The sequence below is a fragment of the Brassica napus genome, chromosome A2 (assembly GCF_020379485.1).
Source record: "Brassica napus cultivar Da-Ae chromosome A2, Da-Ae, whole genome shotgun sequence".
In the NCBI taxonomy this organism is placed as follows: Eukaryota; Viridiplantae; Streptophyta; class Magnoliopsida; order Brassicales; family Brassicaceae; genus Brassica; species Brassica napus.
Window position 1 is genome coordinate 27,330,301 of NC_063435.1, and position 68,813 is coordinate 27,399,113.

At 33.0% G+C, this 68,813-nt stretch overlaps 14 protein-coding genes and 1 pseudogene across 14 annotated transcripts; 2 read left to right on the forward strand and 13 right to left on the reverse strand.

Moving 5' to 3' along the window:
* Positions 1-1,284: 1,284 nt before the first annotated feature.
* On the reverse strand, positions 1,285-2,361 carry LOC111199421 (agamous-like MADS-box protein AGL80). Its single transcript, XM_022689493.2, has one exon. The coding sequence runs from the start codon at positions 2,012-2,014 to the stop codon at positions 1,364-1,366; it is 651 nt and encodes a 216-aa protein (XP_022545214.1). The 5' UTR covers positions 2,015-2,361; the 3' UTR covers positions 1,285-1,363.
* Positions 2,362-4,187: 1,826 nt separating this feature from the next.
* On the forward strand, positions 4,188-5,791 carry LOC125585107 (anaphase-promoting complex subunit 11-like). Its single transcript, XM_048753541.1, has 5 exons — positions 4,188-4,214; positions 4,345-4,423; positions 4,868-4,895; positions 5,304-5,422; positions 5,507-5,791. The coding sequence occupies exons 1-5, from the start codon at positions 4,188-4,190 to the stop codon at positions 5,620-5,622; spliced, it is 369 nt and encodes a 122-aa protein (XP_048609498.1). The 3' UTR covers positions 5,623-5,791.
* A 3,603-nt stretch (positions 5,792-9,394) lies between these two features.
* Positions 9,395-10,483, reverse strand: LOC125575306 (MADS-box transcription factor PHERES 1-like). Its single transcript, XM_013819017.3, has one exon. The coding sequence runs from the start codon at positions 10,481-10,483 to the stop codon at positions 9,395-9,397; it is 1,089 nt and encodes a 362-aa protein (XP_013674471.3).
* A 1,881-nt stretch (positions 10,484-12,364) lies between these two features.
* LOC125580882 (myrosinase-like) lies at positions 12,365-15,296 on the reverse strand. The gene is made up of 12 exons (XM_048746140.1): positions 15,069-15,296; positions 14,920-14,980; positions 14,777-14,838; positions 14,610-14,685; positions 14,351-14,516; positions 13,960-14,221; positions 13,757-13,872; positions 13,455-13,675; positions 13,298-13,332; positions 13,062-13,176; positions 12,847-12,949; positions 12,365-12,753 (listed from the first exon to the last, which is right to left on the reverse strand). The coding sequence occupies exons 1-12, from the start codon at positions 15,243-15,245 to the stop codon at positions 12,501-12,503; spliced, it is 1,647 nt and encodes a 548-aa protein (XP_048602097.1). The 5' UTR covers positions 15,246-15,296; the 3' UTR covers positions 12,365-12,500.
* Positions 15,297-18,819: 3,523 nt separating this feature from the next.
* LOC125585110 (MADS-box transcription factor PHERES 1-like) lies at positions 18,820-19,929 on the reverse strand. Its single transcript, XM_048753550.1, has one exon. It carries the CDS (start codon positions 19,927-19,929, stop codon positions 18,820-18,822), a length of 1,110 nt encoding a protein of 369 aa, XP_048609507.1.
* Positions 19,930-26,502: 6,573 nt separating this feature from the next.
* Positions 26,503-29,406, reverse strand: LOC125580880 (myrosinase-like). Its single transcript, XM_048746135.1, has 12 exons — positions 29,201-29,406; positions 29,051-29,111; positions 28,908-28,969; positions 28,741-28,816; positions 28,482-28,647; positions 28,114-28,375; positions 27,911-28,026; positions 27,608-27,828; positions 27,451-27,485; positions 27,216-27,330; positions 27,001-27,103; positions 26,503-26,910 (listed from the first exon to the last, which is right to left on the reverse strand). Exons 1-12 carry the CDS (start codon positions 29,375-29,377, stop codon positions 26,658-26,660), a joined length of 1,647 nt encoding a protein of 548 aa, XP_048602092.1. The 5' UTR covers positions 29,378-29,406; the 3' UTR covers positions 26,503-26,657.
* Positions 29,407-35,278: 5,872 nt separating this feature from the next.
* LOC106378976 (agamous-like MADS-box protein AGL36) lies at positions 35,279-36,400 on the reverse strand. Its single transcript, XM_048753551.1, has one exon. The coding sequence runs from the start codon at positions 36,398-36,400 to the stop codon at positions 35,279-35,281; it is 1,122 nt and encodes a 373-aa protein (XP_048609508.1).
* A 2,231-nt stretch (positions 36,401-38,631) lies between these two features.
* LOC125580888 (myrosinase-like) lies at positions 38,632-41,546 on the reverse strand. The gene is made up of 12 exons (XM_048746145.1): positions 41,323-41,546; positions 41,172-41,232; positions 41,011-41,072; positions 40,837-40,912; positions 40,578-40,743; positions 40,211-40,472; positions 40,009-40,124; positions 39,707-39,927; positions 39,571-39,605; positions 39,334-39,448; positions 39,108-39,210; positions 38,632-39,021 (listed from the first exon to the last, which is right to left on the reverse strand). The coding sequence occupies exons 1-12, from the start codon at positions 41,497-41,499 to the stop codon at positions 38,769-38,771; spliced, it is 1,647 nt and encodes a 548-aa protein (XP_048602102.1). The 5' UTR covers positions 41,500-41,546; the 3' UTR covers positions 38,632-38,768.
* A 2,209-nt stretch (positions 41,547-43,755) lies between these two features.
* LOC106380399 lies at positions 43,756-44,248 on the reverse strand (annotated as a pseudogene).
* A 2,448-nt stretch (positions 44,249-46,696) lies between these two features.
* On the reverse strand, positions 46,697-47,242 carry LOC106378975. The gene has a single exon (XM_013819016.1). The coding sequence runs from the start codon at positions 47,240-47,242 to the stop codon at positions 46,697-46,699; it is 546 nt and encodes a 181-aa protein (XP_013674470.1).
* Positions 47,243-48,302: 1,060 nt separating this feature from the next.
* BNAANNG29140D lies at positions 48,303-48,833 on the reverse strand. Its single transcript, XM_013819015.1, has one exon. The coding sequence runs from the start codon at positions 48,831-48,833 to the stop codon at positions 48,303-48,305; it is 531 nt and encodes a 176-aa protein (XP_013674469.1).
* Positions 48,834-49,425: 592 nt separating this feature from the next.
* Positions 49,426-54,221, reverse strand: LOC125580894 (U-box domain-containing protein 51-like). Its single transcript, XM_048746153.1, has 7 exons — positions 53,897-54,221; positions 53,636-53,709; positions 53,223-53,563; positions 52,515-52,791; positions 52,328-52,429; positions 51,539-51,967; positions 49,426-51,333 (listed from the first exon to the last, which is right to left on the reverse strand). The coding sequence occupies exons 1-7, from the start codon at positions 54,069-54,071 to the stop codon at positions 50,617-50,619; spliced, it is 2,115 nt and encodes a 704-aa protein (XP_048602110.1). The 5' UTR covers positions 54,072-54,221; the 3' UTR covers positions 49,426-50,616.
* Positions 54,222-55,324: 1,103 nt separating this feature from the next.
* On the reverse strand, positions 55,325-56,645 carry LOC106380087 (probable WRKY transcription factor 50). The gene is made up of 3 exons (XM_013819907.3): positions 56,245-56,645; positions 55,881-56,019; positions 55,325-55,650 (listed from the first exon to the last, which is right to left on the reverse strand). The coding sequence occupies exons 1-3, from the start codon at positions 56,489-56,491 to the stop codon at positions 55,527-55,529; spliced, it is 510 nt and encodes a 169-aa protein (XP_013675361.1). The 5' UTR covers positions 56,492-56,645; the 3' UTR covers positions 55,325-55,526.
* Positions 56,646-59,654: 3,009 nt separating this feature from the next.
* Positions 59,655-63,253, forward strand: LOC106382673 (25S rRNA (cytosine-C(5))-methyltransferase NSUN5-like). Its single transcript, XM_048746159.1, has 13 exons — positions 59,655-59,935; positions 60,031-60,089; positions 60,403-60,453; positions 60,531-60,666; positions 60,754-60,839; positions 60,986-61,084; positions 61,291-61,344; positions 61,451-61,595; positions 61,766-61,827; positions 62,294-62,387; positions 62,469-62,546; positions 62,614-62,775; positions 62,856-63,253. Exons 1-13 carry the CDS (start codon positions 59,695-59,697, stop codon positions 63,062-63,064), a joined length of 1,476 nt encoding a protein of 491 aa, XP_048602116.1. The 5' UTR covers positions 59,655-59,694; the 3' UTR covers positions 63,065-63,253.
* Positions 63,254-64,292: 1,039 nt separating this feature from the next.
* On the reverse strand, positions 64,293-66,216 carry LOC125580899 (PHD finger protein ALFIN-LIKE 4-like). The gene is made up of 5 exons (XM_048746160.1): positions 65,985-66,216; positions 65,855-65,887; positions 65,107-65,335; positions 64,892-65,027; positions 64,293-64,817 (listed from the first exon to the last, which is right to left on the reverse strand). Exons 1-5 carry the CDS (start codon positions 66,079-66,081, stop codon positions 64,548-64,550), a joined length of 765 nt encoding a protein of 254 aa, XP_048602117.1. The 5' UTR covers positions 66,082-66,216; the 3' UTR covers positions 64,293-64,547.
* Positions 66,217-68,813: the final 2,597 nt, after the last annotated feature.

Here is a 68,813-nt window from a genome sequence, read left to right on the forward strand (position 1 = left end):
GGAAATTTAATGTTGTTTCCTTTTTTAAAAGATATCAAATATCAAATACTCAAACACTATTGGTTGGTGAACCTAGAGGTTCACCCTAGGGGGTGAACCCAAGAATTACTCATGCAATAATACTAACTTTTTTTATTGGAAATTTTCCTTATTTTTATTTGATTTAAAACGTATTATTCCAAAATTTTCCATAAGACAAAATTGTGGTCTATTTTATTAATTTTTATTTTTTTGAACTTTTTCCTTATTTTTTCCTTATATTTATTTGATTTAACACATATTATTTTTGAAGTTTCTTAGGCTGTAAATAGTTTCAACTTTCAAGTATATACTTGGTTAAGTAGTAATAAGTTAATCAACTAGACAAATCAAGACATATAGCCAGCCTATTAATTGGATTGTTTTAGTATTGTGTTGTTTCACCACTGGAATTTAAATTCACATAATTAATGTTCTTGCCAAAGAACTAGAAAAAATGAAATGCCATTCAAGATAAAATACATTACTTACATGTAACTAAAACACAAAATGCTTAAATATATTTATGTGATTTAAGACATATTATTCCAAAGTTTCGTATAAGACAAAGATCTGGTCTATTTTATTTATTTATTTAGTTTTTTTCCTTAGTTCTTCCTTATATTCATTTGATTTAACACATATTATTTCGAAGTTTCTTAGGCTGTAAATAGTTTCAACTTTCAAGTATATACATACTTTGTTAAGGAATAATAAGAAGTTAATAAACTAGACAATTCAAGAGATATATCATATTAATTAGATTGTGTACTGTGTTGTTTCACCATTGGAAATTAAATTCACATAATTCATGTTCTTGCGAAAATGGAAATGCCATTAAAGATAAATTACATTACATGTCAAAGCAATGAATACATGTAACGAAAAGACAAAATGCTTAAATATATTTATTTGATTTAAGACGTAATATTCAAAAGTTTCGTATTAGACAAAAATATGGTCTATATTTATTTAATTTAACACGTATTATTTTGATGTTTTTTAGGCTGTAAATAGTTTTAACTTTCAAGTATATATGTACTTGGTTAAGGAGTAATAAGAAGTTAATCAACTAGACACATCAAGACATATAGCCTATTAACTGGATTGTGTTAGTATTTTCTTGTTTCACCATTGAAATTTAAATTCACATAATTTAGGTTCTTACCAAAGAACTAGAACTTGAGAAAATGAAATTTCATTAAAGATAAAATGCATTACGTTTAAAAGCAATGAATATTGAATACATGTATAAAACAAAAAAAAATGCTTAAATATATTTTTATTGATAGCTTGACGAAACAGAAACATGGTCAGAGAGACCTCTAAGGATGTTCACCAATGCTCACCACTGTTGCTGATTCAGATCCAAGCTCCCAACGTTCTGATTCATATTACTTTGAATCTGCTGTTGACGAATCATATCGCAAAATGCGGTTGAAGAAGAACCCAACTCAACTATAGGCATGGCAACAGATGTTGAAGCAACAACATGAACAGATGAAGAAGACGCTCCGTCGTTCTTACTAAGAATCTCAATCCTACGATTAAGATTTCTTAGGTACTGCTCAATGACATTACCACAAGCACCAAGATCATTTTTCTCAATACGAGATGGTGAAGTCTTGCCACTAAGACAATCAAACATTACCTCTTTCATCTCCAACTCTTTGTTCTCTTTGGTCAGCTTCTTACATGTCTCAGATGCTTTGGAGATACTCTGTTTAAGATAAGACTCTTGGTTCAGCATCTTCTTGGTCCTGTCCATCACCGGCAACCTCTGCAACTGGGACAGAACATTGTCCATATCTTCTCTCGATGGCCACACCTCCGGGGTCAAGTCGTATGGACTGTCGATGATTACACCAACTGGGACGCCACAGAGAGTTGCTAACTCGTTGGCTTTCTTCAAGATACCTCTCTTTCTTTTCTTGTATGTTGCTTTTCTTGAGGACTCATTTTCTATGAAAGCCATCTTCACCTTTTGTCTTGTCATGATTAACTCTTTGTTTTTTTCTTTTTCTTGTGTATATTATAATTTGATAACAATGGAGTATTGTTTATATATACATATCAATGTTTGAATTATTTTAAATGGATGTATATTATCTAAATCTAAACATATTTATCTACATATGAATATCATACCATTTCAGGGATATTATATCTGAATGCAAATTTTTTTTGGAGGAAGTCATTCAGTTTTGGAGTATAGTTACATTTTCATAGCCAAACTTTCATGATAAGGACCAATACTTGTATTAACAAGTATCTGGTTATGAATTATGACTGGCAAGTGGATGCAGTTAAAATTATTTTTCATAATTTAGGAGAAATATGATTTAGATATATTTAGAACATATCTATATCTATATTTTTGTAAGAATATATTATATATAAAATATGCATACATATAGCAGAAATAAAAATTATTAGATATTATCAATTATAAACAGTAAGAAAATCGAATAATATTTTTATATCAGATTTAGAAGTTTATGAAAATAAAAGTTAAAATAAAGTAAAAAGTGAGTAGAAAAAAACAATAAAAATAATTCTATTATTCAAATCTATAATTTTGCTTTTATCAATTTAAAATATGTCGAAGTTAGTGTAATACAGTAATCAAAATAATGAAGTGGTTATGAAAATGAAAAGAATTTTTTTTATGATCCGGATATCCAAACACCTTACGGAATCTGACTAGTGCTTAATGACACCGCCGCCGAAGGCATCCCAGAGGGCCGCCAATTTTACCCCATGTTAATTGACGGTGACCACACGCGGGGTTAATACTTTTCCTTATTTTAAGTTTTATTTTTTTTTTAAATTTTTTTATGATACTTACACATTTGTATCTAGCAAAATAAAAACTTATTGGACAACAATAATGTTAGAAACTTAATTAAAAATACGTCAAAAAAGTTTAACGATTAAAATATATATTTTAGATTTTATTCTGCTTTCGAATCAAAATAAGTCAATTTAAAAATAATTATGTATAATTTTTCATAACTATTTAAAATCAATAAAAAAATACAAACAAAAATATGATATTTAGATCCACAAATTTATATAAACTTTAAGATAGAAAAATAGAAGACACCTGTAGACATTTAGCTATGATTGGATAAAATGCAAAAAAACTATAATAATAATTAACATTCAAAAAAATGAAAATATAATTTTAAAATTATATATATTAGTTCTTAATTTATATGTATGTTAATAAAATTATTTAAACACAGCTTCTAACTTTGAAAATGCTGAAAAAACAAATATGAAAGAAATGTAAATCGATGAATTTAACAAGAAAATATATAGATAATAACTAATTAAAAAATAAGAAGAATTTTGATATCTAATAGCTATAAATATGCTTAGTATAGAAATCTAGAAAAATATGGTAGATAGTCTTGAATAAAAACTAAAATAGAAAGGGATTTTTTTCCTAATAAAAAGATAATTAAAATAATAACAAAAGGAAACATTTTGACCAATTCCTTGACTTGAATAAGTTTTTAATTAAAAAAACTTATTTGTTATCATTAAAGAGCCCACATATGGATCTTAAGCCCAATTTACAAAGCCCAATTCAAATAAAACCTCATAATTTGATCATTGATTTCGATTCCTATCTCGCCGCACTTTTCTCTTGTCTGTCGCAGTTCACTTTTCCATCATCGCCGGTGAGTTTTTGAATCAAAATAAGTCAACTTAAAAGTAATTCTGTATAAATTTTTATTACTATTTAAAATTAATGAAAAAGAATACAAACAAAAATATTATATTTAGATCCAAAAACTTATGTAAATTTTAAGATAGAAAATAGAAGACATCTCTAGACATTTAGCTATGATCGGATAAAATGCAGAAAATAATAATAATTAACATTCAAAACAAATGAAAATATAATTTTAAAATTATATATATTAGTTCTATTTCATTATATGTATAATTGTTATGTATATTAATAAAATTATTTAAACACATCTGCTAACTTTGAAAAATGCTGAAAAATAAATATGAAAGAAATATAAGTCATCTATGAATTATAATAACTAATTCAAAAATAAGAAGATATTTTGATATCTAATAGCTATAAATATGTTTAGTATAGAAATCTAGAAAAATATGGTAGATAATCTTGAATTAAAGTTAAAATAGGAATGGATTTTATTCCTAATCAATACAATGTTTCTTGTCTTACAAATATGTATTAAAATAATAACAAAAAAAAAACCATTTTTAAAATAAAATAACTTATTATGAGCCCACCTAGTGGTTCTAAGCCCAGTTTCAAATAAAGCCCAATTCTAAATAAAGCCCCATAATTTAATAATTGATTTCCATTCCCAATCTCGCCGCTTCTTCTCTGTCGCAGTTAGCTTCCCCATCATCGCCGGTGAGTTTTTGAAATTTTCTGATTGCTTTATTCCGTTCCGTTGATATCAATCTTACTAAGTTTCCAGACGATCAAGCCTTTACAGTTTTAGATTTAGAGTCCTCAAATATCTTGGTGTCCACCAGGTGTTCGATCAAATGTCTGAGAGAAATCAATATCAGAGATTATACTTTGTTTCTTCTGGATTTGATTGGTAGTCTATTGAAACTATCGAACTTTTGGGGGAAGCTGAGATGTATATTCACTCTTTGTGATTAGTAATCTCTTTGCTAATTGTGAGTTTTAATTTAAAAATGTTTCTTTTTTTTTGTTTTTCTTATTATCTTATAGTTAATCTCTCTGTTTGGTGTTGTGTATGAGTGCTTCATAGCTTGGCTTTGTGTTTTTTTTTTTCATTTGGTGGGTTTGTAAAGCTGATGTAAGATTTTTTTTTGTTTCCTTCAGGAGGAAGACATGAAAGTCAAGATCTTGCGTATCCTTCTACTTCATTTTCTCTGCATATCATGCATCCAAAGCTTTGATGTTTAAAACATGATTTTTTTAAAGATGCAGCTTAGGTTTCATGATTCATGAGATCTAAAGCTGTTCTCTTTTCATGAAACTCAGTTTTGATTAACTGATTTTGATGAGTTTCTAATAGATTTTTTCGGTGAGGATTCTTGTTATTAACTCTCAACTAGTTCATATAGGGTAGGCGAAGATTAGCTCAGAGTTTCTTAATTTTAGGATTTTATTTTCAAAGAACTGTTTCTTCCTTGACTCTCAGTGCTACAATGTCTCCTGACTTAAAAAAAAAAAAAAACAGAGTAAGTTTCTTTGTCCCATTACTACGTTTATTATATGCATTCTCGATTCCAGTACATGAACTCTTACATTGTAGGTGGCATGCGGTTGCGTCATGGACATGGGATGCTCAAGATGAGACATGTGGGATATGTCGTATGCCATTTGACGGTTGTTGTCCAGACTGCAAACTCCCTGGAGACGATTGCCCTCTAAGTAAGTTCCTCTCTTTGTCTATTTCAAAATTAAAACCCCTGCCTTAAATATTCTTACGCCTTGATCATTATGGTTATTGAGCAGTTTGGGGAGCTTGCAACCATTCGTTTCATCTTCATTGTATACTGAAATGGGTTAACTCACAGACGAGTCAAGCTCATTGCCCCATGTGTCGTAGAGAATGGCAATTCAAAGAGTAATAAGGAGTGAAGAGAGACCCTTTGTGTTGTGCCTTGATTAAATGTCTAGGTTTCCATCTTTGTTGGATCATTGTTCCGAATTTTGTACGACCCTTGATGGATTGTTAATGGATGCATATATAAGTAACTAACGATAAAAAATGTAGCAAAGAGTTTTTGGTCCATTTTATGCGGGCACATGTATAGGGCAACCTGATTATAATTGACATGATTACTTGGTCACTTGAGATTAAGACAAGTAAATTTTAACTTCTAAAATGTTGACTGAAAGTTCGATACGTGTTGATTACGTTAGGTTTTATGGTAGTCCTCGTTTGAAAACTTAACTCCATTATCAACTTTACAATACTTAATACTCACTTCGTTTCGATTTAATTGTCGTTCACTTCGTTTCGATTTAATCGTCGTTGTAGAAAAAACATTTCGTTTCAAAATAAGTGTTGTTTTAGAGTTTCAATGTAAAATTTATTAATAAGATTATTCACTTCATTTATCTATTGGTTGAAATATGGTTAGGTGTATACGTAATTGTGTTTTCAATTTGAAAATATACGAAATCATTTTTTTTTTTTGAAACACAATTTTCATTAACTTCAAATTCAACGATTACAAAGCGATGAGAGAATTAAACATCCTCTCGAAGACAATTCATAAAACACACTAGGAAGTACAACTGAGCATAATAAATTTTCATATGAAGTTGACTGCGAATTCAAAACAAAGCTTAGATGCGTCGATAAGACTTTCACGACAAAGTCGGAGAGTTGAGAGATAGTCACAAGTGACGTTGAGAGATAGTCCTCACCAACGAGAAAAACCCAAGTATTCTCGATTGCACCTTCAGACCCCGTACAGACCGCTCCACAAGGTAACAAACCGGTGAGTAAACTGAAACTAAAGCTCGAAAAAGAATCCGAAATTTTTCTCCATTCATAGAAAGGAGACATGGGAGTGAAATATTCTCCAACACATAGGAGGAGGTGAGGATTGTGTGCCGACAAGTCCTTACTAGTTTTTGATGGCTCTGAACTGGATGCCGGAGTGGATTCCCACCTACATCGGACGCCAAATAAACAGACAGATAGCTCGTAACTGGACGCCGGAGTGGATTTCCACCTACATCGGACGCCAGATTTACGAACAGATGGCTCAGGGCTGGATGCCGGAGTGGATTCCCACCTACAATGGACACCAGCTTTACAAATAATTGTGAGAGAAAGTATAGACCCAATCTCATAACTCTGTGGTTTCGCTCGATATGGACAGAGCAACCCCGGTGATATAGATTGGAGCATCGGGTTCAGTACATCGCCTGGTGAGTGAACAGTTTCGATTTGGTGAGATGAAGAACGCCGGTTCAGACCTCTGGTCGGCAGTTGTTGAGGTTACGTGAGGCATAGCTTGACGGAAGCTTTTCCGGAGAGGCAAAGGTCGCACCCGAGCAAGACCTGAAGGCGTAGACGGTATAGATGATGGATGGTAAGGCTGGTGGATGTAGTTGAACGGTGGAGAGATGGTCAGGGGATTCCCCCTGAGAGAAACAGATCTTGTTGAAATGGATCTGTAGTGAGAAAGCCAGCACCTTCGATCTTTGACGCCAAGAGGCCTTCGAGAAGATGTTTGAGTTGAGGTGTTGTTGGTAGCAGCAGCGACGAGATTTGACCAAGTTGTTGTCACCACGGAGACCCGAGGGAGAAAGCAGGCGGGAGATTGTGGTGGATCTGGCTGGGTCGGAGCATATCCTAGATACCACGGCGGTGAGGAGAAGATCCGTGTCTTTGTTAGAGAAACAAGGCAGTGAAGGGTGGTAAACTGGAGAGCATCCCAGGAATCTCTGATTGAACTAGCAGTTCCGGCGAGCTTTCTAAAGTGGCTAGAAACCATAGCGGTCACCGAGGCTCTACCCGGATGAGATGGATCTAAGACTAGCGAGGAAGAACCAAAAAAATACAAAAGATAAAGAGAGAGCATGAGAGGAGGGAGGAGAGGTCGATGCCAGCGAGCACGAGCTCCACCGACGTCGGAGGATGATGACAAAACGGGAGTCTCGATATTCGGGTCTGAGAGCGTTTTCAAATTTCAAAATCTTTCTTTCTTTCTAGTTAAACTTTATACGAAATCATATCCCCTATATATTATTTGAGAAGCATTGCAACATTTTTTTGTACCCACGTGTCATCACTACAATGATTCTTAGAATCCTTAGAGAAATAGGTTGGTCCATCTAAATATATAATAAGTTTTTTATTAAACCACAATAAATATATTATTAATTACATTATTAATGTGCTTTATTATTTCCTTAAATAAGATTACGGAATTGCCTAATGTGGCTAAAGTATATATGACAATTAATAATTTTGAATAATAAAAATTTGAGAAAAATAAGTGTGTATTATAATTATATTTGTTTAATTTTAAGCTATTAAAATAAATTAAACGATCATAGTAACCATATAATAAAAATTAAAAAAATTATATATATATATATTATATTTTAAATTTTTAAAAACAAGTATAAATTACTAAAATTGTTAAAAGTTTCACATTCAAATTTTGTGATCTATGATTTAAAACTTTTGTTATGACATGATACAAATAATTTAAAAATAATATAAGTTGAAAGTCTCATTTAATAAGTATCAAAAATAAAAGATATATAAATATATGTATCATTTTAAATTAAACTATATGCCATATAAAAATACATAAATATCTTAATTTTGAAATATACTTTGAACATTTTTTTGATAAAAAGTTTGAAAAAATATTGACAACTTAATTTTTTAAAATATTATAAATTACTTAAACCATTAATCCCACAGTGAAAATTTTGTTATCACTAATTTAGACTTTTTGCTATAACAGATCCAAATGATAAGAAACAATATGAGCAAAAATCATCATCTAATAAATATTAATATTAAAATATACCATATATATGTTACTATCATTTAAATTTAATTATATATCATATAAAATAGAAATTTTTTTTTCGATTTATAAAAAAATTTTATATGTTCGCACCAATTTAATTATATAAGTAGTAGATAATGAATTTTTAATTATTTAATATATATTTATTATTTCATAATATGTTATAAACATATAAAATATAAAATAATTTATATATATAATGTTCATCCCGCGCAAGGCGCGGGTCTTAACCTAGTGTTCTATTAATCTGTGTGCATATGACAATTAAAATGAAATGGAGAGAATATAATTTTTTAATTAATACACAAGATTTTTTTAATTAATACACACTTCATGATTTTATTGTTTCGAATAAAGACTGAAGCATTTTTTAATTAATACACAATGGATATCATCAGACATAGTTATCTTGATAATCTGAGTGATTATTTATTGCATGACATGTGGCTTTGGGAAGATAATGGTGTATCTTTAAATAAGCATTCTACATCCATACGCAATTACATGTCACCTAACTCTATATTTCTGTCTTTATTTTTTCCTTTTGAACTTAACTCTATATTTCTGTCTTATGGCCACATTTCTTGATTAATGGTTTGTCTGATAATAATTTTTTTTCGAAATGCTTGTTGCATTCTTCCTCCACGGCCTTAAGGAAAAAAAATTTACTCTTTATGATTTAATATCAAAAAACAACAGTCTTTATTCAAAACAATAAAATATTCAAGGACAATATGGTACACGACACAACATTGCCTGATAATCATAACTGATTTAAAGGCGAAAACCTTTAATCATTACAATATGAAAATTCAGAATTGCAAACGCAAAAACTTCAATCCAAACCAAACCTTGTTAGCCAACCATTGTTGATCCTATGACCAGAAAGATCAGCAGCGGCGGCAGCGGTGGTGGTGAGAGGCATCTGACTGGTGATTAGTAGTTGGTGATAGCCATTATTTTTGTCATCCATCGAAGCAACGGTTGCAGGATCTTGACCATCACTCATCTGCTGAGGTTGTCCCATCAAAAGACCCACGAACGATTGGTTTGAATTTGGATACTGATTCGAACTCTGTCCCTGATCATGATTCAAACCTGTATACATATCCTGGCTCGAACCATAGAACATAGGCTGAGTCTGATCATCAAAGTTAGCAGGAGTTTGGTATTGAAATGGTTCTTCAAGATTCATATTCATATCCTGGCTCGAACCATAAAACATAGGCTGAGTCTGATCATAAAAGTTAGTAGAAGTTTGGTATTGAAATGGTTCTTGATGATTCATATTCTGATGATGAACATGATCATTAAAACCTCCAGGAGCTTCCTCCTTCACACTCATATCCATACCATCAAATTGACGCATATGATCATAAGCTTCAGTAGGGTTACTTACCAAACCCTCAGTTCCGACAACAAAAGGACCAGACGCATCTGTAGCAGCGACATTAGGAGGAACTGGCTCACCATTCGCCTCGAGGAACTCGATCCTGTGACTTAGATTTTTGACATAATCACCAATAAAATGATTTAGTTCTCCAATAAAACATGGATCATCATAGTGATGCGGCTTTAGCGTCTCCCCCTTGAAAAGATCGAACATAACCTCTCTGAGCTCAATCTCTCGATTCTCCGCTTGTAGCCTCATCGCTTTCGCTTGTCCCTTCTGGATCCTCTCCTCCAGATGCCTCTCTTGGTCGTACATCTTCTTGCACCGTTCCTCCGGCAGAACACCCATAAACGCCGAGTGCACTGCTTCAGCGCCTTCCCTTGACGGCCAAAACTCCGTCTCCGTGTTGTCGCAGCTGTTGATAACCACACAAACTTTGACACCGCAGAGAGTCGACAGCTCGTTGGCTTTTTTAAGTAAACCTTTCTTCCTCTTCCTGAAAGTTTGGTTCCTTGCAGTGCTATTAGTCATGGGCTCTATTTTTATCCTTCCCCTTGGCATTGTTTTGTGTTGGTGAATGATAGAGATATGTTGGCACTTGATAATGCTCTTGTTTATATAGTGTAATGAGGCTGGTATTACGTATGCAGGTCTTATCACTTTCTTTGGGATCATTAATGCTAAATTGCAGTAATGTATAATTATAATAGTTACAAAAAGAATGTATATATACTCATTAACAGTTGTCAGGAAATCGTTGGATAGAGCAGATAATAATCATGTAACTTTAGATATTATTTGTATAACTCAAGATATGTTTCTCTTAGTTGAAGCAATTTAACCAACCAATAAGGAAACAGTAAATTTCAATGCAAATTTAGAAGAAAATGTTGCCAGCTAATGCTGCGTAGGTAGTAGAACTAAAATTACAGAGATATATCCAAAGGAAAATTTATACAATTCTAATAATACTACTAAACATGCTTATTTTCTGAATTAAAGAAAAAAACTTATTATATTAGTTAAACCAAAATTATAAATTTGAGACTCATTAAATTACTATAGCTTGTGTAACACAAGATAAATCGAATCTTTATAAGAAACCGGAAATGGCTAATCAAGTCTTTATTTTTGGTTTGGAAATCCGCAAAAAGTCTTAAAGAATATAGGAAACCGGAAATGACATGTTCTTTCAGAAACTTCTGATACTTCAATTCTTGATATTATTTTCCATCATTTAAGAGTAGAATACAATGTTGAAATACAAACAAATAAAAACAAAGGATTGCGGTTTAGCTTCTTTTGGGTTTATTGATTATATAAGTAACAAAATTCCTTCGCTACTCTAAACCTCTCCTCCCAGGATGGAGTGTATTTCCCTTTTATTGGATGAAAGGTAGTTTGTTAAAAAAAGATCATATGCAATATCTCATAAAGTTTTAGTTGAGGATTATAGAACTTTGGTTAGAAACTTTTGAGTTTGTATTAGGTTTGGTTGCTATTTATTATGTTGAAGATACCTTTTATTATATAAGTTGCACTCATTAAACTAATTAGTGAATTTAGGCTAATCCGTCCCGTCAATATATATTTTTTTACACTAGAGTAGTTTGAGATTTCTGAGTGTTTTCTGTTTTAAATTGTGTTATTTTCCCTCTTTCCTCGTCCTCTTGACTTGTCATAATGTAGCTGTAGATAAATTATTTTATTCATTAATAATTGATCATCTTTTTATTGAGATTGTTTACTTAGTACATTATAGATGGAAAAAGCTCCTTATGTATGGAGCAAGTAGAAAGAGTGAGAGACATGCATAGAGATGATCTTGAGGGGAAAAAGTGTTTCATGCATCAGAAAGCCTCTTCTTCTGACTCTGGGAAGATAGGCTTGAGCGGAGGAAATCTTGTTTCGCAGAATTCTTGACAGTCCCGTTAATGAATCTCTGGTACCATTTGCCAGATTCTTTGAGGTTTCTGTCGTCGAGATCTTAATATGAGAATGGGGAAGCATTCATAAAACATAAATTACTGAGGTTTAGCTTCTTTTGGTTTTCTTGATTATATAAGAACCAAAATAAAATAAAATCATTTGAATGATAGGAAAATCATATGTAAAATACTATTAAATTTCAGTTGAGGATGATAGAACTTTGGTGTAGCTAGATTTGAGTTTGTATAAGGTTTGGTCATTGTTTATTATGTTGAAAATCTATTCTAGTATATAAAGTTGAACTTATTAAGTTGATTTAAGCTGATCGGTTTGATGTTTATATATTTATTACACAAAACTAGTTTGGGGTAATTATTTATTTATTTTCTATGTGTGTCTAAGTGACGTTTTTGGTTTAAATTGTGTTATTTCACTCTCTCTCTCGATCATCTTGACAAAATGTAGATGTAGACAATTTTTTAATTCATTAGTAACTGATCATCTTTTTATTGAGAATATTTATTTAGTACATTATTATAGGTAGAAGAAGCTCCTTATCTTTGGAGCAACTAGAAAGAGTGAGAGACATGGAGATGATCTTGACCGGGGGAAAAAGTGTTCATGCATCAGCGAACCTCTTCTTCTGACTCTGGGAAGAGAGGCTTGAGCGGAGGAAATCTTGTTTCACAGCGTTCTTGACGGTCCCGTTGATGAATCTCTGGTACCATTTGCCAGATTCTTTGAGGTTTCTATCGTCAAGATCTTCCCAATTAACGTAACTGAGTCCAAATCTGACGGTAAAGCCTTTACAGAATTCATAATTGTCTCCAAGAGCCCATGCGAAGTATCCTCTCACGTCGACACCCTTCTCCCTGAAAACAAGAACAATCATATATAAAAATGTTACCAAGAAAGAAGAAGAATATAACAGATGTAGAAAATCATTTATAGTAGCATCCACTCACTTGATGACCTTGCGGAGAAAACATAAATGACTGCAGAGATAATCAATTCGCTTGTAATCGGCAATAGCCTGCTCACGGTTTTCTTCACTGGGGGTACTAAATCCTAAATAAACCGCCACATTAAAAATATTCCACAATAAAGTCAGTTTCTTCGACTAATATCAAAATACAATAATTATTATGTGGTATAAATGAAAAGAGTTCGTAAAACTCACCGTTCTCGGTGACATAGATTAAAGGGTCTCCGTATTTGGTTTTGAAGTAGTCCATTACGTAGTAAATGCCTTTTGGGTAGTAATAGCTGTTGCCGTTTACCTTGTCTTCAACGAACTGTGAAAATGGAAGTAAATAAATATACACATCAATTAAAAAACATAATTAGGGTTGTTATACTGAAAACTGAAAAAATGAAAGAAAAACAAATCTTAGGGGGTGGATCATTGATATATACCAGTGGACCAAGAAATTCACCACGTGAGTTATCATCTGTAAACACAAGGATGAAATAACAGATGGTCACTCACAAAGTACGTTGCAACAAAAAGGAGATAAAAGAATATTTATATGTATAGAAAGGCTGTATCTAATTAGTGGTAATAGACTAGTACATGTGAGCTTTACGCCAGCGTCCATCATGGCAGTGTGTGTCTCTGAAGGATATGGGTTAGGTTTTGGCTGGGCGTATTGGGTGACGTAATAGTTTAGACCAAGAAAATCATATGAACCAGCAACGAGTTCTGCTTCTTCCTCGGTGAAGTTGGGAAGCCTACTACCCACAATCTGCCTCATGATGTCTGGGTATCTACCCTTTGTTAGCGGCTCCATGTACCTGATCCATGTATATCTTTTCATTATACATATATACAATTTATACTGATACATTTTTGGTAATATAAATATATATATATACCATCCATGGAAGAATTGGTTCATCCTCTCAGCTGCTTCTATGGAGGCAGGATCAGACTCATCAAATGGAAGAAACCATCTTGTAATCATTACAGGTCCAATCTTCCCTTTTTGGAACTGTTGGTTACGTGATATATGACTAAGTTAGAATCAGATATCTTAGATTACACTACACCATCTTTATCACGTATTGAGACAACTCACCTTGTATTTGGTCCTGTAAAGATCGACGACCGTGGCATGAGCAAGAAGCTGGTTATGTGCAACGATGTAGGGTTCTGTTGAAGAATTTCCACCGTAACACCTGTGCTTGGTATCAACCATAGGAGAACATCGACCGGGTGCATCTGTTCCGACCGCATAGCCTCTCGTAGGGACTGTGTATAACTGGTTGATCGTGATCCAGTGCTTTACCTTTCCACCAAATTCTTTGAAACATAGATCCGCGTAATCTTTGAAATCTTGTCTGCATATGAATATATAATTATTTCAGTTAATACATGTAATTAAATAAGACCAAACCTTCTTCTTTTTTATTAATAATTTTATAATCAATCTCTTAAATTCATATATAATATGTCTGCATGGCACATACATGATCTGGCGGTCCAAGAAACCTTCATACTCATCTTGGAGTGTTTGAGGAAGGTCCCAGTGAAAGAGGGTAACGAAAGGCGTTATATTCTTTTCGAGGAGTGCATCTATGAGTTTGTGGTAGTAATCAAGACCTCCTTGGTTCACTCCCCTACTCACCTTTCCTTCTGCTCATGTATATATATGTCGTACATTAATTAGTACTTTTTCAACTAAATGATCCCAGTTAAAATACAAACGAATGGATAACATGTACATACTTGGAATGATTCTTGACCACGCAAAGGAGAACCTGTAGCCAGTAGCATTGAGTTCGCCCATCACGTCTACATCTTTCTGCAGTTTACATATTTTAATCACATGTCAATTCCACACGTATAGTTTTTATACATATATAGTTCAATCATACGAGTATCAATGTATTAACCTGCCATCTCGTATAGGACTCACAAGTAGTGTCTCCATTCTTCAAGTCTGACCCTGATTTCTCTGATAGTAGTTACAAATACATTAATACATGTACATATAAACCGACGTTCATCTCATGTGTATATATACACTGTGACGTACCTGGATATCGGTGACTGAAGCCATCCCAAATGTTAACACCACGACCTCTTCCTCCTTCGATCTGAAATGAAAAGAAACAACCATGCGAAGTTGCATTTTAGTATTTTTGAATTGTATTTATTGATACGTCAAAAACATTTGTTGCATGCCTGGTAAGCAGAAGATGCAACACCGAAGATGAAGTCTTTTCCGAAGTTTTTACTGCTTAAAATATCAGTGTTACTACATGTGAATGGATTGTTCTCTTCGCAAGTAATTTCTTCATCAGCTTTGCAACTCGCACCAGCTAATAGAAACACTAAAGCGAGTCCATGAAGAAGCTTCATGGTTAATCTGTTGATGTAGGTGTTGTGTTAATGGAACCTTGTGACCATCTAGGGTTTATATAGCCCTTCCAAAAGAAGAGTGACGTATGCATTTTTCTTTGTCTAAGTGTTCTGATATTTTGGGAGAGGTTTAGCTGAGATGAAACCCGTGTGATCATTTACTTTAGCTCAGTGTTCACCGATTGATTATGTTTTTTTTTTGTTTTGTTTCCAGTTTTTAGCATGCCTTGTTCTTCAATCAACCATTACATTGGGAAAAAAATACAAGATGTTGCATTTTTTATCGGGATGAATTGTTAATGATTTATTGCTACTTTTCCTAGAGTTAATTTTAGGAAATAACCTATGAAGTTGAACGGAAGCACGTCTTTGGACAAATAAATCTGGTGTCATTTTCTTGTCATATTATTTATATTGTTTTCAAGTGTAATTTTTTTTTGTTACATTCCATATCTGGAACACACAACTTGGAACACGAATTGTCTCACATCTTCAAATTGATCCGTCGACAGTGGTGAATGCAGCATGTATATATCGAAGGTTTGCGCAAAACTAGAACGACACGTATCATCATTCATCAAGATTTGTTGTATTAAATAATGTTCAAACATTCGTCATGATTAACGACATAAATTATTGAAGATTTTTATCGAAATATTATCAAGTGTTGAATCTAGACTAACACTGATCCAAGGCCACACTTATCACGAGCCTCACCGCTCATAATCACAGCATATCTTATTTTGGTTTTGAGTCTTTTTACCTCTCTATATATGCTTTTATCACATGAGACCGGACTCTACGAAAGACAAAAAAATTTGCATTTTTTTTAAAGAAAACCAAAACAAACCACATTTTTTGCATTTTTCTATCGTTTCTAGATAATCAGAGCCGTATGACCGAGACGAATGATAAAAATATTTTCAATAAAAATAATAATACGTTTTATTATAGAGAATAAAAAAACCATGACTTCTGAATAAATACAAAACCATGACTTCTGAATAAATAAGATAGTTACTTTTTTTTGAAAAAGATTTTACTATTTAAATGCAGGAGACCGAAAATATTTTACAGAGATTGAACTCAGTAGGCCAAGTGGCCTTACATATCTAAAAGATACAAACTTGAATCAGTGAATTAGCTGGATGGGTTTCACGTAGAGAACCATAACTGAAGTAGAGAAGAAGAGAAATTTGGCCTGTCGATTCTTAGACTGGAGATCCTGTTTTTTACCGTAAGCTTTATTTGAGCTACCAGGCCGTCTGGTGAAGTGAAATGAGCATTGTGCAGTCGATTGTTCCTCTCTGTTCAGAGCGCATAAAGTGTCGCCTGCCAACATAGAAGAAGAAAAGTCTTTTGGACTTTGTTTGAAGTATGGCTCTTAATTTGGGGAAGTATTGCAGTCCATTGACGAGATGAGGCGAAGTGACATTTTGCTGCCATGATTCTCCAAACATCCCAAGCAAAGTTACAGTCAAAGAAACAATGAGCAATTGACTCATCAGCAACATTGCATAGGAGGCAACGGGGGTCTGTTTGTAATCCCCAACTGAGGATCCTGTCACGAGTGGGGCATCTGTTCCTGACCATCAACCACACTAAGAACATGTGTTTGGGTATACCACCTGAGATAGTTACTTGTATATTAATCTATAGTTTAAATCTATACTTTAAGTAAAAATAAATACATTTTAATTATATTTTTCATAATTAGATATTCTTTTCGACAAAGGTTCTATTGAAGTGCGTGAAACAGACAAAGCTATGACTTCAAACATGAGGTAAAATAATCTGTTCATATTTTTGTAAGAACAAAATATTTAAATGTATGCTCTTTAGGCTTTCGATATATTAGGATGGGCCATAAATAATAGTTTCAGTTTAAGTAACATTCACGTTACCAATTTGTGCTGGGTTTTTCTTAGGTTAGTATGCTCTTTCTGCAAACTGCCATGAAAAGATTGCACTGTGAATGTTAAGCTACGAGTTACGGACAAAAATCAACTTGACCGAACAACAAGGAGTCGTCATCTTTAAAGCATGCGCAAACTTCTATGGATAATCCCAATAGACAAATACATACTTATCAAAAAAAAAAAATCTACATATTGCAATAGCAATGATACACTTTTATACTTGTAGTGCGTATGGTGAGTTTAAAATGGTCTATTACATTAGATAAGCTTTTCAAAGTTTGTATAAATGCTATAAGGACCATTTCAATAGTTTTTTGGCCCACAGATTCACAGACCTTCCCCACCAACTCAATGAATACGACCATTTCTCACCTAGTCCCACAGATTCATAGAAATGGTCTATCGATTCTATCTTTGATAAGGTTTTGGTTCAGGAACAGCGGCGAACCTACGCTATACAGAAAGCGGAAAACTGCCACTACTGTAAAGTAAAACAAATTTAATTACACCAAGATTGTTAAGATTCTGCAGTTTGGTTGGTCACTCAGCAAAGGCTCGAATCTCCTCTTGACCCCCTCCCTTCATTTTTTCTTCTCATTTCTTTATTTTACTTTTTTTTTACTTTTTTGTGTACGTGTTATATTCATTACTTTTCTTGTTCTTTTTCTTTGTTGTTTCATTATTTTTCTTGTTAATTTTTTTTGTTCCTCATTCTTTTCATAGTTACTACTATTTTCTAAAACAAATAGTTATAATACTTTTCATTTCACTTGGGTAATGGGTTCATTTTGTTTTCTTCATTTAGTTATAAAAATATTTTTTAGTATATTATCTCTCTATGTTCTCTTCTAAATTTTATCTTTCTTAAAAAATAAAACATAACTATGTAATATTATTAAATAAAAAATGTTTTTAATTAATAAATTATTTTTATGCCTCCACTCAAAATATTTTCTAGATCCGCCGGAAACATGGTTGTTCATGAGTTCTTTTGTAATGTGAATATATTTCTGCTTAGTGAGACTGTGAGACAAACACTAAGGAATTACTGAAGACTTTTTCAATGGATATGATCATATGCTTTTTTTTTTCTTAGTGAGAGAAACATTAACGAATTATTCAAGATATGTATCTTTTTTTTTGTAATATATGCTTCTGCTTAGCGAGAGAAACATTACTTAATTATTGGACAATTGTTTTTTTCAATGGATATCATCAGACATAGTTATCTTGATAATCTGAGTGATTATTTATTGCATGACATGTGGCTTTGGGTAGATAATGGTGTATCTTTAAATAAGAATTCTACATCCATACGCAATTACATGTCACCTAACTCTATATTTATGTCTTTATTTTTTCCTTTTGAACTTAACTCTATATTTTTGTCTTATGGCCACATTTCTTGATTAATGGTTTGTCTGATAATAATTTTTTTGCGAAATGCTTGTTGCATTCTTCCTCCACGGCCTTAAAGAAAAAAAATACTCTTTATGATTTAATATAAAAAAACAATAGTCTTTATTCGAAACAATAAAATATTCAAGGACAATATGGTACACGACACAACATTGCCTGATAATCATAACTGATTTAAAGGCGAAAACCTTTAATCATTACAATATGAAAATTCAGAATTGCAAACGCAAAAAACTTCAATCCAAACCAAACCTTGTTAGCCAACCATTGTTGATCCTATGACCAGAAAGATCGGCAGCGGCGGCGGTGGTGGTGGTGAGAAGCATCTGACTGGTGATTGGTAGTTGGTAATAGCCATTATTTTTGTCATCCATCGAAGCAACGGTTGCAGGATCTTGACCATCACTCATCTGCTGAGGTTGTCCCATCAAAAGACCCACGAACGATTGGTTTGAATTTGGATACTGATTCGAACTCTGTCCCTGATCATGATTCAAACCTGTATACATATCCTGGTTCGAACCATAGAACATAGGCTGAGTCTGATCATCAAAGTTAGCAGGAGTTTGGTATTGAAATGGTTCTTCACGATTCATATTCATACCCTGGCTCGAACCATAAAACATGGGCTGAGTCTGATCATAAAAGTTAGTAGGAGTTTGGTATTGAAATGGTTCTTGATGATTCATATTCTGATGATGAACATGATCATTAAAACCTCCAGGAGCCTCCTCCTTCACACTCATATCCATACCATCAAATTGACGCATATGATCATAAGCTTCAGTAGGGTTACTTACCAAACCCTCAGTTCCGACAACAAAAGGGTTCGCATCACCAACGACAGGACCAGACGCATCTGTAGCAGCGACATTAGGAGGAACTGGCTCACCATTCGCCTCGAGGAACTCGATCCTGTGACTTAGATTTTTGACATAATCACCAATAAAATGATTTAGTTCTCCAATAAAACATGGATCATCATAGTGATGCGGCTTTAGCGTCTCCCCCTTGAAAAGATCGAACATAACCTCTCTAAGCTCAATCTCTCGATTCTCCGCTTGTAGCCTCATCGCTTTCGCTTGTCCCTTCTGGATCCTCTCCTCCAGATGCCTCTCTTGGTCGTACATCTTCTTGCACCGTTCCTCCGGCAGAACACCCATAAACGCCGAGTGCACTGCTTCAGCGCCTTCCCTTGACGGCCAAAACTCCGTCTCCGTGTTGTCGCAGCTGTTGATAACCACACAAACTTTGACACCGCAGAGAGTTGACAGCTCGTTGGCTTTTTTAAGTAAACCTGTCTTCCTCTTCCTGAAAGTTTGGTTCCTTGCAGTGCTATTAGTCATGGGCTCTATTTTTATCCTTCCCTTTGGCATTGTTTTGTGTTGGTGAATGATAGAGATATGTTGGCACTTGATAATGCTCTTGTTTATATAGTGTAATGAGGCTGGTATTACGTATGCAGGTCTTATCACTTTCTTTGGGATCATTAATGCTAAATTGCAGTAATGTATAATTATAATAGTTACAAAAAGAATATATATATACTCATTAACAGTTGTCAGGAAATCATTGGATAGAGCAGATAATAATCATGTAACTTTAGATATTATTTGTATAACTCAAGATATGTTTCCCTTAGTTGAAGCAATTAAACCAACCAATAAGGAAACAGTAAATTTCAATGGAAATTTAGATGAAAATGTTGCCAGCTAATGCTGCGTAGGTAGTAAGACTAAAATTACACAGATATATCTAAAGGAAAATTTATACAATTCTAATCTATACTAATAAAAAGGATCTTTTGAGGCTCCATAGAGCGTCCACATCAGCAAAAATAACTTATCCCGAAAGATGACACGTGACATAAAATATAGTTTTTACATTTTAATATTACTAATTTTTAAAAATTATAAATAATATGTAAACATACAGCATAAAAATAGAAAACTACATTAAACATATGTAAGATTACCATTTTTCACTTAAAAAAAAGATGGTTTATCTCCATAATGTAACATTACCGTTTTATAAAAAAAACAAAAAACATTGTACATAATTTCGAAAATAATAAATATATGTAAACATACAACATAAAAAATGAAAATACTACATTAAACATATGTAAGATTAACATTTTACATTTTTATTTTTAAAAAAATAATATGTAAACATACAACATAAAAAATAAAAATAAACTACATTAAACATATGTAAGATTACTATTTAATTTTCACTAAAAAAAAGACGGCTTATCTCCATAATGTAACATTACTATTTTGTAAAAAAAACATTATATATAATTTCTAAAATAATAAATAATATGTAAACATACAACATAAAAAATGAAAATACTACATTAAACATATGTAAGATTACCATTTTACATTTAAAATAACAATAATATGTAAACATACAACATAAGAAAAAATAGAAAAACTACATTAAACATATGTAAGATTATCATTTTCACTAAAAAAACGGCTTATCTCCATAATGTAACATTACCATTTTATAAAAGAAGAAAAAAAACATAAATATAACTATTTGACTATTTGTCCAAGTTCTTCTATTAAACATTGCCGTTTTACATTAAAAATAGAAAAATACATTAAGATTTAAACATCTTTCTTAAAATATAAAATATAGATATTAACTAAATATAAAGTACAAGAAAGAGATAAACTCAATATATAGAAAAATAAATAATAAGTAAATATTATAAATATATAAATATATGAATTATATATACAATAATAAGTAAATGCACAATTTTTAAAAAATGGAAAGAGTACATTAAATATTAAACATCTATCTTAAAATGTAAAATATAGATATTAAGTAAATAAAAGTATAAGAAAAAGAAATACACAACTTAAAAACAATGGAAAAAGTATATTAAGATTTAAACATCTATCTTAAAATGTAAAATATAGATACTACGCAAATAGAAAGTATAAGAAAAGGAAATACACAATTTAAAAAATGGAAAAAGTACATTAGTATTTAAACATCTATCTTAAATTGTAAATCTATCTTAAAATATAAAATTATTAGTAAATATAAAGTATAAGAAATAGAAATACACAATATAAATAAAAATAAGTAATAAGTAAATATATAATATAAGTAAATACCCAGTTTAAAAAATGAAAAATTACATTAAGATTTAAAAATATATCTTAAAATTTAAAATATAGATATTACGTAAATAGAAAGTATAGCAAATGGAAATATACAATTTAAAAATATGGAAAACGTACATTAAGATTTAAACATTTATCTTAAAATGTAAAATAGAGATATTAATTAAATAAAAAGTACAAGAAATGAAAATACATATACAGGAAAATAAACAATAAGTAAATAATGTAAATATATAATATATTAATTATATATATAATAATAAGTAAATACACAATTTTTTTAAAAAATGAAAAAAGTTCATTAAGCATTAAACATCTATCTTAAAATGTAAAATATATAATATAAGTAAATACACAATTTAAAAAAATGGAAAAAGTACATTAAGATTTAAATATCTATTTTAAAATATAAAATATAGATATTACGTAAATAAAAAATATAAGAAATGGAAATAAACATTTTAAAAAATGGAAAAAGTACATTAAGATTTAAACATCTATCTTAAAATGTACATCTATCTTAAAATGGTAGTAAATTATATAAAAATGGAAATACCACATCAAACAAAAAAAATAAAAATGTATAGTTTTACATCAAGAAAGTCCCTATAAAACTCATTATTCCATCAACATCAACCTCACACTATCAAGGAAAACTTCAAAGCATTCAAGCAAAAAAAATGGTTCCGCCATCGACTCTTGCCGTCCCAAAAACCTTTAATGACCTTGAAAGAGATTTTATATAACAACGAACTTTTTGTTAGGTGGATTCATTGTTGGAAAACCCGCAACTTCTAAAAACCAAACTTATTCATGGGAATTGAATTGCTTTTCATAGACTCAAAGGTATTCTTACAAATTTAAATTAATCTAATCTATAATTTTATTGTTAATATTCATACTAACTCTTTCATGATCAAACCATTACAGTTAATAACCATTCAAGCGTTTATCCCGAAACACTTTCTTCCTCGCCGAATCATGTATTGGTTCATGTTGGTTTAGTATTGTTTTTGGTTTATTAACCGGTTTAGGATGGTCCTATTGTAAATATAATTTAAGTTGGCTTAGCATATATTATGCTTTAAATAACTTAAATTAAATAATAGTAATATTAGGCTTAAAATATAATTTTAGAGAGTTTTCAAATATATTTTACAGAACATTATAGGTGATGAATTTAATTTATTAAATTCGTTTATTACTTAAAACTAAGTTTTTTTTAAAAAACATACTGAGTTATAAATATCAATGATGGATTGGTGAGTATAACATGAAGACAAAAATGTAAATATTTGATTTTCAAGATAAGAAATTCAGCTTTTATTCAGTTACTCAATATATAATATCTTAAATTTTTTTTTTTAATATACATAATTTATATATATAGATTAATCTTCCAAACTTAAACTATTATATTATATATGAATAATTTTTTTAAATAAAAATAATTTCTGATTTAAAAAATAAAAATAAAAACAACAAATGGTTATTTTCAAACAATTGATGTAATTTACATTATACTATCATTTAACAAGTATTAGATACATTTTGATATATCATTATTTTCGAGAAAACAATAAATTGTTAAACATCAATATCATCTAGGTTAAGTATACGAACAACACAAATTCAAACATCACAAAAAATATTTACATAAACATTATAATACAATAATTTAATCAAAAAATACAATTCAAAAAAATATTATTCAAAATAATAGTTATATACTTAATATTTGAAAATCTAAGATATTTTTGCTAAAATTGTACTTACCTGGCCAAGGAAATCGACCATCTTTTTACGGATCGATCGATTGTTGAGCATGTGGTCGATCCGAAAATACTCTGCAGTTTAATTAAATATCTAAAACTTTTATTCTAATACTCAACAGATAGTTTTACTAAATATGATAACTAGATAGCCAACAAAATTACAAAAAAATTATTTAAATAGTAAAAAAATATGTTAATTTAACGTGTTAAAATTTAAAAATAAATTTTAATTATGACATGCATCTTAATATTTATATAAATATATATCATAACCTAAATATAAATAATTTAACAACTTAAATTAGAAAAAAATAAAAATCCCGGGCGTAGCCCGGGTTAATCCCTAGTAATACTACTAAACATGCTTATTTTCTGAATTAAAGAAAAAAACTTATTATATTAGTTAAACCAAAATTATAAATTTGAGACTCATTAAATTACTATAGCTTGTGTAACACAAGATAAATCGAATCTTTATAAGAAACCGGAAATGGCTAATCACGTCTTTATTTTAGGTTTGGGAAATCCGCAAAAAGTCTTACAGAATATAGGAAACCGGAAATGATATGTTCTTTCAGAAACTTCTGATACTTCAATTCTTGATATTATTTTTCCATCATTAAAGAGTAGAATACAATGTTGAAATACAAACAAATAAAAACAAAGGATTGCGGTTTAGATTCTTTTGGGTTTATTGATTATATAAGTAACAATATTCCTTCGCTACTCTAACCTCTCCTCCCAGGATGGAGTGTATTTCCCTTTTATTGGATTATAGAACTTTGGTTAGAAACTTTTGAGTTTGTATTAGGTTTGGTTGTTATTTATTATGTTGAAGATACCTTTTATTATATAAGTTGCACTCATTAAACTAATTAGTGAATTTAGGCAAATCCGTCCCGTCAATATATATTTTTTTACACTAGAGTAGTTTGAGATTTCTGAGTGTTTTCTGTTTTAAATTGTGTTATTTTCCCTCTTTCCTCGTCCTCTTGACTTGTCATAATGTAGCTGTAGATAAATTATTTTTATTTATTAATAATTGATCATCTTTTTATTGAAATTGTTTACTTAGTACATTATAGATGGAAAAAGCTCCTTATCTATGGAGCAAGTAGAAAGAGTGAGAGACATGCATAGAGATGATCTTGAGGGGAAAAAGTGTTTCATGCATCAGAAAGCCTCTTCTTCTGACTCTGGGAAGATAGGCTTGAGCGGAGGAAATCTTGTTTCGCAGAATTCTTGACAGTCCCGTTAATGAATCTCTGGTACCATTTGCCAGATTCTTTGAGGTTTCTGTCGTCGAGATCTTAATATGAGAATGGGGAAGCATTCATAAAACATAAAGTACTGAGGTTTACCTTCTTTTGGTTTTCTTGATTATATAAGAACCAAAATAAAATAAAATCATTTGAATGATAGGAAAATCATATGTAAAATACTATTAAGTTTCAGTTGAGGATGATAGAACTTTGGTGCAGCTAGATTTGAGTTTGTATAAGGTTTGGTCATTGTTTATTATGTTGAAAGTCTATTCTAGTATATAAAGTTGAACTTATTAAGTTAACTAGGCAAAGAGCCCGTGCGATATCGCACGGAAACTCATTTTATAAAGAATATATTATAATCTATAATTTATAATTTTATATGCCTGATAAAAAAATTAAATCATATAAATAATTAACTTTAATTTTGATGATTAAAATATGATTTACAAAGTATTCAATATATATATATATATATATATTTTTTTTTATAAACCTTAATGTTCCCTTTAATTTTTTATCAAAACACATATTGTAACAATTGTGTCTTCATCCTTTTTAAGTTTTTTCATACATTTTTCACATGATAGTTATCTTCAACCACTTTTTGAACAAAATGCAATTTTTTTTTGCATGATATATAATTTTTTTTCCTATTTAAGACATAATATTAAAATTATTAGTTTATAATTTTAAACAATTATAATTTATATGTTGGTAATTGTTATTTTGTATATTTATCTACCTGCTTTATTTATTGAAAATGAATATTCAGAAAATTGAATATTGTAATAAATATATGTTGATTTACGTTAATATGACCCGTCTCATTTATAATATTTTTTTTTAATTTTTGGGAGAGTTCTTATAAAATACCAACACTTATTATATAAACTAACACATTACTTAAATAAAACCAATATTTTTTAAAGCAATCCCACTTTGAGATGAAAAGACACCTTGTTTAGATGAAAAGTTGCAACTTTGACATTATTTTTTTCACCATTTTATTATTAGTAGATTAGTGAAAACTTGATTTGAAAAATGCATGGGAGATACGATTTATAGATTTTTTAAAGCCTATTTGAATAGTCACAACCTTTCAATATGAATAGTCGTATTCTTCTAATACTCACAACTTCTTACTTTTTAAAAGATACTAGTGAATAGTCACAACTTTTAGACTATTTTTAGAAGGACACAACCTTACAACATATAACTTTTAGAAAAGACACAACCCTCTACACATATTTTTCAAAAGACACAACCTTTCAACATAATTGAAGTTCACAACCTTAGGAATTAATTGGAAAAGACACAACCTTACAACATAGAACTTTTAGAAAAGACACAACCATTTACACTACTTTTTCAAAAGACACAACCTTTCAACATAAGTGGATTTACAACCTTAAAAATTAATTGGAAAAGACACAACCTTCCGACATAGAACTTTTAGAAAAGACACAACCCTTTACACTTCTTTTTCAAAAGATACAACCTTTCAACATAAGTGGACTCATAACCTTTGGAATTAATTAGGATTGCTATTATTAGTATTAGTAGATTAGTGAATTTAAGCTGATCGGTTTGATGTTTATATATTTATTACACAAAACTAGTTTGCGGTTTGGAGTAATTATTTATTTATTTTCTCTGTGTGTCTGAGTGATGTGTTTTGGTTTAAATTGTGTTATTTCACTCTCTCTCTCGATCATCTTGACAAAATGTAGTTGTAGACAATTTTTTTATTCATTAGTAACTGATTATCTTTTTATTGAGAATATTTATTTAGTACATTATTATAGGTAGAAGAAGCTCCTTATCTTTGGAGCAACTAGAAAGAGTGAGAGACATGGAGATGATCTTGACCGGGGGGAAAAGTGTTTCATGCATCAGCGAACCTCTTCTTCTGACTCTGGGAAGAGAGGCTTGAGCGGAGGAAATCTTGTTTCACAGCGTTCTTGACGGTCCCGTTGATGAATCTCTGGTACCATTTGCCAGATTCTTTGAGGTTTCTATCGTCAAGATCTTCCCAATTAACGTAACTGAGTCCAAATCTGACGGTAAAGCCTTTACAGAATTCATAATTGTCTCCAAGAGCCCATGCGAAGTATCCTCTCACGTTGACACCCTTCTCCCTGAAAACAAGAACAATCATATATAAATGTTAGCAAAAAAGAAGAAGAAATAACATAAGAAGAAAATCATTTATAGTAGTATCCACTCACTTGATGACCTTGCGGAGAAAACATAAATGACTGCAGAGATAATCAATTCGCTTGTAATCGGCAATAGCCTGCTCACGGTTTTCTTCACTGGGGGTACTAAATCCTAAATAAACCGCCACATTAAAAATATTCCACAATAAAGTCAGTTTCTTCGACTAATATCAAAATACAATAATTATTATGTGGTATAAATGAAAAGAGTTCGTAAAACTCACCGTTCTCGGTGACATAGATTAAAGGGTCTCCGTATTTGGTTTTGAAGTAGTCCATTACGTAGTAAATGCCTTTTGGGTAGTAATAGCTGTTGCCGTTTACCTTGTCTTCAACGAACTGTGAAAATGGAAGTAAATAAATATACACATCAATTAAAAAACATAATTAGGGTTGTTATACTGAAAACTGAAAAAATGAAAGAAAAACAAATCTTAGGGGTGGATCATTGATATATACCAGTGGACCAAGAAATTCACCACGTGAGTTATCATCTGTAAACACAAGGATGAAATAACAGATGGTCACTCACAAAGTATGTTGCAACAAAAAGGAGATAAAAGAATATTTATATGTATAGAAAGGCTGTATCTAATTAGTGGTAATAGACTAGTACATGTGAGCTTTACGCCAGCGTCCATCATGGCAGTGTGTGTCTCTGAAGGATATGGGTTAGGTTTTGGCTGGGCGTACTGAGTGACGTAATAGTTGAGACCAAGAAAATCATATGAACCGGCAACGAGTGCGGCTTCTTCCTCGGTAAAGTTGGGAAGCCTACTACCCACAATCTGCCTCATGATGTCTGGGTATCTACCCTTTGTTAGCGGCTCCATGTACCTGATCCATGTATATCTTTTAATTATACATACATACACTATATACTGTTACATTGTTCTGTAATATATATATATATATATACCATCCATGGAAGAATTGGTTCATCCTCTCAGCTGCTTCTATGGAGGCAGGATCAGACTCATCAAATGGAAGAAACCATCTTGTAATCATTACAGGTCCAATCTTCCCTTTTTGGAACTGTTGGTTACGTGATATATGACTAAGTTAGAATCAGATATCTTAGATTACACTACACCATCTTTATCACGTATTGAGACAACTCACCTTGTATTTGGTCCTGTAAAGATCGACGACCGTGGCATGAGCAAGAAGCTGGTTATGTGCAACGATGTAGGGTTCTGTTGAAGAATTTCCACCGTAACACCTGTGCTTGGTATCAACCATAGGAGAACATCGACCGGGTGCATCTGTTCCAACTGCATAGCCTCTAGTAGGGACTGTGTATAGCTGGTTGATCGTGATCCAGTGCTTTACCTTTCCACCAAATTCTTTGAAACATAGATCCGCGTAGTCTTTGAAATCTTGTCTGTGCATATTAATATAGAATCATTTCAGTAATGCATGTAACTAAAACCAAGTCTTTTTCTTCTTTTATTAATAATATAAGAAGCATGGCACAAATATAAACATACATGATCTGGCGGTCTAAGAAACCTTCATACTCATCTTGGAGTGTTTGAGGAAGATCCCAGTGAAAGAGGGTAACGAAAGGCGTTATATTCTTTTCGAGGAGTGCATCTAAGAGTTTGTGGTAGTAATCAAGACCTCCTTGGTTCACTCCCCTACTCACCTTTCCTTCTGCTCATGTATATATATGTCGTACATTAATTAGTACTTTTTCAACTAAATGATCCCAATTAATATACAAACGAATGGATAACATGTACATACTTGGAATGATTCTTGACCACGCAAAGGAGAACCTGTAGCCAGTAGCATTGAGTTCGCCCATCACGTCTACATCTTTCTGCAGTTTACATATTTTAATCACATGTCAATTCCACACGTATAGTTTTTATACATATATAGTTCAATCATACGAGTATCAATGTATTAACCTGCCATCTCGTATAGGACTCACAAGTAGTGTCTCCATTCTTCAAGTCTGACCCTGATTTCTCTGATAGTAGTTACAAATACATTAATACATGTACATATAAACCAACGTTCATCTCATGTGTATATATACACTGTGACGTACCTGGATATCGGTGACTGAAGCCATCCCAAATGTTAACTCCACGACCTCTTCCTCCTTCGATCTGAAATGAAAAGAAACAACCATGCGAAGTTGCATTTTAGTATTTTTGAATTGTATTTATTTATACGTCAAAAAAAATTTGTTACATGCCTGGTAAGCAGAAGATGCAACACCGAAGATGAAGTCTTTTCCGAAGTTTTTACTGCTTAAAATATCAGTGTTACTACATGTGAATGGGTTGTTCTCTTCGCAAGTAATTTCTTCATCAGCTTTGCAACTCGCAGCAGCTAATAGAAAAACTAAAGCGAGTCCATGAAGAAGCTTCATGGTTAATATGTTGATGTATGTGTTCTGTTGTGTGGAACCTTGTGCCCATCTAGGGTTTATATAGCCTTTTCAAAAGAAGACTGTTGTATGCATTTTTCTTTGTCTAAGTGTTCTGATATTTTGGGAGAGGTTTAGCTGAGATGAAACCCGTGTGATCATTTACTTTAGCTCAGTGTTCACCGATTGATTATGTTTTTTTTTTTGTTTTGTTTCCAGTTTTTAGCATGCCTTGTTCTTCAATCAACCATTACATTGGGAAAAAAAAATACAAGATGTTGCATTTTTTATCTGAATTGTGAATGATTTATTGCTACTTTTCCTAGAGTTAATTTTAGTAAATAACCTATGAAGTTGTACGAAAGCACGTCTTTGGACAATTAAATCTGGTGTCATTTTCTTGTCATATTATTTATATTGTTTTCAAGTGTAATTTTTTTTGTTACATTCCATATCTGGAACACACAACTTGGAACACGAATTGTCTCACATCTTCAAATTGATCCGTCGACAGTGATGAATGCAGCATGTATATATCGAAGGTTTGCTCAAAACTAGAACGACACGTATCATCATTCATCAAGATTTGTTGTATTAAATAATGTTCAAACATTCGTCATAATTAACGACATAAATTATTGAAGATTTTTATCGAAATATTATCAAGTGTTGAATCTAGAGTAACACTGATCCAAGGCCACACTTATCACGAGCCTCACCGCTCATAATCACAGCATATCTTATTGGTTTTGAGTCTTTTTACCTCTCTATATATACTTTTATCACATGAGACCGGAGTCTACGAAAGACCAAAGAAAACCAAAACCAACCACATTTTTTGCATTTTTTTCTATCGTTTCTAGATAATCAGACCCGTACGCGCGTTTATGATTGATCGAAGCGAATAATAAAAATCTTTTCACTAAATATAATAATACATATTATAATAGAGAATAAAAAACCGTGACTTCTGAATAAACAAGATAGTTACTTTTTTTTGAAAAAGATTTTACTATTTGGCCCTCTTCGTTTGGTCACCCAGGTGATTCATCTGGGTGAAGATGCAAATTGATATTCGTTTTGTGCATTATAATGCTACATCCACATAGATCATCCAGCTGAATTTTTAAAAACTCATCTCAAATTCTCACCCAAATGAAAGTGAGTCTTGATGGTGCATTATCCAGATGCATCTAGTTTAGTCCAAAATGATAAAAGACAAAAATGACTTTTTAAAATCAAAATATTATTTTTAAACCGTAAATTCAATTTTTTTTGCATATACATTTTTCCGCTATAACCAAAAAATGCATTTTCTCGCAAAAACTGAAAAAACACACTTCCCGCCAAAACCGCAAGATGCGTTTTTCCGCAAAAAAAAACATAAAACACAAATTTTCATAAAACACATTTTTTGGCCAAACCAGTAAAACCGCACTTTTCGACCAAAACAAAAAAAAACGCATTTTCCCGCCAAAACTCCAAAAAGCATTTTCTCGCCAAAACCGCAAAAAACATTTTCTCGCCAAAACCGGGAAAACGTAATTTTTCCGCCAAAACCGGAAAACGCATTTTCTCGCCAAAACCAGAAAACACAATTTTCCCGCCAAAACCGGAAAACACAATTTTCCCGCTAAATCCGGAAAAACGCATTTTCCCGCCAAAACTGAAAAACACAATTTTACCGCCAAAACCGGAAAAACGTATTTTTCCGCCAAAACTGAAAAAGTCAATTTTACCGCCAAAATTGGAAAATGAAAATTTTCCACCAAAACCGGAAAAACGCATTTTTTCGCTAAAACTGGAAAAATGCATTTTCCCCTCAAAACTGGAAAAAACGCATTTTCCCGCCAAAAACCAGAAAATGTATTTTTCCGCCAAAACCAGAAAAATGTATTTTCCCGCCAAAACCGCAAAAATGCTTTTCTCGCCAAAATCGCGAAAATGCTTTTCCCGCCAAAACTTCAAAACACACTTTTTCCGTCCAGACCACAAAAACGTATTTTTCCGCCAAACCCATAAAACGTATTTTTCCGCCAAAACCATAAAATACACTTTTTTGCGAAAAACACATATTTCCTCAAAAACCGCAAAAATATTTTCAGCCAAAACCGTAAAAATGCTATTTTTCCGTCGAAACGTAAAAAATATATTTAAGTCATTTTATTAATAAGTCCATCTGGATGCATATGGAAGTTAAAAAATGAAAAAAACGAACATAGTTGCATTTAGATGATTTCATCTGGATGCATGGACGAAATGAAGAAACGAACAACACCCAGATGGATCATCTGGATAAGACATCTAGATGGACCATCTGGATGCATCTTCCAGATGTACAAACGAACAGGCCTTTAAATGCAAGAGACCGAAAATGTTTTGTAGAGATTGAACTCAGTAGGCCAAGTGGCCTTACATATCTAAAAGATACAAATTTGAATCAGTGAATTAGTTGGATGGGTTTCACGTAGAGAACCATAACTGAAGTAGAGAAGATGAGAAATTTGGCCTGTCGATTCTTAGACTGGAGATCCTGTTTTTTACCGTAAGCTTTATTTGAGCTACCAGGCCGTCTGATGAAGTGAAATGAGCATTGTGCAGTCGATTGTTCCTCTCTGTCCAGAGCGCATAAAGCGTCGCCTGCCAGCATAGAAGAAGAAGAGTCTTTTGGACTTTGTTTGAAGTATGGCTCTTAATTTGGGAAAGTATTGCAGTCCATTGACGAGATGAGGCGAAGTGACATTTTGCTGTCATGATTCTCCAAACATCCCAAGCAAAGTTACAGTCAAAGAAACAATGAGCAATTGACTCATCAGCAACATTACATAGGAGGCAACGGGGGTCTGCTTGTAATCCCCAACTGAGGATCCTGTCACGAGTGGGCCATCTGTTCCTGACCATCAACCACACTAAGAACATGTGGTTGGGTATACCACCTGAGATAGTTACTTGTGTATTAATCTATAGTTTAAATCTATACTTTATTTTGGATCGATAACTGGACAGGAAATGGTCCTCTTATCGACTTGGCAGGCGAGATAGGTCCAATGGTTACTGGAATTCAATTAAGTTCTTCAGTGGCTCAAGCTTCTTCGAATGGAACCTGGACTCTCCCTAGGGGTCGTCATCATGTTGTCCGACTACTACGTGAAGCTCTCACTCAGGAACCGCCATCACCATCAAATACTCAACATGATGTTTTTCTCTGGAAAAATGAGCTTAATGGCACTCCTGGCCTCTTCTCAGCTTCTAAAACATGGGCTTCTCTACATCCTTCTCCACCACTGGTCCCTTGGCACAAAACTGTATGGTTCAAAGAGAGAATACCCAAGCAAGCTTTCATTGTTTGGGTGCTTATGTGGGATCGGCTATCCACGCGTGACAAGCTTCTGAATGGGGTATCTCGGTTTCTCCAGATTGCGTTCTTTGTGGTTCTCTGCATGAAACAAGCTCTCATTTATTTTTTGAATGCTCCTACTCAACTGAGGTCTGGCTCTCCTTCTTTACCCATCCATCACTATCTCCCCCCATATCATACACAGCAGCATTACTTTGGCTTCGGAGTTGCTCCTCTAACCCCAAGCTCAAAGCGATCTGCCACCTACTCTACCAGACCACCATCTATAGTCTTTGGCGGGAGCGGAACTCAAGAATACATTCAGGTACTCCCAAGCCTTCTCGTGTCATTAAAAAAGACATCACTACTTTGTTGAGAGCAAAGTTAGCAGGTCTTGATCAGGCGGCAACTCGTTCTACCAGTAGCCGTTCGGCGGGTTCCAATAATGGACAAGGATCATTCTTGTACAACTGGTTCATGTTCATTCAGATATAATCTCATCTTCTGCATCAGATGTCAAGGCCACTTCAATCATATATGCTCACACGTGTTTTAGCTTATGCTCTTTTGTTTTGCTTCAGCTTCTATTCTAAACTGATATTTGTAAAATGATATCTCTTTTCGGAAGATAAATGAAAGAAGTATTTTAAAAAAAAAAAAAAAAAAGTAAATAAATAAATACATTTTAATTATATCTTTCATAATTAAATATTCTTTTCGACAAAGGTTCTATTGAAATGCATGAAACAGACAAAGCTATGACTTCAAACATGCATGAGGTAAAATAATCTTATCATATTTTTGTAAGAACAAAATATTTAAATGTATGCTCTTTAGGCTTTCGATATATTAGGATGGGCCATAAATAATAGGTTCAGTTTAAGTAACATTCACGTTACCAATTTGCACTGGGTTTTTCTTAGGTTAGTATGCTCTTTCTGCAAACTGCCATGAAAAGATTGCACTGTGAATGTTAAGCTACGAGTTACGGACAACAATCAACTTGACGGAACAACAAGCAGTCGTCATCTTTAAAGCAGGCGCAAACTTCTATGTTTAATCCCAATAGACAAACACATACTTATCAAAAAAAAATCTACATATTGCAATAGCAATGATACGTTTTTTAACTAGTAGTGCGTATGGTGTAGTGCGTATGGTGAGTTTAAAATGGTCTATTACGTTAGAGAAGCTTTTCAAAGTTTTGTATAAATGCTATAAGGACCATTTCAATAATTTTTTGACCCACAGATTCGCAGACCTTCCCCACCAACTCAATGAATACGACCATTTCTCACCTAGTCCCACAGATTCATAGAAATGGTCTATCGATTCTATCTTTGATAAGGTTTTGGTTCAGGAACAGCGGCGAACCTACGCTATACAGAAAGCGGAAAACTGCCACTACTGTAAAGTAAAACAAATTTAATTACACCAAGATTGTTAAGATTCTGCAGTTTGGTTGGCTGAAATTCTTACTCTGCCCCCACTCAGCAAAGGCTCGAATCTCCTCTTGACCCCCTCCCTTCATTTTTTCTTCTCATTTCTTTATTTTACCTTTTTGACCTTTTTTGTGTACGTGTTATATTCATTACTTTTCTTGTTCTTTTTCTTTGTTCTTTCATTATTTTTCTTGTTAATTTTCTTTGTTCCTCATTCTTTTCATAGTTACTACTATTTTCTAAAACAAATAGTTATAATACTTTTCATTTCACTTGGGTAATGGGTTCATTTTGTTTTCTTCATTTAGTTACAAAAATATTTTAGTTGTATTAGTATATTATCTCTCTATGTCCTCTTCTAAATTTTATATTTATTAAAAAATAAAACAGAATTATGTAATATTATAAAAATAAAAAATGTTTTTAATTAATAAATTATTTTTATGCCTCCACTCAAAATATTTTCTAGATCCGCCGAGTTCTTTTGTAATGTGAATATATTTCTGCTTAGTGAGACTGCGAGAGAAACACTAAGGAATTACTGAAGACTTTTTCAATGGATATAATCATATGCGTTTTTTTTTCTTAGTGAGAGAAACATTAACGAATTATTCAAGACTTGTATCTTTTTTTTGTAATATATGCTTTTGCTTAGCGAGAAAAACATTAATTAATTATTGGAGAATTGTTTTTTTCAATGGATATCATCAGGCATAGTAGTGATTATTTATTGCATGATATGTGGCTTTGGGAAGATAATGGTGTATCATAAATAAGCATTCTACATCCATACGCAATTACATGTCACCTAACTCTATATTTCTGTCTTTATTTTTTCCTTTTGAACTTAACTATATATTTCTGTCTTATGACATTTCTTGATTAATGGTTTGTCTGATAATAATTTTTTTGCGAAATGCTTGTTGCATTCTTCCTCCACGGCTTTAAGGAAAAAAATACTCTTTATGATTTAATATCAAAAACAACAGTTTTTATTCGAAACAATAAAATATTCAATGATAATATGGTACACGACACAACATTGCCTGATAATCATAACTGATTTAAAGGCGAAAACCTTTAATCATTTCAATATAAAAATTCAGAAATGCAAACGCAAAAACTTCAGTCCAAACCAAACCTCGTTGGCCAACCATTGTTGATCCTATGACCAGAAAGATCGGCGGCGGCGGCGGCGGTGGTGGTGGTGGTGGTGAGAGGCATCTGACTGGTGATTGGTAGTTGGTGATAGCCATTATTTTTGTCATCCATCGAAGCAACGGTTGCAGTATCTTGACCATCACTCATCTGCTGAGGTTGTCCCATCAAAAGACTCATGAACGATTGGTTTGAATTTGGATACTGATTTGAACTCTGTCCCTGATCATGATTCAAACCTGTGTACTTATCCTGGCTCGAACCATAGAACATAGGCTGAGTCTGGTCATCAAAGTTAGCAGGACCTTGGTATTGAAACGGTTCTTGATGATTCATATCCATACCCTGACTCGAACCATAAAACATAGGCTGAGTCTGATCATAAAAGTTAGTAGGAGTTTGGTATTGAAATGGTTCTTGATGATTCATATTCTGATGATGAACATGATCATTAAAACCTCCAAGAGCCTGCTCATTCACACTCATATCCATACCATCATATTGACGCATATGATCATAAGCTTCAGTAGGGTTACTTACCAAACCCTCAGTTTCGACAACAAAAGGGTTCGCATCACCAACAACAGGACCAGATGCATCTGTAGCAGCGACATTAGGAGGAACTGGCTCACCATTCGCCTCGAGGAACTCGATCCTGTGACTTAGATTTTTGACATAATCACCAATGAAAAGATTCAGGTCTCTCATAAAACTTGGATCACCATACTGATCCGGCATCAGCGTCTTCCCCTTGAGAAGATCGAACATAACCTCTGTAAGCTCAATCTCTCGATTCTCCGTGTGTAGCCTCATCACCCTATCTTGTCCTTTCTGGATCATCTCCTCCAGATGCCTCTCCTGGTCGTACATCCTCTTGCATCGTTCCTCCGGCAGAACACCCATAAACGCTGAGTGCACTGCTTCAGCGCCTTCCTTTGACGGCCAAAACTCCGGCGGCTCCGTACTGTCGCAGCTGTTGATAACCGCACAAACTTTGACACCGTAGAGAGTCGACAGCTCGTTGGCTTTTTTGAGTAAACCTTTCTTCCTCTTCCTGAAAGTTTGGTTCATTGCAGCGCTATTAGTCATGGGCTCTATTTTTATCCTTCCCTTTGGCATTATTTTGTGTTGGTGAATGATAGAGATATGTTGGCACTTGATAATGCTCTTGTTTATATAGTGTAATGAGGCTGGTATTACGTATGCAGATCTTATCACTTTCTTTTGGATCATTAATGCTAAATTGCAGTAAATATAATTATAATAGTTACAAAAAGAATATATATATTCATTAACAGTTGTCGGGAAATCATTGGATAAGGCAGATAATAATCATGTAATTTTAGATATTATTTGTATAACTCAAGATATGTTTCCCTTAGTTGAAGCAATTAAACCAACCAATAAAAAACAGTAAACTTCAATGCAAATTTAGAAGAAAATGTTGCCAGCTAATGCTGCGTAGATAGTAGGACTAAAATTACAGAGATATATCCAAAGGAAAATTCATACAATTCTAATAATACTACTAAACATGCTTATTTTCTGAATTAAAGAAAAAAAACTTATTATATTATTTAAACCAAAATTATAAATTTGAGACTCACTAAATTATTATAGCTTGTGTAATACTCCCTCTATTTTTTTTAATATAAGTCGTTTTAGAGAAAAAATTTATGTTCCAAATTAAATGACGTTTTCGGTTTTCTATGTAAAATTTATTAACACTTAATGTTATATGACCAGTGATAATATACCTTCTATTTTTTTATTGGTTGATTTGTGGTTATGTAAATAATTAATGATGTTTTTGTTTAGAAAATATAAAAAATTAATGATTTTTTAATCTACGTAGACAATTCAAAAACGACTTATATTAAAAAACGGAAGGAGTACAAGATAAATCGAATCTTTATAAGAAACCAGAAATGGCTAACCACGTCTTTAATTTTGTTTTGGGAAATCCGCAAAAAGTCTTAAAGAATATAGGAAACCGGAAATGACATGTTCTTTCAGAAACTTCTGATACTTCAATTCTTGATATTATTTTTCCATCATTCAAGAGCAGAATACGTTGGGACGGATGGCGGCTTCATGCGTGCATTCTGTTGTGATGGGAGCTCTGTTCTCCAATGTTGAAATACAAAGAAATAAAAACAAAGGATTGGGGTTTAGCTTCTTCTGGGTTTATTAATTATATAAGTAACAAAATTCCTTCGCTACTCACGATGGAGTGTATTTCGATTTTATTGGATGAAAGGTAGTTTGTTCAAAAAAAAAAGTAACAAAATCAAATAAAATTATATGAATGATAAAAGATCATATGTAAGATCTCATAAAGTTTTAGTTGAGGATTATAGAACTTTGGTTTAGAAACTTTGAGTTTGTATTAGGTTTGGTTGTTATTTATTATGTTGAAGATACCTTTTATTATATAAGTTGCACTTATTAAACTAATTAGTGAATTTAGGCTAATCCGTCCGTTAATATTTTTTAACACTAGACTAGTTTGAGATTTCTGAGTGTTCTATGTTTTAAATTTTGTTATTTTCCCTCTTTCCTCGTCATCTTCACTTGTCATAATGTAGCTGTAGACAAATTATTTTTATTCATTTAATAACTGATCATCTTTTTATTGAGATTGTTTATTTAGTACATTGTAGATAGAAGAACCTCCTTATCTATGGGGTAAGTAGGAAGAGTGAGAGATATAGAGATGATCTTGATGGTGGAAAGTGTTTCATGCATCAGCGAGCCTCTTCTTCTGACTCTGGGAAGAGAGGCTTGAGCGGAGGAAATCTTGTTTCGCAGAATTCTTGACAGTCCCGTTAATGAATCTCTGGTACCATTTGCCAGATTCTTTGAGGTTTCAGTCGTCGAGATCTTAATATGAGAATGGGGAAGCATTCATAAAACATAAAGTACTGAGGTTTACCTTCTTTTGGTTTTCTTGATTGTATAAGAACCAAAATAAAATAAAATCATTTGAATGATAGGAAAATCATATGTAAAATACTATTAAGTTGCAGTTGAGGATGATAGAACTTTGGTGTAGCTAGATTTGAGTTTGTATAAGGTTTGGTCATTGTTTATTATGTTGAAAATCTATTCTAGTATATAAAGTTGAACTTATTAAGTTAATTTAAGCTGATCGGTTTGATGTTTATATATTTATTACACAAAACTAGTTTGCGGTTTGGGGTAATTATTTATTTATTTTCTATGTGTGTCTAAGTGACGTTTTTGGTTTAAATTGTGTTATTTCACTCTCTCTCTCTCTCGATCATCTTGACAAAATGTAGTTGTAGACAATTTTTTTATTCATTAGTAACTGATCATCTTTTTATTGAGAATATTTATTTAGTACATTATTGTAGGTAGAAGAAGCTCCTTATCTTTGGAGCAACTAGAAAGAGTGAGAGACATGGAGATGATCTTGACCGGGGGGAAAAGTGTTTCATGCATCAGCGAACCTCTTCTTCTGACTCTGGGAAGAGAGGCTTGAGCGGAGGAAATCTTGTTTCACAGCGTTCTTAACGGTCCCGTTGATGAATCTCTGGTACCATTTGCCAGATTCTTTGAGGTTTCTATCGTCAAGATCTTCCCAATTAACGTAACTGAGTCCAAATCTGACGGTGAAACCTTTACAGAATTCATAATTATCTCCAAGAGCCCATGCAAAGTATCCTCTCACGTTGACACCCTTCTCCCTGAAAACAAGAAGAATCATATATATAAATGTTACCAAGAAAGAAGTAACATCTGTAGAAAATCATTTATAGTAGCATCCACTCACTTGATCACCTTGCGGAGAAAACATAGATGGCTGCATAGATAATCGATTCGCTTGTAGTCGGCAATAGCTTGCTCACGGTTTTCTGAACTGGGGGTACTAAATCCTAATTAAACCGACATAACATGAAAAAGTACACAATATTTGAAAGTCAGTTTCTTGGAATTATTTCGAAATACACAAATTATAGTAGATGTTATAGATGAAAATATATGCATGTAGAACTCACCATTTTCGGTGACATAGATTAAAGGGTCGCCGTATTTGGTTTTGAAGTAGTCCATAACGTAATAAATGCCTTTTGGGTAGTAATAGCTGTTGCCGTTTACTTTGTCTTCAACAAACTGAGAAACGGGAGTTAAGCGTATACATATCAATCAAGAAAACCTAATTAGTGGTGCTTATATTGAAAATTGAAAAAATAAAATGAATTAGAAATCATAGGGGTGGATCATTCATATTATACCAGTGGACCAAGAAATTCACCACGTGAATTATCATCTGTAACCACAAGAATGAAATAACTGATGGTCACTCACAAAAAGGAGATAAAACATTTATATATATCAAAAGGTTGTAACTAAGTGGTAATAGAAAAGTACATGTGAGCTTTACGCCAGCGTCCATCATGGCAGTGTGTGTCTCTGAAGGATATGGGTTAGGTTTTGGCTGGGCGTATTGGGTGACGTAATAGTTTAGACCAAGAAAATCATATGAACCAGCAACGAGTTCTGCTTCTTCCTCGGTGAAGTTGGGAAGCCTACTACCCACAATCTGCCTCATGATGTCTGGGTATCTACCCTTTGTTAGCGGCTCCATGTACCTGATCCATGTATATCTTTTCATTATACATATATACAATTTATACTGATACATTTTTGGTAATATAAATATATATATATACCATCCATGGAAGAATTGGTTCATCCTCTCAGCTGCTTCTATGGAGGCAGGATCAGACTCATCAAATGGAAGAAACCATCTTGTAATCATTACAGGTCCAATCTTCCCTTTTTGGAACTGTTGGTCACGTGATATTTGACTAAGTTAGAATCAGATATCTTAGATTACATTACACCATCTTTACACATATTGAGACAACTCACCTTGTATTTGGTCCTGTAAAGATCGACGACCGTGGCATGAGCAAGAAGCTGGTTATGTGCAACGATGTAGGGTTCTGTTGAAGAATTTCCACCGTAACACCTGTGCTTGGTATCAACCATAGGAGAACATCGACCTGGTGCATCTGTTCCGATAGCATAGCCTCTTGTAGGCACTGTGTATAGCTGGTTGATCGTGATCCAGTGCTTTACCTTTCCACCAAATTCTTTGAAACATAGATCCGCGTAGTCTTTGAAATCTTGTCTGTGCATATTAATATAGAATCATTTCATTAATGCATGTAACTAAACCAAATCTTTTTCTTCTTTTATTAATAATATAAGAAGCATGGCACAAATATAAACATACATGATCTGGCGGTCTAAGAAACCTTCATACTCATCTTGGAGTGTTTGAGGAAGGTCCCAGTGAAAGAGGGTAACGAAAGGCGTTATATTCTTTTCGAGGAGTGCATCTATGAGTTTGTGGTAGTAATCAAGACCTCCTTGGTTCACTCCCCTACTCACCTTTCCTTCTGCTCATGTATATATATGTCGTACATTAATTAGTACTTTTTCAACTAAATGATCCCAATTAAAATACAAACGAATCGATAACATGTACATACTTGGAATGATTCTTGACCACGCAAAGGAGAACCTGTAGCCAGTAGCATTGAGATCGCCCATCACGTCTACATCTTTCTGCATTTTACATATTAATTTTAATCTCATGTCAATCCACACTGTAGTTTTATACATATATAGTTCAGTCATGAGTATCAATGTACTGAGAAATTAACCTGCCATCTCGTATATGACTCACAAGTAGTGTCTCCATTCTTCAAGTCTGACCCAGCTTTCTCTGATATTAATTACAAATACATTAATATGACTATATGAGTATATGTAACCAACATTCCTCTCACATATAAATATAGATGTCGCTGTGCAAATGACATACCTGGGTATCGGTGACTGAAGCCATCCCAAACGTTAACACCACGACCTCTCCCTCCTTCAATCTGAAATGAATAGAAACAACCATGCAAAGTTGCATTTTAGTGTTTTAAATTTTATTTCAAAATTATGGTGTGACAACATTTGCTACATGCCTGGTAAGCAGAAGATGCAACACCGAAGATGAAATCTTTTCCGAAGTTCTTACTGCTTAAAATATCAGTGTTACTACATGTGAATGGGTTGTTCTCTTCGCAAGTAATTTCTTCATCAGCTTTGCAACTCGCAGCAGCTAATAGAAAAACTAAAGCGAGTCCATGAAGAAGCTTCATGTTTAATCTGTTGATGTATGTGTTGTGTTGTGTGGAACCTTGTGCCCATTAGGGTTTATATAGCCTTTCCAAAAGAAGAGTGACACCACTATTTTTTTGTCTTAGTATCTTGATATTTTGGGGAGGTGCAGGTGGGATCATGAGTCCCGTGGGTTCACTTAATTACTTTAGCTCAGTGTTCACCGATTTTTGTAATATTTGTGATTGTTATGTTCCCACTTTATAGTCTTTCATTTTCTATTGCAAATATTATTCTTTTGTTAGATAGCACATATATATATTTGTGTTCCTTAACCGGAACACGAATTGACACATCTTCAAATTGATCCGTCAACAGTCATGCAATGATGCAATGCAGCATGTAAGATTTGCGCAAAACTAGAACGACACGCAACGTCAAGATTTGTTACTGGAAACGTATATCGAAATATTATCAAGTGTTGAATCTAGATTAACACTGGTGCAAAGCCACACTTATCACGAGCCTTACCGCTCACAAGATCTCACATCATATCTTATTGGTTTTGATCGGTCTATTTCTGCTTTATCACATGAGACCGGTGCCTCCGAAAGACTAAAGAAAACGAAAACCAACCCATTTTTTGCCTTTTTGGCATCGTTTTAAATGTTTGGAAGGGTTGGAACGGATACGGATCCGACTTCCAGATAGATAAGATTGACCTATAGTTTGTTCCATAGTTTTTAACTCTATAAAGTTAGAATACATACGTTTTGTTATAAATAGCCATATTACATATTATTTAGTTTCTATAGATAACATCATTACCGTTTACGTGCCATCAAGTTTTTGAAATAAATTATTTACGTAGCACATATATACGTTAACTTGTATTTAATATTGCTTTAGGTAAATTTTCCGTGCTCTTGCATGAATATAACTATTTATGAACTAAATATTATAATAAGTAATTAATATTTTACTTTTAATTTTAAATTTAGGAGAAGTTATTGGGAGATGAATTTATGTAGAGTTTGTGAATTTTGAGAGTTGATAGATTTTAAAAAGTTAAGTGGATAGTAAAAATTTATATATATTGCTTATTAAATTTGATTATGACTTTTTTAGATTGATTTATATTTTCATGAATTTGTATTACCTTTTTTCTATCATTTTTTTGTAAAATAAATATATAATCTATTTATTTTCTAAATCATATAGCATGATTATTTATTTTTTGCATTCAAATTAAAAAGAAAATAATACTGATACATACAAAATTGAGCAATTTTCTTAAATAGCCATTTTAAAAGATTTTATCACAAAAAGAGCATTAAAAAATGACCCAAAGAAATTTCATTAAAAAGGTAAAAGATTATTTTACCCCTTGCTATATAGATGTATAAGTAATAAAAAATTAAAAAATTAAAAATTGTTTTTATATAATTTCAAATTATATGTTTTCAAATTCAAAATTTTTTATAATTTTTATATTTTTCGATTTTTTTTTGAAATTCGAAAATGTTTTTGAAACTATTTAAAAAAAAATATTTCAAAATTATTAAGATTTGTAAATGTAATGTAAAACTATAATTTTTTTAATATATTATATTTTTTAAAATAATTATTCAAAAATGTAAAAGTATATAAATGTAATGAATTATAGTTTTGAACATATAATTTGGATTTAGGTGCAATAGATATTTGGTAAGAATAATTCTTTTGTTTTCTATGTTTTTTATCACAAAGATTTTGAAAATCACATGAATACATATGATATTTTAAAAGTTAAGTCTTATGAGTAAAAATGAATATAATTCATCTTCCAATAATACTAGATTTAGTTAGAATTAGAGAATCAGTAATAACTAAACTTAATAACAAGAGATTTATGGATTTTGAAAATTCTTAAACCAATAACAATAGTTTCTACTAAGATTTTTGAAATCCAAGAACCAATAACAATGGATTCTTAAAATTTTCAAAATTGGTGAGAATTCCTTACCAATAACCCCCTTAGTTATTCTGGTCTGACATTTTATAAGTTTTAAATTATATACCCTATGCTCAAATAAAATTATAAATCCTTATTTTATATATAATTTGTATAATGTACTACAACAATTGAAATTGTCGCATAACCGTCCGAGTCTAACACAAAGGTGTAAGAAAACGAATAAGAAATATTGATTGACTCAATCTAACATGTAGAGTAGTGGTTAATAGTCATGGTGTGGCTACGTTATCACGTAGATTAACCCCTATAATGAATGTTACTGATAAAAAAATTGAAGTAATCACCATTTCCAAACCCATTTGCTTTTGAGGACATCTACGAACTCCTTACGGCTACCCTCGTCCCTTACGACCCTTCTTTGATAGAACCCATCTCTCTTCGATACCCAAATGCACTCATCGCGTCCATCTCCACACTCTCTCCGAAACCCGCTCTGGACAGAGAACACTGTCACAACGTCTTGGCTCGTAGTTCCAAACCCGCTACGAAACTGGCACCTGAACTCAGTTTTCTGGAACGGCCACATGTTCATTGTCGTGAACTTCCACACCCGTGACTCCATTGGCTTTATCACGTCCCACCCGAGGTCGTTCTCGTTCGACCAGCACCGCACGGACAGCCTCGATTTCCTGACACCAGACACCCCTGAGATTTCGTTCTTTAGCTCTAGACGACCAGCCCTGGTTGGTGATGGTAACAATGTTGCGACCACATGCAATAGCCGCCATGAAGAACCACCAGGTTTGGTTTCTTCCCATTTGTACTAAACGATCGTTATGTTTTCTTGAATATGTGTGTTTCGTTGCGTCTTGGGGCTCACGTAACAAATATATAGGGTCAGGTGAATGTCCATTATATGGCAACTAGACCGTGTTACTGTTGCCGCTTCCATATTTAGAAGTACTAGAAGCTATTTTCATCTATCTTTTTTGAAAAAAAAAAAAAATTTCATCTATCTTTGTAGATAAAAACAGAGAGCAGCAAACCCTAAAGGTTAAAAATAAAATGTGTTGTTTTGAGAAGCTTTGACCACAGTCATCTTCATTCTCTTTTAGATTTTTATGACCTAGGGTGAAAAGTTTAGAGCGTTATGTTTAAATGAATGATATATCATTATTGCATAGCATAAGTTTGTAATTAAAGTTTCAACTTTGACATTTCAATAAAATTTCACTGCATAAATTTATTATTATTTGGATATGTTGTTCAATTCCACATCAGACGCGCAATGGCTTGTCTTAAATTCTTTAATGGCGACTAATTGAGGTTCTTTGATGGTTATCATGCAGAATCTACACCCATAGAGATTAACGTTCTTTCTCATTTCAAATTTTAAAATTACACACTGCTTGGTTTAATTAACACGACTAACAAACATACGGAGACAAAAATCACGACACTGCTACGAATCAACAACATCTAATTGTTTATTAGCTCCAAGCTTTCTGGAGGGTAATTAAAAATGATGGTTCATCTATTGAAGAATTTTATTTTATCCTTCATTTAAGTAAAAAAGGCCTTCGTAAAGTCTAAAAGATAAGCTGGTCTACATAATTTATAGGTAATTTGCGTAATAATTTGTACTAGAATTCCACCTGCACAACCGTGCGGGTATATATTTTCACATTAATATATATAAATATTTGTTTTACATAATTATTATAGATTTTTTAATGTTACTCACATATTTAAATGTTTGTATAATTATGCCAAATATAATAATTTTATAGTTTTCATGCTGTAAATTAAAATCATCACATATATATGTTGTCTATTATATATTTGTCCTATTGAATTTGCGTTTGATTACTAAACTATTTTTTTAATGCATGAAACAACATATATGAAAATAATTTTGTATTTATTTTATTATAATCATGATCTGTAATTCAAATCGCAAGATTTTTTTAGTAATTTTTAATGTTTATTAATTTTATATAATAAATTACTGTATATTAAAAAGTTTAGGATAAGAGAAATTTTTATACATGTATTATATAGTTTACTAACATTAACCCGTTCTACTAACATATTATATTTTTAGCATAAATATTTTATATTATGAAAATAAAATATGTTAACTTATCAATTTAAAATAATTTAATCATATTTTGTTCAATATAACGTTTTTATTTTAAAATGATAGATATTATTATAAAATTGATAAAATATGATATAATTTTATTCTTTTAGTAACATTTCATTACTAATTACAAAATTAATTAAAAATATTTATATTCAATTTATGACAATTAAGATCTTATTATAATCTTTTTCAAAAGATTTGTTAGAATTTTAATTTTTTTAAAAAAATTAAAAGATATAAAAGATATTATGATTAAAGTAGTTAAAAATATTATATATATATTAGCATTAGTGATATATATTTAATAGAAAATTTAAATGATGATACAAATAAAAATATCACTCATCAAAAAATCATGATTTTTATTTTATTAGAAAACAAATTTGAAAAACATTAAAATAGAAATAAATATTTATTTTTAACAAAATCTTTAAAAATTATTAGTAAATGTATTTTTGAAATTAATTAATTTCATTTTATTTAAATTTTCGTTTATAAACGAAAACTATATTCAATTTTAATTTTCTAATTATATTTTATGATAATTTAAATTAAAACTAACTAATTTTTGAAAGTAAATTTAAAAAGATTCTAAGAAAATTTTAAAAAGATTTTGTTAGAATATTTTAAATATATTTATTTGTATTTCAAATAAAAAGATAAAGATATTAACAGATATAATAATGAACTTATGTAAATTATGATATTTTCTAGGAATGGTCCAAACTAAAAAAAATCACACATGAAAAGAAGTTATGACTTATGTTTTAATATATTAGATTTGATAATCCAAAAAAAAAAAGTACCCGCAAGGTAAGTAATAGCAAGGTAACTAATTATAGGCTGTCAAGTAGATGAAACATTCGCACTGGCTTCCAGATTTTAAAAACTATTATACATAGGTACATGGCTTTCAAATTTTCTTATTATTTTATTAAGGTTAATTAAAAATGTTTATAACTCAATAAATCTTAGAACCGTCCATGATAGAGGGGGCCTCAATAAGCAGAAGAAGAAAGATTTGAAATGCAAACCACATTTAAATAACTCAATCACAGTGTTCATCAAAAGCCTTTTCATTACCAATCAGTCTAGTACACCTGAAACCCCAATGATACATATTCGGCCACCAAAATCAATGTGAACCCCCGCGCCTACGTTGGCTTCCCTGGGCCACACGGTCGCTGCGTCGTGGCCAAGGTTTCCACTTAGCTTCAAGGTATCTCCTCGGTATCAGCCGTGGATACCTCTCCTCAAAATCCCATTCCTTACCATCAAAAATTATCCCTTCAGGTGTAACCTCATGAACTGCACATGCCTTTTTATCATTACACATCTCGGCATCTATCGCGGTCATACGAATATCTACGTCCGCTGTACCGCGCACGGACCTGAAATGGCAGCGGTGAATCTCCTCCTCTAGCTTCTCGCCACCTTCCAAGAGTACATGGAGGGTATGGCCCAATGGTGGCTTCTTGGCTCGTCTCCATCCGTATTCAAGGCCACTGTTTAAAGCTTGACAGAAGTAAACGATCTCTGGACGTTTCAAGCCTTGCATTTCATTACGGATGTTTAGCTCCGTTGTGACGAAATGTGACCTCCCGGCGTAGGAGAATGCGGTGAAGTGCACCACAAGGAACCACGCTAGGGTTTTTATAAACCCATCACTGTTAAACGTCATTTTTCCCCCTTCCTGTGATAATTTGTCTCGTGTTCTTTGCCTTGGGATTTGGTTTGTTCTTCATGCTTAGCTTTTAAAAATGTGTTTCAAAACTGAAATCTGTTGAAAAGACCATATAATTATATTTTGTTAATTGTTATTTCTTATGTGGACAGCTTTGATATGAAACAATAAAAACGGCATAAATAATAGTCCATAAGAAAGATGAATAACGGAATCGGTATGTAAAATTTAACCTTTTTAGCTGGAAAACTGCGTTCAAGCTGCGAGATTGTTTCATTGGTCATGAAACATCCAAATTACTCTCTACATAATTTTTTGATTAACAGTGTTCTTATATTTGTCTTGATTTTTGGCCATTCAATATTTTTTTAAAAAATACATTTTTCAAACGATTAGTTTGCTTAAATAATTTTAGGCCATTCATTTAAAAGAATTCTTGGCTTTAAGATAGTTAGAACATCATTATTTTGGTTTCATAAGTTGGATAGAGTAAAACGTAAATAAAAACTTATATTAAAATTTAGTTATTGGTTTTAGTATAGCTTTTTAAGTTATTGAGTTACTCTTAAATTAAATAATATTATTTTTTTGTGTATGTATTTTAAGTGATTCAGTTTGACAATACTACAAATTAATAATGATGCTACAAAACCAGCAATAGGATGAAGACTATAGTTTGAGTTCTCTTCTAACGATTTCAATCATCATTAGCCACTATAAAAACTTGTAATAATGAGTTGTTAATGACAATAATATTTGGTGAATCTTAATTCAAGAATTTTTCGAGGACAAGTCTATCCGCAGTGACGTATATTCATCTAAGAAACCATATGCTACATTTCAAAAGTGTTTGTGTAGATGTTTTGTGCAGTTCGGTATCAAGTACACGATTTTTCAAAACCATATTTGTAGAAAATCATACCAAATGCTCTGGATATCGTTTTCAACTTCTGATTTTTTTCTCAAATCTAAATACATTTTTTCATGGGAGAACCAAAAAAAAAAAAAGATACATGTATACACACACGTTCCCATAATACATCAAATATCAAACGAATCACTTGTTGATCATCTTGGGCAACTTAGGTTGAGTGTGGCGATGAGGCCAAGGAGTCCAAGGAAAAAGCTCATTAGTATCTTTCATCAAAAGACCTTCACGCCTTATCGCTAGAACACATCTATAACCAGGACATCGACTTCCAAGCGCAGGAGTTATCTCAATATCAAGATTAACATAACCCAAACTAGACCGGAAATGGCACCGGTTAACAACCTTTGCGTTCGGGTTAACACAGTAAAAGAAGAACTTGGCGAAAAACACGTCTCCAGGAAGAGACCTAGTCCAGTGTTTCCGACCAATGCTGCACTGGAACCCTGCTTTTGGTTTCTTGATCCCTTTCAGCTCGTTGATAGCTTCGAAGATCACGTTGGTTCCGTCTTTGAGTTCGAAGTCGGAGCTGTAGTATTCGCTGGGATGAACCGCTTCGTAATCGGCGTAATGGTTTATCAGAGGGTTCTCAACGTGGCTGGTGGCTTGTATCACAAGGCACAGACATAATAGGGCTCCAAAAATCAGTTTGTTTCCCATTTCTTCTATGCTTTTAGGTTTTTTCTTTTTTTGTAAACTGTCTTTGTTTTTTGAGGGTTCATCTCATTTTTTTCCTTATATACAAAAAGTGATTATTTAGAGACCGTTATATGCTGAAAATAGAAGGATGTTGTTGTAAATTTCTTTATTTATCAATATGTTTGTTGAGTTGGTTGATAATTAAATATAGTAACTTTCTTAACCATAACTGTTGCTAATCTGGAGTCTTATGTTATGTACATTTCATCAAGTCTCATCCCACATTCCCACAAACTTACAAGCCAACACACATTGTAAACGTGACCATTGCTTTGAGGACTTCCTATACGTTGTCAGTATACAACCCATCTACGTTTGAAAACAAAAAAAAATCTCCATTTAAGACAACAACAGACCAAAGTAGTGAAAAAAAAAACTAATAAAGACTTAAACTCTGTCCAAAACAGAGAACATATACAATGATTCATACAGAGAAAGCTTACAGCTTCAGCTCCTTGTTTCATCAGAATGAGAGATTCGCTCCCAAGTTTTGACTCACAATGCATTCTAAATCTCTACACAAACACCAAATCCAATGCAAAGGAAGCTGCTTTCGCAATAAATCACATTACATAGCAACTCAAGGGAAAAGCAGAGAGAGAGTGAGAGTGATAGAGCAAGGTGAAGAGAGAGGACTTACCAACGAAGACTGTGAATCGAACAAGAGATATCTCAAGCAGTAGTCAATCGCCGCAAAGAAGAATGAGAAGATCTCCAAAGGAGTAAAACCCTTTGCTGCTCACACTCTCCCTCTAAGGCTTTAGATATTCTTATATTTACCTCCATATTATTAAGATAACATAGAGACCCACATTTAAGGACATTTGGGAAGAAACTTTTTCTGTTACAGTCATTTAGGAATTATAGTCTTTCAAATGAAGTTTGATGAATGATGATGACCACCTCAACAATGGGTATATAGAGAAGTTTCCTAATTAAATTAGGAAAATAAATAGAATTTTTTTGAAAAATAGAAAAGTTAAGGAAAGAAGAGAGATAAGTCTTTCATTTGAAAACTCAAAACAAAGTGAGAGACTCCAAAGAAAATTTCACTTTATCAATTTGCTAAATTTCATTTTGTTTAAAATGTAATTACAAAATTAACTTATACTAATAGTATATTTTTGAGATATCATTGGTAAGAATTGATAACAGTTACTCTCTATCGACTTCTTCATAATGTTGTCAATGTGTTTCATGAGATCTAACCATTTACTTTTAGGATATATTTGATGTTCGTTCTAGATATCATAATCTCAGCAGATCCTTTTAAAAATCATAAAATGCTAGTGGTATCTCACTAATAACAAACTCATATTGTTTAAATTATACCCTTAAGAACATCCATAGTCTCAACTTTTATTAGTGTAAGATTAAACACACATAGCTGTAATCATATAACAGAACTGGCCTTGTAACGGTACGCCTGTACCATTTAGTAAGAGAAGAGTGTTGTATCGGTTAAAACTATAGTATGTGTGCGGTCTCTTGTTTCTTCCATTATGGATGTTTTATGGGTTCATAACTTCACACTATTACATGTCTCCACTTAAAAATCAACCTGAACGTCAACATGATATTGGTATGTTGTGAAAACATAAAGATAAACTAACGAGGAATATGAGAGACACTTGGTTCGAATTCTAACACAAGCCATTATATTTAATTTAACATTAAATTTATAAATAAAAAACATCTCAAATCATATGTTTGAATGTACAAAGTTCTTTGTCATATCCATACGTTAGCTTTCATCAGCACGAGTTAAACCAGCATCATTACCTAAGTTCTTTAATCGAATAAGTAGTGGGACAACATCCTTCCCAAGATCCGGTCTATCTCTTTTTCTAAGCTCAGCGCATCTCAACGACATAGCTGCAAAAGCTTGAGCCTCTTGTAGAGGCCAATCGGGCACGGTCGGGTCAAGCATGTCCTTTAAAGTTCCTCTACTGATCGCCCTCGAGACATGGTGGGCCAGCCCCATGGGAGGCCTTGCGGTAATGATCTGAAGCAGCATTATCCCCAACGAGTATATGTCTGACTTTGTGGTTAACATTCCTGTCTGTTGATACTCAGGGTCTATGTAACAGAATGTTCCTGCCGCAGATGTCATGTGGTATTGCGTGACGTTATTAGCTACTGACGCAGGGACTAATCGTGCTAAACCAACGTCACTGATCTTGCTCACGTAGTTTTTGTCTAGGAGTATGTTGGCCGGTTTGAGGTCGCGGTGAACTAGAGGTTCTGGTTTAGCTTGATGGAGGAATGAGAGGGCGGTAGCAATCTCTGCCGCTATTTCGAAACGTTTCCTCCAAGAAAGCGGTTTAGAGTTTCCTCTCCGGATGAGTATGTCCTCTAAGCTCCCATTTTCCATTAACTCGTAAACCAAGCATCCATATTCTGGACATGCACCAAGGAGAAGGACCATGTGAGGATGCCTTATGCTACTTAGAACTTCAACCTGTAACATGAGAGTATACAAAATCATGAGACTAAAATGATAATATTTTAATAAGATAATTTTTAAAGTTTTTAGAAAATAATTCCACTAAAATATTACTGTATTATTTATAGCAAGAGACTTTTGTTGAAAGATAATCAATGCGGATGCCCTAAACTAAGCAAATAATATTGGATAACAAGAAATATAAAAGTAGAAACCCTACCTCTTGTTGAAATTGTTTTTTTCCTTGAGCAGCATCTGGTCTCAAGACTTTAATGGCAACAGGAGTGTGGTCAAGTTCGCCTTTGTACACAGGTCCATAACCTCCTTCTCCAATTTTTCTGTGATTTGCAAAGTTCTCTGTGGCTTCTTCGATCTCTTCTATGGAGTATCTTCTGTAACGAACATCGTTGTGTGCTAAAGCATTCATTGCACGGTCTTTATCCTCTGATTCATTTCTTGCTTTTATCTCTGCTTGCTTTCTTCTTTGTCCTTCTAGCTCTGCCATTCTCTGAGCTTTCTCAGCTGCCTCTAAGGCCGTTCTGCACTTTGCCTTCTCCATTTCTGCCACTGCCAATGCTGCTTCTTCAGATAGCTTGGCTTTCTCGAACTTAAGAGCTTCTTCTATTTTCCATTGGTTTAGCTCGTTTGCCTAGGAAAAAACCCATAAATATCATATGCAACAAGACACTTTTTCTGTTTCTTTTTAATAGATAAGTTTCAGGAAAAAAAATTGTTTCAATTAGATGACGTTTTCAGTTTCTAATATTAAAATAGTAACATATTGTATTATATCTCTTTATATTTAGTAGTTTATTTTTTTTACTTGGTTCAAATGTGATTAAGTGGATAGTTAATTATGTTTTTGGTTAGAAAATAGAGAATCTAAAAAATTAATTTAAAAAAAAAATTATGTGCATAAACCAAAACTTCAAGTAATAAAAACAGAGGAAAGTGTGATGTTTTGATTTTCATAATCGTAGTCATAACAACTTAAAAACTGATGGAGTACCTTTCTTTTTGCTGTAAGTGCTTCTTTACAAGCTGAGCTATACATATCCATAGTTTGCTTTAGTTCAAGCTTCAGCCTTCTCATTTCAGCTTCAATATCTTTCTGTGAATAGAGTAAGAACCAAGGACTTAAGAGACTTATAGTTTTATTTCTTAAAAATTAGAAAGAAGATCATTAAAGAACGTACGGTTGTTTGAGCATTTGACTCGTCTGAAGAACATGATGCGCCATATACATCTGAATTATGAGAAGATACATCAATGGAGCCCCTCATACCACCTTCAGATTCGTCAGAAAAGGAACTTTGTATCGTGGGATTCCTTTGGAACGCAACTTGGGTAAAGGCATTGTTAAAATCCATCGACCCATTTATAGGGGCTTTGTGCCTTTCTTGCGTGGGGTTGGTGGGGGTACGATTGTGTGGGTATATCTCTGTAGGTTTTCTCCTTGCACTACGTTGGCCGCTAAAAAATTATAGAAATCTTACGTGTTAGATGATATATGGGTTCATAAGGGCATCTTTATTGGTGGGATGAAGAGAGAGAGGGAGAGAGTCCCTTATTATGCTTTTTTTTTTTTTTTTTTTTGGTCATTAGAGAGTAAGGGACAGCCCTTAATTAAGGGCTTTTCCCTTCTCTTTCTTCCTCGGTTCCCACCCCCTTCCCCTAAGGGATGCCTTAAAGGACCCCCAATACAGATGCCCTAAGGTCTCACACTCAAGGCCGTATGTTTTAGCATGAGCAAGTGATTGGAAATAAAATGCACATCAAATATACGTTTTATAAGAGCATTCGTATTGAGAATCTCTCACCAAAAATATATAATATCAAAAGCTTAAGAGATTCATATAAAGGTATCTCAAATGATAGAAGAAACGAAAGATTAGTTTACTTACGTAGGCACAGGATCTTGCTCGCTATCCGATAACGACTGGATTAGAAAGCCAGAGGAGGGTACACGAGGAGGTGCAAGTGTGTTGGTGATAGGTCTTTGAGCTGGTCGAGAAGACTGAACTTTTCCTTTGGATATTACGTAGACTGAACAAAAATCAGGTATCGATTTCATTATGGCACCTTGCACGTCGTGGTGTTTACTAAACATAAGAGACCTAGCAAATGTGTATGTGTTCTTGGCGGATGCTCCCAACACAAGATTGTTAACCAGGTTGCTATTAACATACTCCAATATTGCTTTCGCCACGTCCGAATCGTCTATAACAGCCTCCGACATGGAAATCTACTAAGAGTAACGTTAAAAACATATTCGTTTCATGCATGAGATAACGACATGAAAGAAAGATTATAATACCCCTTTGCGTGCACAATATCCTCGATATGGAATGAAAAGCTGGTTCAGGTCATCACTGGCTCCATTCCCTCCATCTACAGTTTCCAAAAAAAAATCTTTGATATATACATGATGAGAATGCAGGACTAGTTCTGGCTAAAGTCGGATAAAACATTCGGCTTAACCCATATTTATAAAGATTTATTATTTATAAGTTGCATGCCTCCCAATGTCCTCTAATTCTCAGACCAGGCCCTGTAAAAATAAAGGTAAGATACTTACAATTTGAACTTTTGAGACGAACATGAAGAAGAATGATGAGTGGGTTGTGAATGGTATTGGCTAGATGGTCGACGGCCCAACGAACCGCGTAATGGCTATGCTTCTCTTTGTCAATGGCAATCACTGTTGAGTTTACCGGAGAATGGCTATCGTCTGACGAGTACGGTGGAGCCATCGTCGGCAGAGTGCAACTCAAGGCAGAGGAATTATTCTCAAGGTCAAGAGAAGAGAAAGGCTTCTTGCTTGCGGTCTAAGTTTCTCCTCTCAAATTCAACGATTGGTGTTATACGAATAAACGATTATCCTAAAACTTAGCTGATCAAAGGATCAAGTTTCTATCGACCACTGATTTGTAACACCTTTTCTTTCGGTAAAAACGAAAAAGGTATTTTTAGATACGTATTGTTAATATATTCTCGAAACTACTTTACATTATAAAGAGTTCTTTCTATTTTCAACAAATAGTATGAATTCTCCTAAAATATATTTGTAACAACATCATAGGCTCATAGCACTAGTTTCCAGCAGTCAACGTTTCAACGTAAATAAAAATGCATGTTAATGAATACAATAATGCTTATTTTTATAATATAACCGATTACACAATTATCATTTGTTTATTTTAATTTATATCTCTTGTAATTATTGTAATTTTGTTATTAATGATTTCAACATGATTGGTTCTTAGTTAAATTTAAAAACATGCATTATATTGAAAAAGTAAAGGTTTCCTTATAAAACTGTAACCAACTTCGTGCTGTCCCTGAATTTCAAAACATAAAATGCATGACGTTTTACACAAACGCAGAAGACAAAAACAACACACAGTTTCCTAGCTTAGCTTTCATGCCTTCATTTTCTATCTTCCTCCATGGTCACTGTCCTGCATCACCATTCACCAACAAAAGATGATGATTCTCTACAGGCAAAACCAAGCATTTACTCTAGCTCTTTTTTTTAAAGAATGTTAAATTTATTCAAATACAAAAACTTTTTTACAACATGTGTATCTCTGTTTTTTTAGTTTTGTTTAAGTATAAAGTGAAAACAAACAAACTTTAACCCATCACTACTCCCTGGTAGCAAACCAGGTCGTTAGTTCTGTTGTAAACCGTAGACTCCTTCTGTTTTACTAGCTTTAATGTCTAAATTTCAGTTTATTGACGTTTTACAGCATTACTCGGGTTGAGATGTTATGACTTGAACCAAAGAGTGTCCTCTAATGATAGAGATGGTTTATCGGCAGATTCAGAGGGAGAGCCGTAAGTAGAGCTCTCTACTTGACAAGTAACCATTGTGTTCATAAGGAGTTGGTATAGTAATTTTCTGCTTATATTTGCATTGATATTTCAAGATTGCTAACTTATAAAATGGTATGAGGGTCTCTGGATTATATTACCACTGATTCTCACTTGTAACAACATAAGATGCTGTAGAAGTACTACTGATTCATAATAAATCTCTCAAAATTTGTGAATCTGTCAACCAGTTTACATTAAATACAAAGAACTTAGAAGCAGTATAAATATAATAAACATTGTAAAGTCTCAAGAACAGATTCATAAGAGCACATACCATGAATAGCATTGGTTATAGTAAAACCAAAAAAATTATAAAATCCTTAGGAGCCTTAGTACATGCTTGAGTGATTGTGGGAGCCCTCATAAGTTGTTATAACAAAGCTTGGATCATCTTTATCTCTTTCAACCCTTTTCTTCACTGGACAGGCATCAGCTGCACATTTGTAGTAGTTTCTGCAAAAATCATTACAATTAGTCTCAAGAACATATTTGATTTTCAGGTCATAATGGCGGATCCCAATGTCTGAAACAGCTCAACTCTAGCAGGCATGTCATGTTTTTTCTTTTGGTTTCTCAAATTTGGTATGCTTCTTTAGAACTAACATATCTTTCTGTGTGTCTCTTGGTCATAAGAGTATGAAAAGATGTAATTAATGTTGAAAAATGTTGTTCTTGTTCCCTACCTGGGATGTGGGCTGTTCTTCACCATCTTCTTCCCATACTTTCTCCACTTGAACCCATCGTCAAGCACTTCAACGTCAGACCTTGTCTTGAATGCAACTCTCTCTTTAACTTTCTTCTTTTCTTTCTTTACTTGAGTTTCTTGAAGAAGGAAAAAAAAAACAGATTCAGCTTAGAATGATCTGTAAACTCCATTTTGATTCACTAAAGAGTCTTTAGGTTCAAGTCCTAGTGTCTAAGATCAGCATAGACTACAATCAGACATGTTCTAAAGGAGTGTGTGTTGTATATGTACTGTGTAGACAGATCTTTAGATCACAACCTTTCTTTCTCATATGGTTTCCACAGAACGAAAGAGAAACTTACCGGCAGAAGCAGGGGCAACAGAAGCTTTAGTACTTGGAGATGTGGGCTGACTGAAACTGCTAGAGGAACCGGAGAAAAAAACAGCATCAACATTGGTCTGATAGCCATAAGAATGATTCATCCCGGAAACAGCAGAGACAAGATCATCGTCCATCCATTCATCTGACAAGTATAGATCCGGAAGTCCGAACCCTGAGTGAGTATCATCGCTGAAACTCCTCGCCATGTTTGTCTCTTCATCATTCATAACTCAAACACTACTATCTATTCATAAAAAGAATGTTTCAAGAAATCTTTTTTATTTTTGGAATATGAAGACTTAACTATAGAAAGGAAGCTTCAAGGTAAGCGTTAATAAATTATATAATCTGTAGAAACGTGTACTTTGTGGGTACAAATTTCATAAGGAAGCTTACATAAGAAAGATGATGCTGCTTCAAAACATGTTTGGTCTTACAAAGACTTGTGGTTGACTTGTGTCTTGGTCCACAACTACTTTTTTTTTTTTTTTTGCAAGTCTTTTCATTAAGTCTCTTGGTGCAAGGAACTTAAGGCTTAAGTTACGTTCCCACAAAGTAACATCATCATCACTGAGAATAATACCAATGCATTCTATGGATTCGAGACTGTTAAATTTTCTAGTCAAGAGGACTTTGTTATTCTTCCTACTTCATAGACCCTAGTAAGTAGTATAACTTCTGCAGTAGTCACAGGATTATAATTTTTTCTGAGTTTAGTAAAAAGAAAATGTTATGAGAGGTGAAAAGGCTTAACTATACATATCAAGTATCTTGTAAATTGTAAGTGTGTAACCATTCAGATTGCACTATTATACTATTTTGGATAAAGAGATATACATAGGAGATATCTATCTCTAGATTGTTAGACCTAACAAAAACGGTTGTGATTATTTTTTTTATTTTTTTTTATCATTAACTTTTACAGACTCATACTGTTACAAACGGTTGTGATTATAAAATATCTGAATCAGATGAATAGTGAAAATTACAAAAAAAAATGATGAATTATTTTTTTTCACTAATTTCCCCTATTTAAAAAGAATAACATGACTTGATCTTATTTCCATTTATTTACTAGAGCCTAACATAAATTAGATACATATATACAATTTTTGATCAGAGAAAAAGATACATATATATAAATTCCAATTCTCCAAAAATTGGTTTATGTAAAGCTTAAATTAGTTAGCAGACTAATCTGATCATAACCGAAACAATTTTCTTAAAATCCGATATAAGTTGATTAAATTAGTTACTAGTTTAAAATTGTTCGGAATCGATATAAACTAGTCTAAGGGGGTGATTGGTTTTCCCGCTACCACCCGCAAACGCAGCTTTTGCGGTTGGTAGCGGTTGCTGGCGGTTTGCAACAATCACTCAGATCGCTCTAAACCGCTTCAAACCGCTTCGAACCTCATAAATTCAAAAGCTGGCTCCAGCTAGCGTTTGCGGTTGCGGGCGGTTGCGGGAGGGTAAATTTTTTTCATTTAAAAAAAACAATATATATACAAAAGTAAAAATATTTAATAAAAATTTTAAAATTGAAATTATAAATATACTAAAATATATCTATTATATTTTAATTAATATTCTAAAATTTTATAGTAAAAATAATTTCAATAATTTTTTAAAAATTAAAATTATAACTTTCTAAATATAAATTTTATATTTATTATAATTTTATAATTTTTGATATTTTTATAAGTATATTAAATATAGATATTATTAATTTATTATTTGACCGTTACCGCATTTGGTAGTTAACCAGTCATAAGTCTCCCGCAAACGCACCAATTTTTAACCGCAGTACCAGTCATACAAATCTCTTAAAACCGCTAGAAACTGCAACCGCCCGCATCCGCAAACTCCCGCAACCGCAACCACAACCGCTGCGTTTAAACCAGTCAGGCCCTAAATCAGTTAATTAACATCAAAGCAAATTAGGACTAATATAATAATATCATCTTCTATATTAATTATTTATAAATAAGTGATCTTTTCCCTTTCTAACTTTTATTTATTTTTAATATATATAATTTTTAATTTTTTTTTATTATTAAACGCAAAATTTTAAATATGTAATATAAATATAAAAATAAAAAAAAATTGTTAACATATAAGTCTCACCTAGGTTCCGAATAATTCATCTAGGCACTAGTCCTATTTAAATCTCAAACTACTGTCTACGGACTTTTTAAACACTGAATAATAAGTTCACTAGGTTAAGATCCGTGCTTTGTACGGGATGAACATTATATATATAAATTATTTTATATATTATATGTTTATAACATATTATAAAATAATAAATATATATTGAATAATTAAAAAGTCATTATCTACTACTTATATAATTAAATTGGTGCGAACATATAAATAAATTTTATAAATCAAAAAAATATTTTTTCTATTTGATAAGATATATAATTAAATTTAAATGATAGTAACATATATATGGTATATTTTAATATTAATATTTATTAGATGATGCTTTTTGCTTATTTTTTTGTCATTTGTATCTGTTATAACAAAAACTCTAAATTAGTGATAACAAAATTTTCACTGTGGGATTAATGGTTTAAGTAATTTATAATATTTTAAAAAATTAAGTTGTCAATATTTTTTTTCAAATTTTTTATCAAAAAAATGTTCAAAGCAAATTTCAAAATTAAGATATTTATGTATTTTTTATATGGCATATAGTTTAATTTAAAATGATACATATATTTATATATCTTTTATTTTTGATACTTATTAAATGAGACTCTCAACTTATATTTTTTTTAGTTATTTGTATCATGTCATAACAAAAGTTTTAAATCTTAGATCACAAAATTTGAATGTGAAACTTTTAACAGTTTTAGTAATTTATACTCGTTTTTAAAAATTCAAAATATAATATGTATATAATTTTTTTAATTTTTATTATATGGTTACTATGATTGTTTTAATTTATTTTAATAGCTTAAAATTAAACAAATATAATTATAATACACACTTATTTTTATCAAATCTTTGTTATTCAAAATCATTAATTGTCATATATACTTTAGCCATATTAGGCAATTCCGTAATCTTTTTTAAGGAAATAATGAAGCACATTAATAATGTATTTATTATGGTTTAATAAAAAGTTTATTATATATTTAGATGTACCAACCTATTTCTCTAAGGATTCTAAGAATCATTATAGTGATGACACATGGCTACAAAAAAATGTTGCAATGCTTCTCAAATAATATATATAAATAATATATAGGGGATTTCAAAGTGATTTAAAAGAAAAAAAGAATAGGAATAATTAGTTCTACACAATTCTCATGTAAACCACTGCGGTATAATTTTAGTCCGGTTTACTTAAACCGTCGCATTTAAAGAGCTAAACCTGAAGCAGAGGTTTTAGAGAACTTCAACCCTGAGGGTTAATAACATGGCGCGTCACAAATCAAACGCGCCGCCGAAACTCACACGACAGCCGCGGAAGCCACAACAGTCCTCCGGCGCCGAGAGATCAGCTTTATACGCCAGAAGAGAAGCGGCCAAAGTCCTCCACACCGTTCTCCGAGGCGACGCCGAGCGCCGAGCCGTCGCTTCGATAAAGTCACTCGTCTTCAGCCCTTCCGTACGCAACAAACGCGGCACCTTCGCTCTCGTCTGCGAGACGCTAAAGTGTAAGTCTCAGAGAAGCTCATAGCTCAATGCCCAAACAGTCAAAATCGAATTTTGAAGCTTCGTGTATGTTGAACTAGCTTTGTCTTGTATGCAGATCTTGATGTGATAAAGGATGTTCTTGAAATCGCTAACGTGTTGAATAGCAAATGGAAGGTAATGTGTAGGTTAATAAAACCAATTTATGCTATTCAAATCGGTTTAAATCGTTTAAATTCGGTTTAAATTAGTTTAAATTGGTCTAAATTTGTTTAACGAAATCCATAAATTTGTCCATTTTTTTTGTATATCTAATTATTTTTCAAAAATATTTAATATAATCGTGAAATATATATAAATTATATCAATATTAATTGACGATATGCTTAGCTAAAGCTTCTAAAAATCCGCCTAGTAGCTAATCCTCTGTAAAGCTAACGGTTTTTTGAACATTGCTGTAAATGCTTAGTTTTGTTCTTTTTGTTTGTAGAGGCAAGAGCCATTGGTCTACATCATTTGCTATGATATCCTTTTCGGCAAGGTAATACCTTTTTGAGAGCTTCTATACAGTCTAGTTCTATGTTTTGGTTTTCTCAGTGGAGCTTCTTTTGATTGCAGGAGACTCCATCGATTGGTGATGCTGAGAAGTTTCTCATGCGGCGTAAAGATGCTCTACTGTCAGGTTTAGCCACGCTTTTAGTGAGGAAGAAAGTTAAAAGCGTTGAAGAGTTGCTGGATCTTTCTCAGCTTAATGGTATATGATACACTAGCATCAACGTGTTACCTGTTTTTGTCTTTTGCGTGTTTTATTCTGTTTATTGATTTGGATAATTGGATGCAGGTCATATAAAGCAACGTTATGTTCGTGTAAATACACTTAAGATGGATGTAGATTCAGCAGTGAAGGAGCTGGAGAAACTGTATAAGGTACGTACCAGGTTTTTAATAAACTTTGGTGAATGCTAGTGTGCTAGAGGTCTGTTTGTTTAGTTAGTTTTAACATAAGAAGGAAGATGTTAAATTCAGTGATTGTTGGAAGGAGTTCACTTTTTTTTCTTTTCAATATGAAATAGGTGCAGAAGGATGAGACAGTTCCTGACTTGTTGGTGATGCCACCTGGCAGCGATTTGCATGCTCATCCGTTGGTTATGAATGGGCGTATATTTTTGCAGGTAAACAGTGAAAGATCTTTGTAAATTATGTTTAATATATAGCAGTGTTTCCTTTTTTTTTTGAAGTAATTGGTCTTGACATTCAAAAAAACCGATCTAGACACCCGCCTAATCAATAATTTCATAATAAAACGACTAGCGGTTTTTTGAAAATTGATATATATATATAGTTTATTTTGCTGATAATTTATTGCTTCGAATGATAGGGAAAGGGAAGTTCAATGGTAGCAGCAGCACTGCAGCCAGAAGCAGGATGGGAGGTAGGCCACAGTTCTCACCCTCACTTTTCATTTAGTGGTTGTCAATGCACTTATTCTCCCTTGTGTCTGCCTAGTTACCATGCTAAATTTTGTATTGTTTGTGAAGGTTATTGATGCCTGTTCAGCTCCAGGCAACAAAACTGTTCATCTTGCTTCTCTTATGAAAGGACAAGGAAAAATCATAGCATGTGAGCTAAATGAAGAACGAGTAAAGCGTTTGGAACAGACTATTAAGCTGTCTGGTGCTACCAGTATCCTTATTTTGCCTTCTTATAGAGTATACTCTTTTAGCTTATGTTCGATAGTTTTGTTCCTAGTGAGTTAATTACATGGAATTAAAGAACAGATCTGATTAGATAAATGCTTCTAACATCCCAAGTCATGTCTGTCCATGATTGCTTTGCTTAACCACAAGTTGTAGATATTGATGTCTTTCATGGTGATTTCCTGAGTCTAAATCCGGCAGATCCTTCTTTTGCCAAGGTAAACATTACTTACTTCCAGTATTCTAAAAACCGGTCTAGGCAAATCAGGTCTACAAAGGCTTCATAAACATTACTTACTTCCAGTATTCTAAAAACCGGTCTATACATTCAATTAGTGGCAAATCGGATATAGAGATTTCTTAGACCGATTTTAAAATTTTGGACTAGGCACTCAAAAAATTTAATTGCTCGCCTAATCACTAATCTCATATAAAATGTCTAACTACCTGTTAACGATTTCTTGAACATTGCTTAATTATGTGGCATGGTTATCTATTTTAAAAGAATTTCTTGATCTTAGATCTTGCAATTAGAAAAAAAAATGTTGTCTGAGTGCAATTTTCTTCTGTTTTGTAGTGTGACGTGTAGCAAGTCACTCTCTGAAATGAACAATAGTAACCATTTAAACTTATTGTCTAGAGTCCAGTTACTCCTGTGTAATAACGTGTGGCTGATTATGGCAGGTTCGAGCTATATTGTTGGATCCTTCTTGCTCTGGCTCTGGAACCGTTACAGATCGTCTGGACCATCTTCTTCCTTCTCATTCAACAGCAGCAGGTTTCAACTGATTCTTCTGTGTGTGTATGTGTGGTGTTATGTTACATGATGACTGAACCTTTAAGACACTTCTCCATGTAGATAACACGAACTATGACTCCATAAGACTCCACAAACTCGCTGTTTTCCAGAAGAAGGCTCTTGCTCATGCACTCTCCTGTGAGTTTACATACTTCTCTCATGTATGTTGAATTAGTATTCATCTCATGCCTATATGCACTTGTAGTTCCACAGGTTGAGAGAGTAGTATACAGCACATGCTCCATCCACCAGATAGAAAACGAAGATGTGGTTTCTTCTCTATTACCTCTGGCTTCATCCTTGGGCTTCAAACTCGCTACCCCTTTTCCTCAGTGGCAGCGTCGCGGTCTCCCTGTATTCGCAGGATGTAAGTATCATCTCCCTTTCAACTCACCTGATTGGCTCTGGTTTCTCTAACAAGTTGATCATGTTGGCTTTGGCTTGCAGCTGAGCATTTACTCAGGATGGATCCGGTGGAGGATAAAGAAGGGTTCTTCATCGCTTTGTTCACCAAGACAAACAACCTTGATAATCCAAAAGCGTCTGAGCTTCCAGAAGGAGAATGTAGAGGAAGACGCAAAAGGTTTTATCCATTTCTTTGGCCCAAAGTGTTCTTCAGAGCTTGGAATGGGAGGTTGCACGGGTCCAGGAGGTGAAACTCCATATTAAGTACCAACTCAGAAGACCAAGTCCCTTTTTTCAAAGAATGAAGAAACTTTTTTTTTGTAAACGGAACATCATTTTATACACTAGTCGTCAATCAAACAATCCATTCACCTCTTTCTTAGCTCACTGTGATCTTCATTGAATATTGAGTATTGAGGTCAACCTCTTTAGGTCGCTTATGAGCATTTTGTCTACATAAAAGTTCATGTTGGAATCTAGATTGGTTAAGTAAAAAGTTATGAGTTTAGGTGCTTTGATGAGAGAGGGGGAAAGAGTAACATCATCTTCTCAGGTACATATAGGCATGGGCGTCCGGGTTTGGGGTACTTTGGGTATTTTAGTATTGGGATTTAGAATCCGTTTGAATTGTTTTATATATTGGATTGGATTTAGATATTTTTAATCCGAGTTCGGTTATTTCGGGTCAGGTTTGGATATTTAGGTTTTGAAAAAAGTTCAAATTCTTCATTGCTCAATGTTGAATTTACCGTTAACTTAACTAATTTTCTATTATTTAATAAATTTGACGATTAACAGGTTTATAGATAAAATTTCAAAAATAGAAAGACGCTAATTTGATTATGTTTTGAGATTTTAGATCATCTTTGTTATGCATGAAAAAAGAAGTTTGACATGTATTTTAAATGAATAGCAAATCACTTTGTCCGCAATTATATGTATGTTATTTGATCTTGAACCATACGCAACATCAATATAAATAGTTTAAATAATACGAGAGAATTAAACTAGGAGTATAGTATTAAGTATACATATGTTTGTCATCTTCGGATACTTCTAATTCGGATTTAGATTCGGATATACAATTTCTACTAACCCAATATTCGTTTAGCTATTTTGCTACTTCATTTCGAATAGAGTTTTTAGCTTCGGGTTCAGGTAGAGTATCATCAGGTAAAATACCCATGCCTAGGTACATATATGCCTAAGGAAGTAGCTTAGCAAATGCTTTGATAAATCAAGGTTTTTCTTCCTCGGCGCTGCTCTCTTCTCCGATGTATCCACCTCTCTTTACCCTATCATAGTCCTCAAAACAAGGAAACAAGTGTCTACGAAGACCTTTGGGACATCTTTGCTTGGAAGTTGGAAGCATCCTGGCTCGCAACAACAGTGATCACAACCTAAGAATCCTTGAAGCGCCTAGCCACAATTCCTAGTCTTGAGTTTTTATGTTTCCTTTGTTAAAATGAAGAAACGTAATGGATAACATGACATTTTGATTGAGTTTAAAAATGTTTTCCTCTCTAAAAGACAACACATAAACAGAGAGTAAGGATGAAACCCCACTTGTATAAATGATAAATAAATGTCTTCCTAAGAAGGCAGAAAAGAAGAGGCTAACTTACGCCTAAGATAACCAAATGAGATGAGGTCTTTTACCAACAAATAAAAATCTAACCAAAACAGTTAGAAGGCTGTTCATCAAATACACAGAGGCGGCAGTTAAAAATCAATTTAGGACCGACCCCTCTTGTTGTTGCTGCAAGATGGGCACTTATACTGCTTGATGTGCTCAGCCCTGGCCGGCGTTATCTTCACGCACTTCCCATGGAACCAATTCTCACACATGTCACAGCAGATCCAGAACTCATCACGTGCATAGGTCTCACCACATGCCCCACACGCTGTATCACCTTCCTCATCATCATCATCATTCTCCTCTTCCTCCTCCTCTTCCTCTTTGGGCGCTGGCTTTGCGATGGGCCGAGCCTCTGATCCTCCTCGCTGTAAAGGGACAAAGGTTTTAGTTAGATGGACAATACAAGTGTTCATGCCATTAAAAAAAAAAAACACTTTACCTTGGAGTTTGATTTGGATCTGTTGCTGCTGTTGTTGGAAACAGAGTATTTCTCCTTTGACAGTTTCCTAGCAAGAAAGTCAGTCACAACCTCGAAAACCGTTGGCAGGTCGTTCACCATATTGAAGAGGCGTTTCCTGCAACAAAAAGGTTGGAAAAAAACATCAATCACACTACAAGAACATAGAGAGACGAAGATAAGAAGAGAGACATTACCTATCAGCTTTGTCAAAGCCAAACCTGGCTCCGAAAAAGAAAGCAACTGCCATAAGCCATGCGTCACTGTGGACAGCGACGAGGGACAGCCAGTCCTTCTCCAGCATCCCGTTTCGGGCGAAGTTGATACCCAAAACAGGCTCTGGGAGCTCAGGGGGAACCTCTTCAGCTGGTAGATTCACTTCCCAGTCCTCACTAGGGAGCCCATAAAGGCACAAGTTCTCCTTCTCTATAATCCCACAAAGCAAAAAATTAAGGACAAGCCATTACATCTCTAAACATGAAAGATCTATAAAATTAAGGACAAGCCATTATCATTTTTTTAAAACATTTATGATGTCACAAATTAAAAATCTCATACAAGAGCATCAAAAACACCAAATCTAAAGCACAATCAAAAATCATTGATCAAAATCAAAAGCAATGATCAAACACTAAGAACAACAAACAGAATCAAAGAGCAGTCTCTGTTCTCTCTCCCCTGTTTCTATACAACTCAAAAACATCTCTATTACAACCACAATGGTGAACCCACAAGACAAACTATAAGGTAACCCAAATCATGAAATCACAGAAAGGAACAAACTTTTTCTTGTTTCAATTGAGTCAAGTCAAATAAAAATCAACACTTTACTAAAAAACAGAGAAGAGAAACCATCAAAACAAACCACAACAAAGACAATTCAATACTTTGAAAAAACAGAGACTTTCCATCGTCGGAGAACAAATCTATGAAGGGAACACTCACCGGGATCACAAAGGCGGTGGAACTCATGAACATCTGCGAGAAAACCAAATAAAAAAATTGAGAAAACAGAGGAGAAAAAAAAAAGACAAAACAAAGGGAAAGTAAAGTGTTGATGAAACCAATGTTTTACCGGTGGTTAAAGCCTTAATCATGCCATTCCTACGCCCATTATAATCTCTGAAAACCTCCTCCACAGTGCGTGGGTTGTACGCGCCATCTCTGTTCATAATTCTTACAGAACAGCTTGTGTTCTTCACCGAGAGAAGAAGAAGACAGAAGACAGAAGCCTTTGACTTGGCTCTGAAAATTGTGTTGCGAGAATGAGGGGACCCAGAGGACGATGAAGCGGATTAAATAAGATGAGGAGTCCGCAGATGAGAGGACGAATCTGATGTGGGAGCAAGCACGATAGGCGTTACACTACAAACCTGTAAAGTCTTGACGCGTGGCTTTGCTGATTTGTTTTAAGGCATTGACTGACAGCCGGCGGTGTCTCCGGCGCCTCACGGTTGTGTTTTAAGCGCTTTTCGGGTCCGAACGGTAACACACGAAACAACTGCCGTACAGTTTTAATAGTAACAAAACGTATATAGAAGTTTTTATTACTGTTAGCTACGATGCAATGCGGTTTTGGTCGTTACCGTTTTGAAATCGATTACTTCACTATATATCGCTATCTAGTTAAAAAAAATTTGATCGTAGTCGAGTAGAAAACATTCCTAATGGTAGTGTGTTTTCTGTGTTTTATCTTTTGTGTTTGGAGATGTTCTATTAGATTATCGAAATCTTGTGTTCTTTCGCGCCAATTTTTTTATGGTAATGTACAGTTTCATAACGGTTTTTGTTTTGTTTTTAGTAGTTTCCTTTTTTCTTTTAAAATAGTAGTTAACGGAAAGTTTGAAATTCAAATAGTTTTCGCGCCAAGTTTTATTTGTTGACGAAACAATATTTCCAACTGCCGTTTTTCCAACAAAGTACTATTTAACAAATTGTGTTGGTTAATATGGTATTTGAAAGATATATTCGACTATTAAATAGCAGTTTCTTAATTTCTTTTATCAAAATCCTATGTTCATTTGCGTTTACAAGATGGAAGAATAACAAGTTTAACTGTTAAATTAGTCTATTTATTAGTTTCAAATTTTGTTCACTAAAATTACTTAAGATTCTTATAATTTTTTCTATTTCAAAAAATAAAATAAAATCTCACTATATTACTAATAAAAATTGTAAGGGATGTCAATTAGTTAAATAAATTTGACATGTATTCAATATTTAAATTGATATATTTATTAATTTTAAACAAAATGTAACTTTTATTTGGTAGATCTTGATTTTTTTCTTTGATATTTTTTTCTCAAAATGCTTATTTTTCTTTATTATTATTATCCAGTTTTAAATATATATATACACACACATATATATATATATATAAATGTTTATCTTCACACATATAAATGTTTCTTTTCACATTGAAAACAAATCTCACTTACCAATTCATTTTTGACATATTCTTATTGTTTAGTATGTTACTTTAAAATAAATATAAATTTCCTTTGGGAAAATTATTTCTTTTTAATTATAAATTTTGTTAAAAGAAAAATATACTTCTTTTTATTTTTTCTTTTCCCAAAAATGCATAAGCTTTTCATATTATTGAAAGCAAATCTCAATTACCATACTTACATCTAACTAAGAAGTAAAACAAAAATAGCAAAAAGAAAAAAAAAGTAATAGTAAACAAATATCTTTTATAAATATGATAAATTTATGATTCAGTCATAAAAAAACTGGGAGTGTTTTATCAGGAAATAAATCAATGTGATACTTACCTTCAATACATGATATTTTTCCTTGTAAACAAGATAAAACAGAATAACAGAAAAAGGGATAGAATATTCTCAAGATCTATACTATTATTTACGAAATAATTTTTTGCATCCGATCGCTCACTTTAAAATTTAGAATAGCTAATATCGTTTATACCCTTTGAATAATTATATAATTAATTTGGTATCTAGGTACCATCCCTGAAAGAAAGCCATAGAAACATGTGTTTTCGATCATGTTTACAGTAAGTAGAATTTTGGGGTTTCATTTACCAAAATCCCTTGTATCTTTGTTGGTAAATGACTCTGAAATATTTAGAGTTGTAGGACTTGAATTTGTTAGTACTTTTTCGGCCACTCATTTTCCTTAATTTATAGTTTTTGGGTTTCCGGCCCAAAATATTTTAGAGATGAGCCTGCTAATGATAATAAAGGAATCACGTCAAAGTCAGAAGCTTGTTATTAGGGCTGGATTGCGGATCAAACCCGCCCTGCTGACCTGCAGGTTTCAAATTTTTTTTTTGTCAAAATATCCGATCTGCACAATCCGCGAACAAATATATTTATACCCGCACCTGCCCCGTTTAATTCTACGGGTAACCCGCAGGACCCACGGGTTATATATATTTTTTTAAAAATAATTATTTAATTTTGAGAAATTAGGACGTCTACCAACGACTTATACGATATTTAACATTCTACCAAAAGACACCTTTCCGGTCACTGTTTATAATTTTCTTAGACGCTGCTACCCCTATATCGTCTCATTCGGCATGAGAATGCAAAACCTAGATAAAAGATATGGAGTACTTAACTCTGGATTTTTTCAGTCCTTAATGCTAAAGCGATACTAGTAGATTTAGTAAATCTTCCTCTTCTCCAATAGTATCTCCAATTTCCGAAAGATATCTCATTATCCGACTACTATCTTCTATATCTCTCTTCTCAATATCATTGAAATCCAGAACCAAACCCTAGTTTCTGCAAATCCAGTCATCAAATGGAAGGAGACGAACACTCAACTGCACCTCTCCGCATTCCGGACCAGATTTTTGCGGTAGGCCATGAACCAGTCGGAGTTAGGGTAATGTCGTACCACAAACCCTATGTCATTAGGCAAATACTCAACG

Excerpts from the sequence above, each read along its gene's own strand:
- LOC106378976 (XM_048753551.1), bottom strand. The coding sequence starts at position 36,400 with ATGACTAATAGCGCTGCAATGAACCAAACTTTCAGGAAGAGGAAGAAA.
- LOC106378975 (XM_013819016.1), bottom strand. The coding sequence starts at position 47,242 with ATGACGTTTAACAGTGATGGGTTTATAAAAACCCTAGCGTGGTTCCTT.
- LOC125580880 (XM_048746135.1), bottom strand. The coding sequence starts at position 29,377 with ATGAAGCTTCTTCATGGACTCGCTTTAGTTTTTCTATTAGCTGCTGCG. Across the intron at positions 28,376-28,481 it reads TTCTTAGACCGCCAGATCAT|ACAAGATTTCAAAGACTACG; the intron begins GTATGTTTATAT and ends TAATATGCACAG. Across the intron at positions 27,331-27,450 it reads GTGAATTTCTTGGTCCACTG|TTCGTTGAAGACAAGGTAAA; the intron begins GTATATATCAAT and ends CCATTTTCACAG.
- LOC125585107 (XM_048753541.1), top strand. The coding sequence starts at position 4,188 with ATGGATTTTATTCCTAATCAATACAAT. Across the intron at positions 4,424-4,867 it reads TAGCTTCCCCATCATCGCCG|GAGGAAGACATGAAAGTCAA; the intron begins GTGAGTTTTTGA and ends TGTTTCCTTCAG. Across the intron at positions 5,423-5,506 it reads TGGAGACGATTGCCCTCTAA|TTTGGGGAGCTTGCAACCAT; the intron begins GTAAGTTCCTCT and ends GTTATTGAGCAG.
- LOC125575306 (XM_013819017.3), bottom strand. The coding sequence starts at position 10,483 with ATGACTAATAGCACTGCAAGGAACCAAACTTTCAGGAAGAGGAAGAAA.
- LOC125580888 (XM_048746145.1), bottom strand. The coding sequence starts at position 41,499 with ATGAAGCTTCTTCATGGACTCGCTTTAGTTTTTCTATTAGCTGCTGCG. Across the intron at positions 41,073-41,171 it reads CTTCAGTCACCGATACCCAG|AGAAAGCTGGGTCAGACTTG; the intron begins GTATGTCATTTG and ends AATTAATATCAG. Across the intron at positions 39,211-39,333 it reads AATCTATGTCACCGAAAATG|GATTTAGTACCCCCAGTTCA; the intron begins GTGAGTTCTACA and ends CGGTTTAATTAG.
- LOC111199421 (XM_022689493.2), bottom strand. The coding sequence starts at position 2,014 with ATGACAAGACAAAAGGTGAAGATGGCTTTCATAGAAAATGAGTCCTCA.
- LOC125580882 (XM_048746140.1), bottom strand. The coding sequence starts at position 15,245 with ATGAAGCTTCTTCATGGACTCGCTTTAGTGTTTCTATTAGCTGGTGCG. Across the intron at positions 14,222-14,350 it reads TTCTTGGACCGCCAGATCAT|ACAAGATTTCAAAGATTACG; the intron begins GTATGTGCCATG and ends ATTCATATGCAG. Across the intron at positions 13,873-13,959 it reads TTTACAGGACCAAATACAAG|TTCCAAAAAGGGAAGATTGG; the intron begins GTGAGTTGTCTC and ends CGTAACCAACAG.
- LOC125580899 (XM_048746160.1), bottom strand. The coding sequence starts at position 66,081 with ATGAACAGAGATGGCGCGTACAACCCACGCACTGTGGAGGAGGTTTTC. Across the intron at positions 65,888-65,984 it reads GATTAAGGCTTTAACCACCG|ATGTTCATGAGTTCCACCGC; the intron begins GTAAAACATTGG and ends GTTTTCTCGCAG. Across the intron at positions 64,818-64,891 it reads GATCCAAATCAAACTCCAAG|CGAGGAGGATCAGAGGCTCG; the intron begins GTAAAGTGTTTT and ends GTCCCTTTACAG.
- LOC106382673 (XM_048746159.1), top strand. The coding sequence starts at position 59,695 with ATGGCGCGTCACAAATCAAACGCGCCGCCGAAACTCACACGACAGCCG. Across the intron at positions 61,596-61,765 it reads TAAGCTGTCTGGTGCTACCA|ATATTGATGTCTTTCATGGT; the intron begins GTATCCTTATTT and ends CACAAGTTGTAG. Across the intron at positions 61,828-62,293 it reads CAGATCCTTCTTTTGCCAAG|GTTCGAGCTATATTGTTGGA; the intron begins GTAAACATTACT and ends TGATTATGGCAG.
- BNAANNG29140D (XM_013819015.1), bottom strand. The coding sequence starts at position 48,833 with ATGGGAAACAAACTGATTTTTGGAGCCCTATTATGTCTGTGCCTTGTG.
- LOC106380087 (XM_013819907.3), bottom strand. The coding sequence starts at position 56,491 with ATGAATGATGAAGAGACAAACATGGCGAGGAGTTTCAGCGATGATACT. Across the intron at positions 56,020-56,244 it reads TGTTGCCCCTGCTTCTGCCG|AAACTCAAGTAAAGAAAGAA; the intron begins GTAAGTTTCTCT and ends TCCTTCTTCAAG. Across the intron at positions 55,651-55,880 it reads AAGAACAGCCCACATCCCAG|AAACTACTACAAATGTGCAG; the intron begins GTAGGGAACAAG and ends TGATTTTTGCAG.
- LOC125580894 (XM_048746153.1), bottom strand. The coding sequence starts at position 54,071 with ATGGCTCCACCGTACTCGTCAGACGATAGCCATTCTCCGGTAAACTCA. Across the intron at positions 52,430-52,514 it reads AGTCAAATGCTCAAACAACC|AAAGATATTGAAGCTGAAAT; the intron begins GTACGTTCTTTA and ends CTCTATTCACAG. Across the intron at positions 51,968-52,327 it reads CACTTACAGCAAAAAGAAAG|GCAAACGAGCTAAACCAATG; the intron begins GTACTCCATCAG and ends GTTTTTTCCTAG.
- LOC125585110 (XM_048753550.1), bottom strand. The coding sequence starts at position 19,929 with ATGACTAATAGCACTGCAAGGAACCAAACTTTCAGGAAGAGGAAGACA.